Source organism: Musca vetustissima, unplaced genomic scaffold (genome assembly GCF_032173495.1).
Source record: "Musca vetustissima isolate MV318-11 ecotype Yass unplaced genomic scaffold, APGP_CSIRO_Mvet_v1 utg18417, whole genome shotgun sequence".
In the NCBI taxonomy this organism is placed as follows: domain Eukaryota; kingdom Metazoa; phylum Arthropoda; class Insecta; order Diptera; family Muscidae; genus Musca; species Musca vetustissima.
Window position 1 is genome coordinate 7,300 of NW_026888331.1, and position 72,089 is coordinate 79,388.

General features: G+C 35.3%; 1 protein-coding gene across 1 annotated transcript; it reads left to right on the forward strand.

The window, feature by feature from the left end:
* Nucleotides 1-24,749: 24,749 nt before the first annotated feature.
* On the forward strand, nucleotides 24,750-58,511 carry LOC133336178 (uncharacterized protein K02A2.6-like; the record flags this gene model as incomplete). The annotated part of the gene is made up of 6 exons (XM_061544469.1): nucleotides 24,750-26,435; nucleotides 44,049-44,316; nucleotides 44,378-44,484; nucleotides 57,576-57,843; nucleotides 57,905-58,057; nucleotides 58,398-58,511. Coding segments are annotated over exons 1-6 (2,596 nt in total), but the record flags the coding sequence as incomplete, so codon positions are not given.
* Nucleotides 58,512-72,089: the final 13,578 nt, after the last annotated feature.

A 72,089-nucleotide genomic window follows, 5' to 3' on the forward strand; every position in this document is an offset into this window, starting at 1 on the left:
GCATAGGTTGTAGAAAGACATGAGTATGTTCCTTCGAGTGAACATTGACATGCAATTTTAAGGGTACATATGCACAGATTTAATGTAACTATCCTAAATAGGATATGAGCAAAATTTGACGTCGCTACATCGTTGCATTCGGGAGATACGGTACCTTATTTCCGAAAAATAAAAGTCCAATATCAACAAAAAAAAAAATGCATTTTTTAAATTTTTGATATGTGTCGTCTATAATCAGCTCATAAAATATGTAATCCAAAAATATACATTTACTTGCCGCGTATTAAATAAAAGCTCTAGAACATTTTGTTGCCTGTGGGCAACAATGGGCCATAAAGGATTAAACAGCAACTTACTCAAATGTTAAATTAAAATCAAGTTGTTAAAAATGTGAGGATATAGCAAATCCGATTACAACATATCACGATTTAGAGTTAAGATATAAAATAGGCATTTACAATTAAAAGACGGTCTACGTCGTCAACATTGGCCAAACTCTTCTCCCATAACTGTCAAAAACTATTTATAAAATATATAGCAAACATATACAAATCTATAACGGCAATCTGAAAACTAATTAACTATTTATTTAAAAATTAAATATACCTATAACTGAGCGAAAACCACTAAATTTCTATGCCAAATCTAACATTTTTCGAGTTATATACTGATTTCAATATATAAATCAAAGGAACAGTTGGGCATGAACATTGTAATTAAGAATCCTTCAAGAAGGGACATATAAGATGATGAAAAAAGTTTGGAGCAATAACAAAACATGATCTTCTATTCAAAAACATTTGTTATGTGCTTGGGCCTGCATTGTGATACCAGTTAATACTTTTTATTGACATAAAATTAGTGGCAAATGTTTTTTACCAACCATATATTGATGCAATATTGATAAGGCAAAACAACGTTTGCCGGGTCAGCTAGTTATACATAAAACAGTACAAGCAATGTTTAGAGTTTTAAAGCGCTTATCGCTATTATGTTAATTTATAAAATATTTTGTAAAATACTAGCTGATACGGCAAACGTCGTTTTGCTTTAGAAAATGTTTTTGTCTAAAAAATATACATTCAATATATATATCAACAATTTGAATGTATATTTTTTAGACAAAAACATTGTCTAAAGCAAAACGACGTTTGCCGGGTCAGCTAGTATTTTATCTTGATCGTTACAACGGAAGTTTAAGTATCGAGTTTTGGTTGAATTTGTAAACTACTGCGCACATATGTTGCATTTGGCACCGTCATTTATTATTGAAAAAAGTAAGCGGTTTTTCTATTTTGTTCCTTATATAAGCGGTGCATTTAACGATCCCATAGAATAATTTATGCGATGAAAATCTAGTATTGTAATAGATGAAATAGGAAGACATAATGTGCAACATAATACGTCGATCGAATAAATTTTAACCTGTTAGTGTAAGTATGCAACACAAAATCACTATTCCAATGTAAACCTCTCAGTGTAATAAGTAGAAATGGTTTATGCACAGATTCAATTTTATTGGAATATACTACATATTGGGGATCCCATTCAGCAGAGCCATATTCTAATATAGGTCGCATAAGAGGTGTAAAAAGTTGTTTTGTAATGTAGGTATCAGAGAATTCTTTAGCCCTATACTTTGTTAAAGTAGATGATCTGGAAAAACACATATGCTTACATTTGTTTAGGTTTTAATCCATACAACGTAATTTGCACCATAAAAAAAAAAAAACAAAACAAAAATGTAATTCATATTTCAGTGCATTTCTAACAAATAATATAATACGTTACACAATAACAATAAAGCGTTTAAGTATTTTTATATGACAAACCCATTATATTTTTGCATAATCCATTATACGTTTTCCATTATACAAATTTGGAAAACGTTGGTTATCTGCGGTGCAAAAATTCCAATATGTTGTTCATTTGTTATGCTGAGTATTCGTTATACCGACCGTTGTCATGTAAGATTCGCATTTAAGCAAATTCTCTTATATATAAGACTTCTACATAACCGTAGCCCGATATTAAGTAAGCTTTTTAAACTCTCCACTAATGTGTAAGTGACAATCATAAGGTTTTAATTTTTTTATTGTTTGTAAAGTAAGTTGTCAAAAACATTTTCAACAATTAATCACGATTTACAAAATTGTCTTTAAATTTAGGGTTTTAATAAAAAATATGTTCATAGTGACGGACGAAAAGGAAACCTAGGCTTAAATCAGTTTTAAACCCGTTCGCTGATTTGATCCAAATAGTTCATGTTTTGTATCCTGTGTTGAAATCTGTTCATAAATCCTAGCTACTCACATGTAGCCTATATTGGAATCTGCTCATTGGTATCTCCATAAAATCGATCCTAGTTGCACAAGATACAAGAGCAACACAATTTCCTTTATTTATTCTTTGGCCGGGGATTTATGTCCACCATTAAAGGGGGGAAATTTAAAGGAAATTCTTCGAAAAAAATAAATTGTAATTTACAATATAATCAACATCAACAGGAACCAAGGGCTACACGTTGGAAACTTTTCAAAATAATTCGTGACCGGGTCTTTCACTTTTCTCCCTAACCTAAAATTGCCAAAAATCCAAGAATATACAAATTCATTAATTACACTGTGCGACACGAAAATTTTTCAGGGGTTCTAATTTATCAATTCTGTTTAGTTGGAGTCCCTGGACCACGAATATACCTTTGGTTTTTCTGGGTCACTTCGAAAATTAGTTTTATAACGGTAAATGTAGAGAAAAACGTGGTTTCACAGTTTTTCACTTTGCAACGCTTATAACTTCTTTTCTTTCTAACGGATTTATATTATTCTTTTTTTCATTCGAATAATAGCATTTTTTCTTTCAAACAAGGTATATACTTGGTAAATCGGTTGAGGATTGGCTGAGTTACAGTGGTTGAAATGTGAAAAAATACGCATAAAATGACAAAATTTATTTTTCTTCGGACTGTACGAAGAAATTATGACATCAAGTCGTATTAGTTTTTTATATTACGGGGAAGACAATTAAATAAGCTTTCGAAAATGAGAAAAATCAAAAAAATCGGTTACAAAATGGACGATTTATACACATTTTTGTATTGATTCTATGCATATTCTCTGAAGGAAATATGGGTCAACATGACAATTTAATTTTTATAACAGCAATGTTGTTTTTGTAAAATTTTAGTTGTTGTAGCTGATGCATGCACCTTGCTCTCCACGATAGAGCTAGAACAATTTTCTTTCAGTAGGTCTGTGAGAAATACTCAAATCCATGTGCATCCTTTGAACCCTTTGTTGGAGAAGTCTTTCTATGTAAGGGTTTCTCGGGAGTTCAATAGTTTGCCACAGGTGCTTAAAAGATTCAGTGTTTCGTTAAAATTTTAGAAAAAAATTACTTTAATATGTAAATTTTCATGTATTTTAATGAATATGTTTTGTTTGTATTATATTTATTGGCCTAAAGGCTTCGTTATATATGTTAAAATTGAAATAAATAAAATTAAATAAAAATATATTACTAGCTAATTTACGTTTGCATTGTACCGGATTTCGTTAACCCAGTGGGTTTAAATTGTCAATTCCATTGTATATATGTCAAATAAATTCTCACGAAGTAGGTTAATCCGGTGAAAAGTTGTAATGTAAATGCCGTTTTATCCTATACTTAGTTTCAAATTGATATCGTTATATATACTGTAAATTTTAAGCCTTTTGAGTAGTTCATGTATTGTTGTTTATGATATGATTAAGTGATATACTGATAATTTTTAGCATTTGGAGTAGTCCATGTAATGAAGTTTTTGGTCCATTGGGCTACGTTCTTTTTTATGAAATAAATTGAATTGATTCGAATTCTATGAAAAACGTCTGACTCTACATCTCAATTATTTCTTTCATATACAAAATACGTAGTTTCAATATAATGTCAATGTCTTCAACAAGTGGAAAACTTAAAATAAATAATCATGAATGGGATGTATCCTCCGAATAATAACAGGTGCGCAGTATTTGATCCAGATCAGTACAAACAGAAAACGCAACGTACGAACAGAAGATCCCGTTTTAGAAAATCAGTGATTTTGTGTCTATCCCAACTAAAATCCCCAAATTACGACGATGTGCAAAGATTTTTAATTGCTTCTGCCGTAGCGATTGCCTCACACGAAGTAAGGCCACTAGCCTCCTAAAATATCTGTCGCGATTACTCTGAGATATCAAAACTTCGCAGCGGATATTTACTGATTAAAGCTAATAACCTCAGAGCTTACGAAAAATTTTTAAAAGCAAAGTATATTGAAGTAGTCCCCGTTATTATGAAATAAGATTAAAATTAAACGAAGGTGCACCAATCGTGAGCCTTGGACGATAATTAGAAGCGACCCGGACAGCCATCTCATTATACCACACACATCAATATCATAATATCTTGACAGATCATCGGCCAGACGAAACGGTTAAAGCTTGAAATTTTGAGTGTGTAGGCGTGAGAATGTACCCAATATGTACCCTTTATATTGGGCGAACGGGAAGAGTTAGAATGGAATTTATAAAGTGGGTCACTGATGGAATGTTAGAAAGATGTACAAAAGGGTTTTTGGAAAATCGACCTATAAATGTACGAAAAGTACTAAACTTTATTAAATTTAATTCTAATTGTATATATATTGAACATTTATAGCCAGAATCTTAAAATTTTATAGGGAAAACAGGTTAGTAAGAGGTGTTGATTTATGGAAATGGTTCATGGTATAATAATAGAAGGTAACAGCAAGTGTTGTTGTACAACAAACGATACAACAACCACATGGAAATTTGTTTTTGTAAGTTATACTAGTGTCAACGCCATTTGACAGAAAAATGTAAACAAACAAATAAAATATATTTTTTTTGAAAATAAAATATTTTCGAATCCTAAAAATAAAATTTGCAAAACATGAATGAAAATCTATCAAATTTATATTTCTATCGCTTCCACATCTTTCCTATAATTGAACTATTGTCACTTATATGTGTAACACATATGAAAGGTAAGGGCATTGCAAGTTATTCAATGAAGAAAGATTTGCTTCCTCAAACTTTCCCAACAGGAAGATTGAGTAAAATGAATACGGGAGTACATTTAATAAAGAACAATTTCGAATTGTATGCGTTCCCAATTTTCCTGTTGGGTGATTTTTAAAAACATAATTTGTCAAATTTATATTGACACTAGTATTACGTTGGAATCAAACCAGCTGGGACTTGCTGTTACCTTTTATAATTGTACCATTGTAAGAAATTCGTAATTATGTGCATAAAAGTACAAAATTGTACTAAATTTGGTACTATTAGCATTTAGTTGAGTGTATAGAGATGGAATTCTGAAAATCGAAATTAGGATTACTATTGGAGCACAGGATTTAGCGTTAAAAAATTTTACTTATGTGTACGTATTTGATATAATTGGAATTTTGATCACTTTTGAATCTGTATAATGGAAATAAGAAAACTATTTCGGAAATTACTGGATATGTGTATGAAGAGTTCTAAATAGTAATATATTTAATATTAGATGTAGCAATAGAGGTGGAATTCGGATTTATAGTACAGAAGTATAGTCCTGAAATATCAAATATCCTGAAATATCAGTACTCTGAAATATAAAATAACAAAACCAGATACTATCAAAATTAAAAAAAACAGCATCCAAAATATCTTCAAGAAGACCTGACCATATTTCAGACATTGATTACATCTCAATATCTAACATATACACATATTTTTTCTTCCTCATCTTATCCAATGATTCTGAATTCTATCATTACGATTCTACAATGGAACATCCTAGGCTTTATTTGCCACAAATTTGCTTTAGAATTGATTGTTACTATGCACGATCGAAGTGTTAATAAGCATTTTCTACACTTAAATGGCTATGTTGTTTACCTCCACAACAAAAACTACAACTATTGCCAATCTGGCATTGCTATTCTTATCAAAAACAATATTAATGTTACCAAGCTTTATAATTCTACTGGCGCTCTCCTATTTCAATCATTAGGGTCGTACCTAAATTCATGCGTATTTGTACGATATTCACCTCAAAAGTTAAATACATGTATTTCAATGAATGTTACCCAAATACGCATTGCGTAAAACAACGTTACCTAAGATCCGACGGGGCGTACAAAAATATTTAACTTCCCCACTTTTGCAAAATGTTGTGTACGGCCATATTACCCAAATACGTCGAATTCATATCTTCAAGCAAATAATACAAACCGCAAAACAAAATTGAAAATTTATTAAATTAATCCACGCATTTTTAGTTTCCATTCGAAATTTCAAATTTACAGAATGTTTTGTTTTTGTTTTCAACGAAAGAAAAAAATTAAAAATACGTTCTGTCAAAGTTGAAATTGTTCAACTTGAAATTTTGTACGTTCGACATATTTCGGTAACATTCATATAAATACATGTGTTCTACTTTTGTGGTGAAAAACGTCGAACGAGGTTAGTCCCAATTTAGATTAGGCGAGTTTACTTGCGGCAAGTCTTTGTAGAAGAGAGGGGCAAGGGGAATATAAATGAAAAAAATTGCTCGTACCGACAATTTTCTGGCAATTCGTTTTGTGTATTTCGTATTTGTTGACATTTTATATATTTTTAAATGTGAAAAAACAACAAATAAAAAAATATTTTGGAAACCGAATTGCCTTGTATAGACGAATGAAGCAAGTTCAAAAGAGAACGATAAAAATTGCCGCAAGTAACCTCGCCTAATATAAATCAGGACTTAGTTGAATTTTAAGTTTGGCTGTAAGTTTAACAGGGTGGCGAATTCAAAAAATATAATGTTGAAAAATGTCAAAAGCGAATTTTGATTTTGTTGTTGTTTGAAAATAGAAAATGTAAATATTTTCGGTTAATTAAGAAAATTTTGTCTTCCATTTTTGCTGTTTTCAATGGATACGCAAGCAAATAAGGTCCATGCGTATTTGGGTAATACGGACGTTCAACAAACCCTATAAAGGTATGTACTGAATTTAGGTACGAGCCTTATCTATTAACGATGGGTTTCCTCTTCATATTATAAATGCTGTTAATCTCATTAATATTCCTAATATTATGATCACACTCTCCTACTCATTGATTTAAACGCCCACACATTGTGGGGCTCGGACACCTCTCGTGGCGGATTTGGGAAGATTTTGTTAATCAAAATGGACTTGTTATCCTTAATACAGGCTAATTGTTAGAACTTTATAATCCTGATTTCACAGAGCAAGAAAACATATATAAAGAAGCATTTATATTAAAAGGGTTTTCAGAATATCGACGAACGAGACGATCCCAATCAGTCGACAAATAAAGCAAACCCAATATGGTTTAATAGTGATTTGGCAAAATGAATTCGTAGCGGGCAACGTGCATGGAAATATTTAAGAGAGTCAGAAACATAGAGAACTGCATTTTTTACAAAATAATATGTGCATTGTGAACCTGTACCCTTTATATTGGGCGAACGGGAAGAGTTAGAATGGAATTTATAAAGTGGGTCACTGATGGAATGTTAGAAAGATGTACAAAAGGGTTTTTGGAAAATCGACCTATAAATGTACGAAAAGTACTAAACTTTATTAAATTTAATTCTAATTGTATATATATTGAACATTTATAGCCAGAATCTTAAAATTTTATAGGGAAAACAGGTTAGTAAGAGGTGTTGATTTATGGAAATGGTTCATGGTATAATAATAGAAGGTAACAGCAAGTGTTGTTGTACAACAAACGATACAACAACCACATGGAAATTTGTTTTTGTAAGTTATACTAGTGTCAACGCCATTTGACAGAAAAATGTAAACAAACAAATAAAATATATTTTTTTTGAAAATAAAATATTTTCGAATCCTAAAAATAAAATTTGCAAAACATGAATGAAAATCTATCAAATTTATATTTCTATCGCTTCCACATCTTTCCTATAATTGAACTATTGCCACTTATATGTGTAACACATATGAAAGGTAAGGGCATTGCAAGTTATTCAATGAAGAAAGATTTGCTTCCTCAAACTTTCCCAACAGGAAGATTGAGTAAAATGAATACGGGAGTACATTTAATAAAGAACAATTTCGAATTGTATGCGTTCCCAATTTTCCTGTTGGGTGATTTTTAAAAACATAATTTGTCAAATTTATATTGACACTAGTATTACGTTGGAATCAAACCAGCTGGGACTTGCTGTTACCTTTTATAATTGTACCATTGTAAGAAATTCGTAATTATGTGCATAAAAGTACAAAATTGTACTAAATTTGGTACTATTAGCATTTAGTTGAGTGTATAGAGATGGAATTCTGAAAATCGAAATTAGGATTACTATTGGAGCACAGGATTTAGCGTTAAAAAATTTTACTTATGTGTACGTATTTGATATAATTGGAATTTTGATCACTTTTGAATCTGTATAATGGAAATAAGAAAACTATTTCGGAAATTACTGGATATGTGTATGAAGAGTTCTAAATAGTAATATATTTAATATTAGATGTAGCAATAGAGGTGGAATTCGGATTTATAGTACAGAAGTATAGTCCTGAAATATCAAATATCCTGAAATATCAGTACTCTGAAATATAAAATAACAAAACCAGATACTATCAAAATTAAAAAAAACAGCATCCAAAATATCTTCAAGAAGACCTGACCATATTTCAGACATTGATTACATCTCAATATCTAACATATACACATATTTTTTCTTCCTCATCTTATCCAATGATTCTGAATTCTATCATTACGATTCTACAATGGAACATCCTAGGCTTTATTTGCCACAAATTTGCTTTAGAATTGATTGTTACTATGCACGATCGAAGTGTTAATAAGCATTTTCTACACTTAAATGGCTATGTTGTTTACCTCCACAACAAAAACTACAACTATTGCCAATCTGGCATTGCTATTCTTATCAAAAACAATATTAATGTTACCAAGCTTTATAATTCTACTGGCGCTCTCCTATTTCAATCATTAGGGTCGTACCTAAATTCATGCGTATTTGTACGATATTCACCTCAAAAGTTAAATACATGTATTTCAATGAATGTTACCCAAATACGCATTGCGTAAAACAACGTTACCTAAGATCCGACGGGGCGTACAAAAATATTTAACTTCCCCACTTTTGCAAAATGTTGTGTACGGCCATATTACCCAAATACGTCGAATTCATATCTTCAAGCAAATAATACAAACCGCAAAACAAAATTGAAAATTTATTAAATTAATCCACGCATTTTTAGTTTCCATTCGAAATTTCAAATTTACAGAATGTTTTGTTTTTGTTTTCAACGAAAGAAAAAAATTAAAAATACGTTCTGTCAAAGTTGAAATTGTTCAACTTGAAATTTTGTACGTTCGACATATTTCGGTAACATTCATATAAATACATGTGTTCTACTTTTGTGGTGAAAAACGTCGAACGAGGTTAGTCCCAATTTAGATTAGGCGAGTTTACTTGCGGCAAGTCTTTGTAGAAGAGAGGGGCAAGGGGAATATAAATGAAAAAAATTGCTCGTACCGACAATTTTCTGGCAATTCGTTTTGTGTATTTCGTATTTGTTGACATTTTATATATTTTTAAATGTGAAAAAACAACAAATAAAAAAATATTTTGGAAACCGAATTGCCTTGTATAGACGAATGAAGCAAGTTCAAAAGAGAACGATAAAAATTGCCGCAAGTAACCTCGCCTAATATAAATCAGGACTTAGTTGAATTTTAAGTTTGGCTGTAAGTTTAACAGGGTGGCGAATTCAAAAAATATAATGTTGAAAAATGTCAAAAGCGAATTTTGATTTTGTTGTTGTTTGAAAATAGAAAATGTAAATATTTTCGGTTAATTAAGAAAATTTTGTCTTCCATTTTTGCTGTTTTCAATGGATACGCAAGCAAATAAGGTCCATGCGTATTTGGGTAATACGGACGTTCAACAAACCCTATAAAGGTATGTACTGAATTTAGGTACGAGCCTTATCTATGAACGATGGGTTTCCTCTTCATATTATAAATGCTGTTAATCTCATTAATATTCCTAATATTATGATCACACTCTCCTACTCATTGATTTAAACGCCCACACATTGTGGGGCTCGGACACCTCTCGTGGCGGATTTGGGAAGATTTTGTTAATCAAAATGGACTTGTTATCCTTAATACAGGCTAATTGTTAGAACTTTATAATCCTGATTTCACAGAGCAAGAAAACATATATAAAGAAGCATTTATATTAAAAGGGTTTTCAGAATATCGACGAACGAGACGATCCCAATCAGTCGACAAATAAAGCAAACCCAATATGGTTTAATAGTGATTTGGCAAAATGAATTCGTAGCGGGCAACGTGCATGGAAATATTTAAGAGAGTCAGAAACATAGAGAACTGCATTTTTTACAAAATAATATGTGCATTGTGAAGGCAAACTGGCCAAAAGACTGATGGGGAATCAATTTTTATGGGTCGATTATGGAAGGAACCAAACTCCAGTTGCGAGTTCAACTGGCAACCCAATTGAAATAAAACTTAACATTATGAATATCAACTTTTCTCAGTCGATAATACTGTTTTGACATTTCTACAACTAGAAAATTGTAAACTAACAAAAAAATTAATAAAATATTTCAGAAAAACTAATTATATGTGATGATAAAGCTCAGTGGAACTATTTTTTGATGATGAAAATTATGTTCAAGGTGTGTCATTTATTAGAATGCATTTAAGAGATAATTCTGTGAGTAGATGCTGACGTTTAGAGAAATGTTCGATCAACTGCTCATATTAGCTTGAAGGCGTATTTTCGACTACCAAAAGATGCCGTTGTGTACATAGATGAAGCCTTAAACCCTGATTTCCGAAAAGCCCGGCGGTCAACAGCAATTCCTCCTCTCTTAAAAATGTGTGCAGCTCTGATATTTTTTGTGGAGGGAGGTTTTCAAAAGTTCCATAGTTCAACCTTGGCATGGCACAACCGACAATGTCGGTGGTTTTCGCCGAAGTTATCCGGCTAATAATATTTGAAAACTAAGTTCCAGGGTGTTGTCGGATGTATTGATGATACACACGTACATATCATGGACCCAAAAGAAGATGTTCGCCACTTTCTGGCATTCATTTGGAATGCGTGTTGGTGGGCCATTGCAGTTAAGGTCTTCCACACATCATCGATAGTGGCTTTGGTTTGACCAAAAGTCCGCTCGCTGCGTGCTACATTTGGGTGAGCTTCCATCCGGGCAATAAGGACTTCGAATTGTTCTTTTGTAGTAATATTAACCATTATTGATGTCCGCCATCTATGGATCAAAGCTTCATCTTAAGCTTTTGATCGTGTGGTATACACAAACATACTAAAATAACTTCATAATTTGCGAGTACAATCCCAATTCATATCATTATTAAAATCATTTCCGTCTGCCGCCGAAAGCATTGTCGTTATATCCGAGGGCCTAGAAAACGCTTTTGATCGTGTGGAAAACATACTTCATAATTGGCGAGTTCAATCCCAATTCATTATATATCTTTGAAATACATAATCTATTGCTCAGTGTTCACCCCTCTTAGTAGTTCTTTAACTTTTTGAAAAAAATATTAGAACGTCAATGAGGACGTGACTTTGTGGGAGTATTTGCCGACAATATATTCGCTGTTTCTTCTGGAGACCAACAGCAAGTGGAATCTCACTTAAACAAAATTAACCAAGCAGTGCAGGATTGGGCAAAATATGTTGGACCTGTTATCCCCGCTAATAAAATATAAATAAAATAGTTATTCTCCATATATGTCGTAAAATACGTTGTCAGTACTCTTCCATTTCTTTTGGTGGTAATGAAATAAACGTCGATAACCACATAATAATTTTGGGTCTAATTTTTACAAAAACATTATTATGAAATGATCACGTAAAACATGTAGAAATAAGACTTGGTAGTAGGGGAGACTGGGGCACCTTCGGCAATCGCGTTTTCGATATGAAACTCTCACCGTACATCACTAGTTTCGATACATAGGTATCGAATATCAAAGTAAATAAATGTCGCAAAGTTTGCAATTTCTAGATAATAAGCTTATTTAGATACATGGGTTTTTGTATTTTTATAGATGTTTTTGTAATATTTCAATTCCATTTGGTAAGTATTTCGTGTATAAAACTTTTCAAATTTTTAAGACAATATTATAAAAAGTAGTTAACAACGATGTGTATTATTATAGAAATATTTAAAAATATAAAGTATTTACAAGACTGATAGAAAAAATAGAATATATAGCCCTAAAATTCAAATATTGTGTGGCGTATTAAAACCAAATAGAGCCTTTAGATGATCTGAATTTCAACCATACTGATAGCGATGATAATTACCAGGCTATGACTATGGTGCCGAATGTGCCCCATCAAATGCCGAAGCTACCCCGGGTTGGGGCACATTCGGCGAATTTGACATTTTTTACAAAACTGTAAAATTTGTTAACTAATACTAATTTTTTATATCTTTTTGGTACTAGTTTTTATAATTAAGTGTCAGAGGACAATAATCAGCCAAAAAGTTGTTATATTTGTTGAATATGTACTGAGATATATAGCTCTGAACAAAAAGTGCCGAATTTGCCCCAGTCTTCCCTATTAATAACCAACTTCGTCTAATCTGGGTCCCACATTGACACGGCCCTCGACATTTGCAAGTCCTTGGTGTGTGGTACAGTATCGCATTGCGTAACAATTTATGGATTTACTTCCAACGCTAACATCTCTAAATTGAACGTAGCACTTAACAAATGGTTTAGAACAGGAACAGGCCTTCTCCATTCTACACTTCTGGAAGCCTTATATGTGGAGGGTAAATATCACGATTTCCGAAGACTCCTGGATAAATTCTCGTTTAGCCTTGGCAGTAAAGCTACACCATACAATTTGGGTACACGTAAATGCAAATAATAGGCAAAATTTGTCCTCTATCGACCACATCTTAGGTTTATTCCACACTTTCGGGATACCCCTTCCATCCAAACCAACTCAAAACCCACAGATCGGCAACATCGTTTCAATCGATACCACCTTGTCCCTCTATAAACAAAATTTTACCAGCAAAATTTGCTACAAAACACTCCACTTGAAAAAGTGTATGCTTTTCATTCATTATTATTGTTCACAGATGGCTTAGCGTTTATAAATCTAAACAGCGCTTTAAAGGTATCGCAAACTGGCAATCATCCGAAACCTTTCTTCAATTAGTGAACGCAAACAATTTAAATCTTAGTAGAATAGATTGCATTTTCCTAGCTCGGCTTCGTGTTGGAACATGCTGTTGTCATTATTATGAACATTCTGCGCCTGCACAATGCTCTGACGAGTATTTATTCATTTTACATGTATTGGTGGAATATAGGGTTTCAGCATTAGACCTAAGTATGGATAAAATTCTGGATTGTTCCACAAAAGATTTTTTGTCTACAATTTGGTCTACGCTTCGCGCTTATAATATCCCTGATATTTAAGCTCAGAATCCACTAATTTTCTATATATGTATATTTTTTACTTTCACGCGCATGGTCTTAGTCTCCCGAAATGAAAAAAAGTCAAATTTTGGTTTCCTTAAATATGAGATGAGTAGATGATTTAAAAAATTTATTACTTTTATATAGAACATCTTATATGCACTTTAAAATTATTATATGTTTAATAGAAAATATATGGAAAGGCATTATGCATTTTTTGCATATTAAAACAATAATCTTTATTTTAAATCAATTCTTCTACTTTTAGATTTTTAGTTATATGATTAGTATTTACTTCATTTATTCATAGACATTTGTTATTAAGATTTGTAACAATATATATCGCATCAAGTGGATAAGATTGTCTGGCATCTTTCGCTTTCCACATAGTGATCCACACATCCACTTTCAGATATTTTCAAAAAACTGTATGATTTCTTTAAAATCTTAACATTAAAGTTTTATAATTCTTGATAATGTTTTAACTAATTTTTTTTTTATTTTCTAGAAATCTGTTCGTTATATTTACAACTAGTTCGTCCTAACATGGTATAAATAATGTAATTCTATAAAATATTCGGAGTTCGAACTTATTACATTTGAACTGAAACTTCTACTTCTTAGAAAAAAAAAATCCAAAATAAATCTTGTAATTTTCCCAAATTTCTTCCATTATGAATGTAATCATTTGAAAGATTTATTTGCTTCTCGAAATATTCTACATAAAGTAGCAAACTTTTTTGAATTTTCTAAAGAATGAGCAAATTTCCAAGAATAAGGAATGTATAGCGCAGAAATAAATTTTGATTTAAAAATGGTCTGCACTCCATTGTAATTGCCTGACATGTTAGACGCGCCTTCATACCCTTGAACTCTCTAAAATGTTGGATACAAATTCAAACTGATTACTGTGTTTATTATGACGGTCAAAAATTATTTTCCTGTTAATCCTTCTAATTCTACGTAGCAAAGGAAACATTCTTTGTCTTTTTTAGATACATTGTCAAAAATCTAATACATATATATTTTCATCCGCTAAAACCGAAAAGAATACAGCACTTTTCACTTCTTCAACAATGGACTTCTGGATGTATTCTCCAATTAACTCGTTATGTATTCTGGGACTCAGGTATGTTGCATTTTTGGGTGTACTCAACTAACATTTTCTATGTTTACGTCTAACGACAGGAGGCTTTACTTTCCCTCAAGGCGATGTCTTCCCTTTCACACAATAAAATTGTTTCAATGTATACGTTTATTATTTAAATATATCTGAAGCTTTTTTGTCCCTAACATTTTTTATAAGTTTTAAAACATCTGTCATTCTCGACATAAAGTCCTGAGTCCTGAGACAGAAGTAATTTTGGGACGTGTTGGTTACCCTTTCCGCAGCCTCCTTTGTTTGACAAAAAGATGCCGACGTTACAAAAAGCTCCTATTGCTAAATCTGAATATGCGATACAAGAAACCCGGGGGCGGGCCGGGCATAATTAACATTTTACAAAAAGCTCCTTTTGCTAAATCTGAATATGCGATACAAGAAACCCGGGGGCCGGGCCGGGCATAATTGCCCCTACGGTCCACCCACCCCCTGCGTGCGTCCCTGGAGTGGACTAATGGACCAAATCTTCTGACTTGACCGTCGTAAAGATAATAGGCCTGATATTGGATTCCATTAGTCTGATATTGGATTTATAAATATTGAAAATGATGACGCTTTGTGGGAGTGGTACCTGAAGGATCGCAGATTTAAACGTTTTTTTAAAGATATTAAGATTATATCCTACCCTGACCATATATCATTCTAAATTGACATGAATCAAAATCGGTAAATCCGTTCTTGAGTTACAATCGGTGTAACTAACGACTTTCCTTTTATAAATATACAGTAGCGTGCAAAACCGATCACATGTTTTGCAGTTTTGACAATTGAGCTCTGTAACAATATTTAAAGTCAATCTAAATAAATGAAATTATATGGCATATATTTTATTTAATTCATTGTAATAATATGCAATTTGAAATCAACTTAAAATAAAAACATATTCAGGATTATTCATTATAAACGTATGAGAAACTTCATTTGCTACGTTTTGCACGTTTCGTATATATTTGTTGTTTCTTAAATTCTTAGTATTTTGCCCATACCCCTTTATTTTTTATGACGCCATTCATACGTTTGGGCAGGCTTCCCACTAAATTTTGGATAACATTTTCAGGAATTTATCCCCATTCGAATTGTACGCGCCGCCAGAGTTTACCCATGTTCTCAGCAGCTTTCTTGTTTTTTTCAAGCCTTTTTTTTAAATCGAGCACAAATTCTCAATTAGATTGTGATCGGGTGATTGTGCGGAAACTCCATAAGCTCAAATGTGTTTCGGGTCCCCATCCTGTTGGAAAATTACTTGCTCCTCCGTGTATGGACTGGATTGTACAAGTCTTCATTATCCCACTTTTTTTTAAAAATTGGTCTAATATGATGCTACGTAAAACAGCCCCTCACCATCAAACTACCTACACCATATGTCACAGTTTGTTTCACGTGATGCCTTTGGATGGTTTCTTTGGGTCGAAGCCAGTAGTAACTTATTCCGTCTGATTGATTGATTGAAATCGGTTTATCTGTTTATGCTCAACACTCCAATTCGCACGTTTCTTGCAAAATGCTAAACGAGCTTTAACATCTTTAGCTGACAAAACCGGTTTGTTCTTTACTGCTGATCGCAATCTAAATCTATGCAACACTCTATGGGAGGTCGACCTCCAACATTTGGCGTTCGCATAATAGTTTTTCTTTTCTGGACTTTAACTACAGTACTTTAAACAATATTAAATTTTTCGGCTATTTCTCTGGTGGAATGCCCTTTTCCCGTAATACCACGATACTGTTTTCTAGTTCTGCACTAAGTTTTTTCAACACCTTTTTACAACTAATAGTAAAGTGAAATACCAGACTAATAAATCGGTTTTGCATGCTACAGTAAATATATAAAAGTCGCCGAGTGACAAAACCTTTATTTATGCGCAGGTAAATTAACAAAATTACAAGTATATATTTACAAGACTTAGTATATTTTATTTACTTAGTATTTATTTTTTAGTTTTATACAAGAGTTTTTGCAAACAAATATTGGGATATTGTTTTATTTTAGTCGAATTTGACCGAAAAATTGACATAGAGTAGAATTGGGTTAATTGAAAATCCAAAAATACAGTGAATTAGTTTCAATTATCCGAGTTTTTCACTTAACCGAAGTTTTTTAATTGTATAATGAATAAGTGGTCCACACCATTGTCGGTGTCAATTTTTTTATATAATTAGAATCTAAACTAATTCAAGAAAATCTCAAGAACTCTTGATGATATAGCCGATATATTGTGTCAGCATCAAATGACGGCAAGAGTGATTCTCAAATTTAAACACATTTTTCTCGAAGCAGTGTTTTACGGATGGCGGGAACGATAACTCAAAAACTAATAACCCAATCGATTCCAAATTTTGCGACCTTTCTCTGTGAGTGTATAGCTATCGTATGAAGGATAAAGCCAATCGGTGAAGATCTTCCTTATTTTTTAAATTGGTTTGTGTTCAAAAACCTGCGATTTTCCAAAAATATTTTTTCAAAGGTCTGCCATTTTGCTAATTTTGGAGCGAAGTCAATAATCCTAGTTCAACGAGAGCCAGACATGTAATCTTTCTAAAACCGTTGGAATTTTCCGATTCCGATGTTCCGTGAGGAGTTGCCATGTTCCCTTAAGCGATCTGATATTCAAATATTAATTTATTTAAAAATATCTTTACATTATTAAAGATGTGGTAAATCTTTTTTCCATCCATATATATCAATATGTATTTTTCTGTATATGAACTGTATAACTTTAAAATAAATTTAAAAATGCTTTGAAGTTTGTTACTTAGAATTCATAACTTATATTAAGATATACACTGTATAGCTTTAAGATACGTTTTATAATGCGAAGTACACTTTTGCAGTTTTGGCATGTTGCGATATTTATTGGCCAGATGGCTTTTTCATCGCAATGAATAAATAAAATAAAATAAATAAAACGTACAATAATTAATATTTATATATTATTTTTTATACTTTATTTATATTGCAATGTGGTGGTACAAAATGAAAAATAAAGAATATATTATTACTACTACTAATGAGTTGACTCATATGCTCATCACGATGTGTGATGAGCATATGAGTCGGTCAGATTGGTCACATTTTGTGGTCAGATTGTACACTAATTCGTTTACGATATGTTTGTTTTTTATAATCGTTTCAGACGTTTTGCATACAAATGGAAGTCGGGGAGAAAAGTTCACAATACAAGAAAAATACTATAATATTGAGGCCTATAGAGTGAACATAACCACGAAGTATTATAAAACTGAAATTGCTCTTTTCGAATGGGAAGACTTGGAATATATACCTAAAAATATAGAAGGATGTATTATATATTTTGATGCAGAAAGTGTAAGTAATATATTAAGTTATGCATAGACTTTCGAACGGTTTAAAAAAGAAATCCCCTTAAAACCCCGTCACATCTTTTATATATTGCGTTATCATGTAACATGTACAGCTTTTTAAGCTTGGCTACAATATTTCTTTCAAGTATACTTAAATAAATTATCGACTTACCACATCAACACAGAAACACAGTTTATTTGTGTTCTATTCACGAAACAGTGGAATGTTTTACATCATAAAAATAGAAGTAAAAAATCAAATTCAAAAATGTTGGTTATACTTTATTAGGAATTTTGCACTCAACAAAACAACCTAAATTTAACTCTTCAATTTCTAAGAAAAAATAATAATAAAGAATACTGTTAAGTCCGCACTATACTGATTTGGGTGTTGATAGGCACAGTGCAGTGAGAGGCTCTCCTAATATACCCACTACACAATAGTACTCAGGAGCTGTAAGTAAAAGATATTTATTTATTGGTAAACGATATTACCTGTATATGTACGTTATCTTACAGTTGGTAACAACGAAAAGTAATGCAAGTAATAATACTGTTTTTCTTTGACACAAAGATGGCGCAAAGGCAAAATGTGAACAATTGTGCGTTGTAATCTGTCTCCAAGAATACAAGAATGTAATAAAGAGGAGTAGACAAGTTACGGCCTTTTAAATCAAAGGTTAAGGTTAAATTGCAATTGTTGCTTAAACATTTGTCTCCACCCTTAAAACATCCATATGTTTTAACAAATATAAATTATTAATAAAGAGGATTTCATCCTGTGGAATCCTCGACAAGGCGTCTGGGACGACATGTTCCTTACCTTTTCGGCGGCTAATCGAAAAATATAAGGCTGCAGTTTGAAGACTGGCTGACGCATGAGCCAAACCAAACTCGATTGGTCTGTAACCACTTCAAACTCTTGAAGTTTCAGGTAGCACCAGAACTTCTTTGTAGCTTCTATAGCCGAAAAAATATAAGGCTGCAGCTTGAAGACTGGCTGACGCATGAGCCAAACCAAACTCGATTGGTCTGTAACCACTTCAAACTCTTGAAGTTTCAGGTAGCACCAGAACTTCTTTGTAGCTTCTATAGCCGCGAGACATTAGCGCTCGGTAACGCTATAGTTACGCTGGGCGGAATTGAGCTTCTTACACATAAGAGCTATAGGACGCTCATTTCCTTCGTCGTCATGTTATATTGGGACAACTCCTATTCCGTAGCCACTCGTGTCGCAGTGCAGGTGCTTGCTTGTATTTCTAAAAGTAACACATACATCAATCCATCCTAAAACATTTTGCCGGTTGCCATAAGCTGTCTTCACAAATGACTTGCACTCTATAAAACTGTTTGTTGTTGTTGTAGCAACTGTCTACATGTTTGTTTTATTTCAATTATTCTGGTTCTGACTCCTCTGTTTCCAGGTTCAGGAAGGTTGCAATCTGTAACGGCTGCGTTCAAAGAGATTTCGGAGACAGATGAGTGGGTTTAGTCCAAGTCCACATGCAGGGCATGTGTTTGGTACCGCGCTGTCAATTCGGACCCAGTACGAATTGAGGCGGCTGCACCATCCTGATCTTAGTTGGGCTAAAACCACTCTCGTTTGTCTAGGCAGTTGTCGCTCTTCTGCTGCTATAGGTGGTGGGTGGACTCCTAGTACTGCATTCACATGGTATTGGTCCATTGCCTATGTCACTGCTTCCGTGTGAATGCTGGTTATTCCGCTCGATAAGCCTCTTGATATAGGGGTTCCCTTTTGTACCGTTGGACCTCTCTCTAGATCATGTAGGTCTCTCCTTATGTGCCAGGGTGGGGGAATTCTATCCATAAGATTATGGCATGGATGATTCCTGCAATAACACCCAAGCAGGTACTGCATCGACAACATCCTGTTGTGACGATGTACGGGTAAGACCATTGTCTCCTCATGTAAATGGTCCACTGGCGTCATAAGGAGGCACCTTGTCGCAGTTCTCAGGTTTTGAATGTTCTTCCACTGCGTATCGCCGCATAGCTTATCACCGAACGACATATTGCTTTGTAGGAGATCAACAAGGTCTCTTTATCAGCACCCCAAGAGCTGTCGGCAAGCGACTTGAGGACCTTGTTCCTGCTTCTCAATTCATCGCAAATAGCGGTGGCTTGCGCGGACAACTTAAATAAGCTATCGAACGTTACACCCACAATTTTGGGGTAGTTTGTGGTGGGAATTATTGCACCATCAAGACTTCTTGTTTCTGAATTTCACATATGACTGGCGACCACACGTGTAATTGATTGTCCAACGTTTGAAACTAGGCCGGAGGTTGGTCTTCTCTATGTCCTCGAACAGCTTGGCGTAATTCATAGTATCGAAGGCTTTCGATAAGTGAAGAGCCACCAAGACTGTCCTGTCGCACGGCCTGTTCTGGTTAAGTCCTCTGCCCCACCTTGGGGAACTCCCTGTTTCACTCTACGGGGTTTAGACTTCTTGTTTCTGAATTCCACATATGACTGGCGACCACACATGTAATTGATTGTGGATTTATGGCGTGTAATGCTGAAGTTGTGCTGTGCATCCTCCGGAATCCATGATGATGTTGACTTGAAACCTACTTCTCATCAGAGCACTATAGGTAATATGCCCTGTTTTTGAGGCAAAAATTAATAACAGCGGTGTTAAACGATTTTTTTTTTGACTTTTTAAATGATTTATATGTACAAGAAAGAGAAAACGCAGATTTCCACAGTAGAAACCGGATATAACGAATAACGTTTATAAACAATTACACATATAACGAACAAAGCTAGTTCTTTCTCAGATATTCTCATTACTTTTCATAAACACAACAAACGATTGAAAACAATTGAAGTAATGATTTAAAACAAATTCGACACCGCGATTAGATTTGTAAAGGAATAATTATTACAATGTTGTATGTTTTTCCGGATTCCCTAATAACAATTATTTCAGTACCCATTTATACTCTTTAAAGTTATTAATATGTAAAAGTGAGATAAAACCATGCTTACTACAAGCGAACACGATTATAGTGAACACTGGATATACTGAACAATTTTTTTCGTATGTCACTTTTTCATTTTTAATCAAAGATTATGAGATTTGTTCTCATAATCTTTCCTTTGACAACCTATTTGCGGTTTACGATTCACGTTATTTATTTTGTAATCAAAATTCGTGTGTATTCATTTTTTTTCGCGGAAAAGTTATATATTCCTATGTCATTCGGTCCATCTTGACAAAAGCATGCAAAATAACCTAATTTCCTATTTTAATTTGACGTCTTTTTAGTCCATATTGTTGTTATTGGTAATTTTACTTGCGGGGACGTTGTGAGCAACAATGTTTCCTTGCTTTTGTTTTTTTCATCAAACCAAATATTGAAAATATTATTGTTTTTATTCTGAAGTTACCAACATAGTCACCTTTTATTATAGTCACCTATGTAAATTTTGAATCTCTACACAAACGTATTATCAAATATTATATATTAAATAAACAGCACACACCACCGCCAATACTCTCCCTGTTTACTTTTTATGTTTATGCTTTGTATCTAACGTTTTAAAATACGCCTTGATTTAAAAAAAATATTTCTTTAATTTTATTTTCAAATTGTAGAGTTTGGTCACGATTTCAACCGCTTTTAAGACACATTTACGCAAAAAAATTTACAGAATCATACATTTTGACATGTTTTCTTTTTAATGCCATCAAAAAAGATATTATTTTCCAAAATTGAAAAAATTACTTTTTGCCTAAAAAACTGTCCAAATTACCTAAGTGCAGAGGGAGGAGTAGTGACTCAAGCGTCTTTGCTACTGGAGACAAAGGGAAATCGGCCTATACGATTCACCTCTGCTATCATCCTTGCCTGGCTTCAGTAGCGGGACCACCCTATTTTCCAGGCTTCAGGAACAATGTGGGTGGCTAACGACAGGTTGAGAACAGCCGTTAAGTACTTCACTCCAGGTTCATCCAGTTGCTTCAGCATTACCATTGAGATTCCATCCGGGCCCAACGCTTTGATTTCGCGTTTCGAATGACATCTGCAAAATCATCCTTCGAAAATTGTGCTGGTACCTCCTCGGCTCGGAGGGCTCTAATACAACGAAGCACACTCCTTTTCGCCATGTCACTCTCGGGGTGCTCTATAAACTGCCGGTTAAAAAACTAGCGCACCTCTTGGGATCAGTCTAGCCACTTTTACCGCTTGTGCTCGCATGCCTATCTGTTGACTTCAAGGGTGATGAAAAACTAGGGATCTTACGCGGATATTGTCCGCGGAGTGATAGCACGTATGTTTCTTATTTGCTGTGCATTTACACACTCATTAATTAATACAAAAAAAGATCCTTAAGAACTAAGTATTACAATATTACTTAACCTATCTTAGACTAATGTGTAAAAGAGAGAGAGAGAGAGAGAGTGCATCTGCCATAACACATGGAGTGGACACACACAATTACTTATCTCACATGTGGCGAGCACGCTACACATGCTTATCAGTCTGTAGTAAAGATTACTCCCCGTAATCTCACCCAAACATACCACATGTGGCAATAAAAAACTCCTATATTTTCTAGTGTACAAACATTCAACCAAAATAATCTCTTATCTCAAGTGGACTGTATACGAAAATAGATCCCTGTTTAACTAAATACTCTCTCCTTTACACAAGAGACCCACAGCAAGATATTCACTATCTTTATTATTTAAAAACCATGTTCGCTACGTGAACAGGTGAGTTCTTTCACTCTTCAAGTGTTGTACGACGAAGCTCATCACGCTCATTCGCAAGCACCGTCGCTTCTGCTGGGATGTTTGGTGTCACTTCGGGTATACGACCAGCAGGTATATGGCGGGCGGCTGCAGCAGTGATGATGTCTCGGAATTTCCTCTCAGCTACTCGAGGATCTGAGGAAATGGGCAGCTCTCTGAAGCGGCGATTGGTTAAATCTCTGAAACCTTCCCAATCAACTTTTCCATGGTTCAGGAAAGTTCGGCGTTCAGAGGTTATGAAATCGGGTGGCCTATTTACGGAGACGATGATGGGGAGGTGGTCTGAACCTATGTAAATTTTGAATCGCTACACAAACGTATTATCAAATATTATATATTAAATAAACAGCACACACCACCGCCAATACTCCCCCTGTTTACTTTTTATGTTTATGCTTTGTATCTATCGTTTTAAAATACGCCTTGATTTAAAATTTTTTTTATTTCTTTAATTTTATTATCAAAGTGTAGAGTTTGGTCACGATTTCAACCGCTTTTAAGACACATTTACGCAAAAAAATTTACAGAATTATACATTTTGACATATTTTCTTTTTAATGCCATCAAAAAAGATATTATTTTCCAAAATTGAAAAAAATACTTTTTGCCTAAAAAACTGTCCAAATTACCTACAGTGCAGAGGGAGGAGTAGTGACTCAAGCGTCTTTGCTACTGGAGACAAAGGGAAATCGGCCTATACGATTCACCTCTGATATCATCCTGCCTATTTTCCAGGCTTCAGGAACAATGTGGGTGGCTAACGACTGGTTGAGAACAGCAGTTAAGTACTTCACTCCAGGTTCATCCAGTTGCTTCAGCATTATCATTGAGATTTAGCGTTTCGAATGACATCTGCAAAATCTTCTATTAGGGTAACCCTAGTATTACCACATAAAATGCAACAATCTGGCATCATCATGCATCACTATCATTGTCTCTTCTTTTTTACATATTCATTGAGTCACTGATCAACCGCCAATAAATGCACACCAACGCTCTGCAAATTATCAAACTTTATTGTTCTCAACTTACAAAACACTTCTAAGTTTTTATTTAATAAATGAATTATATTGTTATGTTTAAACATCGTTTATTATTCAATCGACCACCTCCGTAAGAACGTAACAATTTGGCGACGAGGATAGTGAATTGAAAACCACACACAGTAAGAAAACTGTAACAAAAAGGAATTTCAGCGGGCAACAAGGCTGCATATCATCAAGACACCGCCCACAATAAAAGTTGTGGCAGGAAGATTTTCAAGGAAAACATCAAAAAGCACAGGCGCAATTTCATCAGGAACATTCCAACAAGAAATTTTAAGAAATCTTCGGCGATCAGCACAGTTTGCAGTTTCACACACACAAATAACAGTTTGCAGTTTCACACACACCACAGCAACGTTGGGAATTTCATCATCTTTTGCTACATACACACATACGCAGCAACAGCAGCGTCTTAAGAAAATTTGTAACGGCTGAAAACAGACATGTCGGAACAAGCAAATATTGTGAAATTACTTGCTCAACAGCAAGAACAACTAAATATTCTCACACAACTTATCGCTGGACAACAAAAAGGTGTAAACACAGTTTCATCATCAATTCCAGGAGAGTCATCAGTGGCAAAAGCCCACCTCATAGAATCTTTAGCAAATTCCATGACGGATTTTAACTATGAGCCTGACAGTGGTTTATTATTTGAATCGTGGTACAATCGATTCAGACACATCTTTGAAAGAGAAGCAAGTGCACTGGACGATCCAGACAAAGTAGGACTTCTGTGGAGAAAAATGTCCAACCACATTCATGAACGGTTCAAGAATTTTGTTCTACCAAAACAACCCCAAGAACTTTCATTGACAGACACAATCAAACATCTTACAAAGTTGTTTGGACGAACAGAAACACAAGTAAGTCTACGTTATAAGTGTCTTCAAATCACAAAGATGGAAAATGAAGATTTTAAAGAGTACGCTAGTCGCGTCAATCTTCAGTGTGAACTTTTTAAACTGGATAACTTAACCATAGATCAGTTCAAGTGTTTAATTTTCATACTTGGTCTTAAATCATCACAAGACAGTGACATCAGAATCCGTTTATTAAGGCATCTCAATGAAAGTAAGGAAGTAGTCAACCTAGAAAAGCTAGTTGATGAAACACAAAGCATTTTGGATTTGAAAAGTGACACAGCGCTAATTGAGGGAAGCGTAAAACAATGCAACAATATTGGTAAGCCACAACAAAAACAAAAGTTATCAAAAACAGCATGTTGGTACTGTGGAGATATGCACTATGCTAAACATTGGCCCTATTCCAAGCATAAGTGTACCAAATGCGAACAGATTGGTCACAAAGATGGTTTTTGCAAAAACAAGCAGCAACAGAGCAAAACCAATCATGACCAACATTCAAAGAAGAACAATCATCAGAATTTCAACAAGAACAAAGGAAAATTCAATGCCAAAACAATATTGTCAACAAAACAAGTACAATTCAAGGAATTAAGAAAATATGTCACAGTGAGTATTAATTCCAAACAAGTAAAATTACAAGTGGATACAGCCTCGGACATGACCATAATTTCTGAGTCAACTTGGAAACGCATCGGAAGACCTGAAGCAACCCCAACAAAAGACACCGCCAATGTTGCTAATGCTAAACAGATGAAATTTTTGGCCAAATGTTCAATAGAAGTCTCAATAGGAAATAGATCTGAAATAGTGGAATGCTATATTTCAGACGTTGAATCACTAAATGTAATGGGCATAGATTGGATTGAAAAATTTAACCTATGGAACATTCCCATCACAGCATGGTGTCGTCAAATAAATTTCAACGATGAAATATCAAAAATAAAAGCATCATTCAAAGAAGTATTTGACAACAGTTCAATGGGTTTATGTACCAAAACAAAAGTTAACATCAAGGTACTTCCAAATGTAAAAGAAGTTTTTATACCAAAAAGACCAGTTCCATACGCAGCACGCAGTGAAATTGAAACCGAACTGCAACGTCTTGAAAATTTAGGTATAATAACTCCAGTGGACACATCAAAGTGGGCAGCACCTATAGTCGTAAGTAAACGAAATGGAAAAGTAAGAATTTGCGGAGACTATTCAACAGGTTTAAACATTGCCATAGAACCTAATCAATATCCGTTGCCTACGCCAGAAGAGATTTTTGCAGAATGTCACAACTGCACAGTTTTTACCCATTTGGATCTATCGGACGCCTACCTTCAAACAGAAGTAGATGACGACAGTAAGGAGTTGCTGACAGTCAACACCCACAAGGGATTGTTCAAATTCAACAGATTACCCCCAGGAGTGAAATGTGCACCAGGTGCATTTCAACGCATAATGGATCAACTATGCACAGGTATAGATGGCGTTAAGGCATATATCGACGATATTATGATTGCCAGTCCAGACATTGAACAGCATAAGCAAACCTTACAAACATTACTACAGCGTATTCAAGAATTCGGATTTCGTCTAAAATTTGAGAAATGTGCGTTCTTTCAAAGTTCAATCATTTATTTGGGACAAATAATTGACAAAACAGGAATACGTCCAGATCCACAAAAAATCAAAGCAGTTCAACAGCTAAAAACTCCAGAGAATATATCTGAGGTAAGATCTTTATTAGGTTCCATTAATCATTATGGAAAATATGTTCCTAATATGAGAAATCTGAGAAAGCCTCTTGACGACCTTTTAAAGAAGGAAGATCATTTTAAATGGACAACAGAGTGCCAGGCAACACTAGATAAATTCAAAAATATTCTGTCATCAGATCTCTTGCTCACACATTATGATCCAAATTTACCAGTCCATATAGCAGCTGACGCATAAAGTCATGGTCTTGGCGCTGTTATATATCACACATTTCCAAATGGAAGCATGAAAGCAATCCATCATATTTCAAGGTCATTGACGCCTGCAGAAAAAAATTATTGTCAAATAGAGAAGGAAGGTCTCGCGTTAATTTTTGCAGTACAAAAATTTCACCGCATGATACTTGGTCGCAAATTCACACTTCACACAGATCATAAACCATTATTAGCGATATTTGGGTCTAAAAAAGGCATACCTGTTTACACAGCGAATAGACTTCAAAGGTGGGCGCTAATTCTACTTGGTTATGATTTTGATATCAAGTATACAAACACTCAAGACTTCGGACATGCCGATGTTCTCTCAAGACTAATAAAATCTCATGAAAAACCTTCAGACGATTTCATAATAGCGTCAATCAACTTTGAGCGAGACATTCAAAACGATTTAAATGAATCAATGTCAAAAATTCCAGTAACAAACAGCATGATTGTAGATGAAACAAAATCAGATAAAATTCTCCAAAATGTTTTATCATACATGGAAAAAGGATGGCCTGAAAAACAAAATCAAGTGGACCAACAGGTAGCACCTTATTTCAAGCATAAGGATGACTTACAATATGTCGACGGATGTCTGCTTTTAAACTCAAGAATAATCATTCCACAAAAATTTAGAAAGAAAATTCTAAAACAACTTCATCGTGGACATTTTGCTATTGAAAAATGCAAAACCCTTGCAAGAAGTTATGTCTATTGGCCCAACATAGACAAAGATATTGAAGACTACGTCAAAAGATGTCAAAATTGTCAATTAGTAAGTAAAAATCCAGTAAAGACAGATTTATCATCATGGCCATTAACAACAAGACCGCTAGAACGAGTTCGCATCGACTACGCTGGTCCAATTAAAGGATTCTACTACCTCCTAATAGTAGATGCATATTCAAAGTACCCAGTAATTTACCAGACATCGTCAATCACAGCTGCAGTTACAACAAAATTAATGAACGAGTATGTCTCACAATTCGGAAACCCCGAGCAGATCGTGTCAGACAACGGGACTCAGTTCTGTTCCACCAATTTTGAACAATGGTGCAAGGAAAGAGCAATTCAACATACAAGCATAGTTCGTTTTCATCCCAGCTCCAACGGACAAGCCGAAAGGTTTGTTGAGACTTTTAAAAGATCAATCAAAAAAATAGAAGGGGAAGAAACGATACCCGAAATACTTTGCAAGTTCCAAGAAGTATACCGATCAATGCCAAACGTAAATTCACCAAATAATTCATCACCAGCAGAAGCATTTCTAGGACGGAAAATGAGAACAATACTCGACGCTCTTCGGAAGCCTTCAACACCAGCACTGGAAAGAAACGAGAAAATGGAAAATCAGTACAATGCCAAACACGGAACTAAGCCTAAATCGTTCAAACCAGGAGATTTAGTATATGCAAAAGAGTTCCATCACAACAAATCAAATTGGGTTCCTGGAGAGATAATAAATAGAACAGGTACAGTCACTTACGACACAGCAATATGGGTCGGAAGTCGCAAAAAGTTAATCAAGACTCATGCAGATCAACTAAGAACAAGATTAACCGACGATGTTCCTCCATCCTCAGACGATACATTACCTATGGATATATTACTTCAGGATTTCAACGTTCAATTGCCGTCTACAGATTCTACAGCATTACAACAGTCAAGTGAAGATTTCATTACTCCACCAAGTTCACCTGTTGTCAACTATCAGCCAAGAAGAATCAGCCAGAGAAGACAACCAGTTGAAGTCATATCCAGAAGCCCGGCTCAAACTTAAAAGGGGAGATATTAGGGTAACCCTACACTGATAAAAAAAATTGAGTATTCCGTACTTAAATGAAGCCGGAGCGGTGTCAAAAGTACGGTAAGTGCGGTTTTTCTTATACCAAGATGAAAAAACTTGATTTAAGTACGGTTTTTTCTAGTGCGGATTTCATAATTTTAGCACCATTTGTGCCGGATTGTGTTTGCATTAAGCTCAGAAGAGTCTTGATTTAAGAAAACTGGAATTGATTTAAGTTTATTTTAGTTTCGATCTAAGTACGAAATTTACTTGGTAAAAGATCGCTAGGATTGATTTAATGCTTAATAAAACTTGATTCAAGCGCAACGTGGCCTTGATTTGAGCATTCTATAAATCAGAATTATCTCACTATATTCTTGTTTCAAGAATTTTGTTCCTGATTAAAAGATTAAATTGAGAGTACCACAGATTGAAATGATAAAGAAATATATTTCCAAACTTGATTTAATCCAAACTCTCACTTGTTCTAATTCAAAAATAAAATTGATTTAAGAAATGCCAGTGATTGAAATGATCCCAAAGTCATTTAAATTGAGTTTTTCGAGCTGAATTCAAACTATTTTCCATGTTTGATATGAAATAAAGCAATGGTTGATTTACGTAAAATATAGTTTATTTGATTTTTAAGAGAAATTATAAAGTAATACCAAAAATAAATGAAAAATCATTTTTAAATCTATATAATACAAAAAACTCCTCATGTTCACCTAGATGTTGTGTGTCCTTCACTTGGTGACGTTTCTTTCGTGATATGGCAGAATTTTTCCTTTGAAATTTTGCCACTTGGAAAACAACATATGACTCTTGCCTGGATACAAAAGTTCGAAATCAATTTGGATCTGAAAAGATAATACGAAATATAAAATCTATGGTGGTAAATTTATCAAATGAGACTGAAATGAAGACTATGTTAAATAATTGCTATTTTTTTTGCAAATAATTATTTAAGTTAATGCTTACCAAATCAGCAGTTTCCCATGGGACTCTTTTCCTGTCAACCAATTGTCGACTTTGGATTGCACAGAAATTGTTTCGTCATCGATACCAAACTATAAAATAATATTGAAAAATCAATTTAATTCGCCAAATCATATACTCATTAAATTTTATTACCTGCTATTGAAAAGTTTTTCTCGAAATTCTATTCGAAGACCAAGAGGAGGTACTGCTTCTTTTATATCTTCTGTTTGCATGTATTGTAAACTTCTATACCGCACTTGAGCAGCTAAATAAATAAGGATATAAAGTTATTGTTAAACCATAAAGATAATATGGAAATATTGTAATTGAAGAATAATATAAAACACAACTAATGTAAAGCGCAACGACAAATAACGATATCAACAAAATTCTTTAGAACTATCAATGCATTTTGCTACATAACACAAAAATAATGAATACACAAAAAAACTCTACATGACTAACGGTATTTCACAACTCAAAACTGAAAAACATAGTAAGCGACGACCAGGAGTACGAATAAATTCAATGAGAACGGAATAGAGCATAAAATTTGGAATTGCTTCAACACTCTCTCTCCTTCCAAAAAATACACAATGCAACAGACAATAACAGAGACATTTTGGTTTGCTTTCAACTCGCTCTCTCCACTTAGATTAAGTGTGTTGCACTTACGTTAAGAATTTGTAATACTTAAAATATATGCGCGTTAGAAATGCAAGAAGAATATTCTTGATCTAAGAAATTTTGCGCTTATCGTTTTGAAGATCGCGCTTTTGTTGCATGGTAATATGTGTATACCAAGTAGGTGTTTGTGTGTACACATATATATTTTATACAAACAGTTTGCGAAAGCAAACAGGCGTTGTTGAGCTTTATGTACATTTTCATAAGAATTTTTCGGAAATATACCGTTATTAAAATGTGTATGTAGAAATAGTCAATATATTTGGAGTAAAATATTACATATGTATAAAAAACACACGCGCACACTTTTATAAACACTTCAAAATATTCGGAATATATATTTTATTTTTTTCGCCATCTTTGTTATACTCACCTTTCAAATAATCAAAGACTGATTCCAATTGAAACTCCTGGAGTAATTTGCGCATACGGGAGTCGTCGTCCACAGGAGGCGTCTCTTTCACAGTTGAAAAAACACTTTCACTCATTTTTTGGCAGACAGAAAAACAATCAATTCTACCAACCGTCTACTGGCACGCGCAAATCGAACTAATACTGCTTTTCCACAATGTTCTGTATCAAAGCTAGAAATGAACAAACGCAACTAAGAAAAAAATGCAGCCGAGAGAGTTTTTGTATTCCATCATTTTCCTCTCTCAAGGCTTGTTATAAGAATGTTCTTCTTATTTCAAGTTATATTCCGCTTACTTTTCATTAGTATCTGAGAGAGTAAATTTGTTATGTGCTCATTGTTTTTCTCTCAAAGCTTGTTTTAAGAATTTCCTTTTTAATTCAAGTTATATATGACTTACTTCTCATTATTAGAAATTTTTTCTTGAATTAAATACAAATCTTAACTTAATATGAGAATATTTTACGTAAGTCAAGAAATTAATACTTATTCCAATAATTTCCGTACTTGAATTTATAAAACTATCCAAAATTGTACTTATTTTAAGAATAACTAAGTACGAATTTTTCTTAATTGTTTAAGTACGATTTTAGTAAAAACTGAGTGTATTCGGCTTAAATTTGAAATGCAATTTTTCTATCAGTGTAGTATTACCACATAAAATGCAACCATCTGGCATCATCATGCATCACTATCATTGTCTCTTCTTTTTTACATATTCATTGAGTCACTGATCAACCGCCAATAAATGCACACCAACGCTCTGCAGATTATCAAACTTTATTGTTCTCAACTTACAAAACACTTCTAAGTTTTTATTTAATAAATGAATTATATTGTTATGTTTAAACATCGTTTATTATTCAATCGACCACCTCCGTAAGAACGTAACATCTTCCTTCGAAAATTGTGCTGGTACCTCCTCGGCTCGGAGGGCTCTAATAACGGCGGGATGTACACGTTAAGTACTTCTATCTCGGCAGTACCACACTTGACTGCTACCCCCATACACTCATAATCCGACGACGTTGACGACGATAACGTTGGCGACGATGACGTTGTCGACGATGTCGTTAATGACGAAGACGTTGACGGTGAAGATGATGAGGACACGCTGGGAGATACGCTGACGCAGCAAAATAACTTCTGTCACAGTAGTCCTGAAGTCGGCTAAGACATGTACAGCCGCGGAGCACAACGAAAATCTTAGCTTACTAAAAAATCGTAGTGTACCGGTAGGGGTACACTAAAAATCGTAGTGTACCGACTGCGGTACATTAAAAATCGTTGTGTTCCACTGGTCGGAACACTAAAAATGTTAGTGGTACACTGTTCGGAACACTAACAATCGTAGTGTTCCACTGGTCGGAACAATACAAATCGTAGCATTCCACTTACTTGAACTGTACTGGTAGTGTACCATACACGTCTGTTTTGTTCCTTAGCGTACTAAAAAATCGTAGTGTACCGGTAGGGATACACTAAAAATCGTAGTGTACCGACTGCGGTACATTAAAAATCGTTGTGTTCCACTGGTCGGAACACTAAAAATGTTAGTGTTCCACTGTTTGGAACACTAAAAATCGTAGTGTTCCACTGGCCGGAACAATACAAATCGTAGCATTCCACTTACTTGAACTGTACTGGTAGTGTACCATACACGTCTGTTTTGACAAAATTATACAGCTTTGGATAAAATTTTCATTAATTTACACAACGAACACGATTTTTCCCATAATATTAGGAGATATCCTTGTAAAATGTTAGTATGAAAATCCATTTATGATTCATACTTTTAGGAAATTTCAGCAAAAATATTTAAAATTTGGTATGAAAAAATAGTTTTATGATTTTGAGATAAATATTACAAAACCACATATATCCATTATTGGAATATTCTTTTTTTATGATGTTTGTACAGGTCTTATGCAATACATTTTTCCGATCAGCGCAATCGATTATCAACCAAAATGCAATTTCAGTTATGAGTTGGCCGTCACTATACGCCCTTTTTAGTTACAAAATATTTATTATGTTAAACTGTTGATGATAATATAATATTACTAATTTTTAATAAAATATAAACAAATACAAATATTAAAAGATATTATATTTATTAAATCTCTTGATATAAATAAATTTTATTCATACAAAAAATAAAAGATAAATACCTCATTTTGTTTTCCGACAAATTAACACTACGATTTTAAGTGTTCCGCCAAATGAAACTCTACGATTTTAAGTGTTCCGCCAAATGGAACACTACGATTTTTAGTGTTCCGGCAAGTGGAACACTACGATTTTTAGTGTTCCGACCGCGGTACGCTACGATTTTCTAGTGTTTCGACCGCGGTACACTACAATTATAAGTGCTCCGGAACAGTAACAGTACCGGAACACTAACGCTAAATTTTTTTTTAGTGTTTGTGTTCCTGGTACGGCGCCCTACGATAGTTTACCGTTTTTTTGCGAACACTGCCCATGATGAACAAATACGGCACAAATATGTAGTAGTTGAGATGGCAGCTCTTGGTCGAAGTATGGACTTATACTGGTCAACCTATGCTGATAATTTTGTTTCGACTGATATTTTTTCATTGATATTATCCATGTCATTATATATTGGACTTTTCTCGCATACTGCAAAATGTGTCTGATCTCTTCTTCGGAGCCTTTCGAAATCTAAGGTGTCCTTTAAGTGAATTTTAACTTTTCACATTTTATTTCGATTTTTTGTTAATGTTTATAAATATTTGTTGATCACTCGTTATTAAAGCTATTTCTGGCCCATTAGAATCTTTACTTTTTACATAGGCTGACGTCCATGTGGTGAACAGAGTGGCTGTGGATTTGGCGGCGGATATCTTCATATTCCTCAGATGGAAGAACTGTACTAAATCAGCTATGTAGATATTTAACCTTTCACAGATGTCATCGATAATAGGGCCCGACGCACAGTGGGAAAAAATACCGATCTAGCGCGCAGAAAATCAAAAAATGAAGTTGAAGGAAACTTTAAAACATTAATGCAGTTTTAAAGTAGAGTGTTGAGAGTACTTAAGTCCGTATAAAATAATCCGAATTGATAAGCTAGAACGGAATAACGGTACATTTAAAACAGAAAATTTTTCCAATGTTAAAAATGGCATTTTTTTGCTATAAAATTGCGATGGTCGTGTGCATTCTGTGAATATATTATTATAAAATTTTGTCCATTTTTGATATATAGTATTGGTATTTAATTAAATGGTATAGTTATATAACCCATAAGTTATTTTAATTTAGGTGTTTCGGGCTAAATATATGTAAGGTCCGTTTTTTTTAATTCCTTCAATTAAAATAGGGGTTTAGTATGGAGTGCAGTTGAGTTCAGCTTTGATTTTTGTTTTATTTTTCTTGTGTGTCTGTCTAGAACATCATACTAAATTTTTTCCTGCGACTTCCTGCGATTCTCGGATTTATGGCAATTTTTTGAAAAAATGCCAATTTTGTGTAGGAAGCTTTTTTAAGGTTTTGTTCAAATAAAATTAAAAATTTGTGAATTTTTTTGATATAATTCATCAAATATGACTTGGAATAGATCACAGCATAGCAGATAAGAAAAAAAATAAGTTCAAAATGTACATCCTAATGTTCAATAGTAATGGGTGTGAGTATGAAAATGAGGGATTTAAGTAAGCTGCTCCAAACGTTGATTTTAAACTCATGCACTGAATATACATTTATTCCAAATGTCTTTCTAAATGAAAATTAAAATTACAACGAAATCGGTTGTAAGAGTCTTTTAAAATACCGCAGGTAAAGGGTCCACTTTATGAACCATGGAAAAATATCATTGGTGTAACATTCATATATACACTGTTTTACCTACATTTATGGTTTTCGCTATAAGCACATAACAGCAAAAGTAATGAATGATTACAACAAAATTTCGTCATTAACCCCAAACATCAATTTATACGAATACGTTCTGTCTACCTTACATGCAAGGATTCGATTTTTAGAATGTATATTGCACATTTCATACCGACTGGTTTTGAAAAAGTGGAAAATTAATAGCTCCGATCGGCCACTTTTCGAAGAAAGGAAGGCACGTATCATTAATGATTTGAAGGAAGAAATGCACATTATTGTTGACACACCTAAGTCAGTATCCGGAACAACAAACGATGGCAATATTGCTAGGCGTTTTTAGCCAACCTGGCTTGGCATCATCGATAACTGGTGTTGATGAAAAATTAATTAAAAATTTTAGTATCATCCTTTCAACGATGGCCTGTGGATATGCTATTAACGCAGAGTCATTCGAAAAACTTACTGAGGAAACATTTATTTTTTTTTTCGTGGAATTATATCCTTGGTTCTATATGCCTTCAAGCATACACAAAATATTAGTGCATGGAGCTGATATAATTAAATGTGCAGCTTTGCCCATAGGAATGTTGTCTGAAGAAGCCATGGAATCCAGAAATAAGGACTTTCGGAACTACAGGGAACTGTAGACCAGAAAAATTAGTCGTGAGGAAACAATGAGGGATCTTTTCAATAGGTTGCTATTTTCTTCTGATCCAAAAATATCAAGTTTGTCTCGTAGTACATCTCTTAACCATCGATATAGTGAGCCACTATCTGAAGAAGTCCTTAAACTACTGGAGGATCCAATGCTACCAACTAATTCCGATCAAAACTCGGATTCTGAATGTGATTAGTATTTAATAAGTAACGCCTAAATTTTGTAAAATATATATAGTTTAATGTTTTAGATATGTAATATTTACAATAATAAAGATATATATAATAACAATAGTGTTTGGCCTTAACCCACTTTTTACCCTCCAAATGTTTCGGAATTTTTAAAAGAAGCTTCCATTTTAGGAGTACTATTAGTTATAACGAAAAATATTGCTTATTATAAAATATTTCAATTGCTTCAAAATAGTAATTTACACCAAAAAATTTAAGTTTTTTGAAATTGCCAAAAATTGCCAAATTTTTTCATAAAATAATTAAAATTGTCCATCTAAATCTATTCTTATCCAAAATATCGATAAACATACAGTAAAACATCTACTTTGATTTTCTGCGCGCTAGATCTGCATTTTTTCCCACTGTGCGACGCCATGATTGTACAATCATCCGCATACATTACGATATCTATGCCGTCCGGGGGTTGTGGAATTTCAGAAAGGTAGAGGTTTAACAGTTCCGGAGATATGACCCCACCTTGGGGAACTCCCAGTTTCACTCTACGGGGTTTAGACTTCTTGTTTCTGAATTCCACATATGACTGGCGAAAACACATGTAATTCATTATCCAACGTTTGAAACTAGGCCGGAGGTTGGTCTTCTCTATGTCCTCGAACAGCTTGGCGTAATTTCCAGGCTTCAGGAACAATGTGGGTGGCTAACGACAGGTTGAGAACAGCCGTTAAGTACTTCACTCCAGGTTCATCCAGTTGCTTCAGCATTCAGGAAAGTTCGGCGTTCAGAGGTTATGAAATCGGGTGGCCTATTTACGGAGACGATGATGGGGAGGTGGTCTGAACCAAGAGAAATGATGGGTTGCCAGATTACGTCATTTATCAGACCTGGTGCCACAATGGTGATGTCCGGCGAGCTGTGGCAATCTCCTCTAATTCTCGTGGGGGCATCCTCATTCACCGTGCAAAACGCGGAGCTGTCAATTTATTCATGATGGGCATTGAAATCCCCTGGCACCAGACGGTTATTACCCTCCAAAATTAAACTAATGTCTGGTAAATAACGCGGGGTACAGCTATTTAACGGCGGAATGTACACGTTAAGCACTTCTATCTCGGCAGTACCACACTTGACTGCTACCCCCATACGATGTCGTTGATGACGAAGACGTTGACGGCGAAGATGATGAAGATACGCTGACGCAGCAAAATAACTCCTGTCACAGTAGTCCTGAGGTCGGCTAAGACCTGAACAGCCGCGGAAATGCACCCATCCCATACATCTATTTCATCTCACCGACGTTGATCTGTGGTGGAAGCGGTTCCGACAAACGGTACAAAACCAAGGTCCGGTTCCGGTACATAGAACCGGCCGCAGTGGGATTGTTAAAAAACTGTTGATATTGAGTGTGATCCTACATCCTAGTGTGAGCTATGGACTTATACTGGTCAACCTATGCTGATAATTTTGTTTCGACTGATATTTTTTCGGTAAACCGTCTTTTTCTACTCAAACAATTGATTATTATCCATGTCATTATATATTGGACTTTTCTCACATACTGCAAAATGTGCCAGTTTTCTTCTTCGGGGCCTTTCTAAGGTGTCCTTTAAGTTAATTTTTACTTTTCATATTTTATTTCGATTTTTGGTTAATGTTTATAAATATTTGTTGATCCCTCGTTATTAAAGCAATTTCTGGCCCATTAGAATCTTTACTTTTTAAACAAAGGCTGAATTTTGCCAATTTTAGGTTTGCAGCACGAATAGTTATCATTTGAGTAGATTTTGCCGATTTTTTCTTCTGAAAATGACTTAGCATACTTAATTTGCTAACACAAAGTTTTTTGTTGTATATATTTTTAAATATCTACGGCACTTAAATTAACAATTCTAAGGTGTGCTAATTAGGTGTCCCTTTCAAAAGTTGACTTGTTTCCTAAATACCGTTATATTTTACAAATTTCCCATGATTATTTCCTATTTTCACATTTAAACCGTAGAGTGCAATACACATAAGAGTTTTGAATAAAAAAGTTATTAAAATATTCAAAACGGATCGAGGGTTAATTAAAACATGTTTCCCTTCATGAGTGTGCTAATTACGTGACCAAAATTGGAATTAGGACCATAAATGGGACACACAGCGAAATTTCCGTTGGTATTGGATTTTGACTGATTGACATGTTAACTTTTGATATATTCTGAACTTTACGATTTCTGATTGGTGAATTAGGACGTGCATTATCAGTTCTAATATTATTGTTAAGAGCCGGTTGGGGTTCTAAACGTGCTGTTATCCTCGCAGGATTTTGAGGCAAATTAAAGTTTTGCATTCTAGTATGTTTGCCTCGATCATGCGATTAATTTGGCAGTAATCTATAACGGGATTAGCACCGGTTTGATTTACATTATTGTTAAATGAAGATAAAACAAAATTGTCATTTTTTCAATCTGGTAACTCTCGTAGTGAATAGACGTGATTTTCTACTGCTTTCAATCAGTGAAATTATTTATTAAATTTACTACAGTTCTAGTGCTTATTTTAAAAAATATTTTAGTCTGTTGTGAAATTGGTGAAAAAATACAAGTGTGAATTGTGAGCTTTTGAATTACCAAAGCTCTTTGAATTACTAGTTACACGTAGATTATCCCATATAGTTGCCTCTATAGTATCTCCTTATCAACATGGCTTTATAACTGGTAGATCAACATTAACGAATATTTTAGAACTGACAAATTATATTCATAACGGCTATGCAAACAAACTTCAAACTGATGTAATCTATACAGATTTTAGTAAAGCCTTTGACACTGCCGTACACAAACTATTACTGTACAAACTCGATATTATAGGCTTCCTATCCATTATCTTGAAATGGATATCTTCATACTTACAAAACCGCACCCAAAAAGTATCATTTAATGGAAACTTTTCGAAAAGTATTAAAGTTTTCTCTGGTGTACCACAAGGGAATCGTTTAGGACCTTTATTGTTTGTTCTGTATACAACCGACGTTCCATCTGTTATAAGAACATCCAAAGTACTGATGTTTGCTGACGATGTCAAACTTTTTGTAAATCTAAATTCTATAAATCAATGTATATATTTTCAAAACGATCTGTACTCCCTTGCAAATTGGTGTAGCATTAATGGTATAACGCTAAATCTTAAGAAATGCAAAAAATTATAATTTTTCAAAACCAAACATATTCCATGTGATATTCTATAGGAACTTAAAAATTAGTAAAAAAAGTGAGCATTATTTGGGTTTGAAGGTTATGTATCAGTTTGTTGATTACCATCATTCACATAAGAATATTTGACATGTCCTGAAATATGTTGCGACTAGCGTATTATAAGTCCGAGCCATAGTTCTTCCTTTTCCTCTTTTAGCTTGTTTGGAAATAGGGTGCCTCTTTGGAATGATCAAATAAGTTTGTTACTCATTAAGCTGGCAATGATGCTGATAAACAGGACATTGTGACGAAGTCGACAAATGAGTCTCAGTGCACTCTCGATTAAACGATTGTGTACATCTTAATACATAAGTGTTAAGTGAGTGTCTGACAGATCATCGCCTAGACGAAACGGCTGAAGCGAGAAGCTTAAAATTTTGTGAAGGTTTTTGTTAGTGTGTAGGCGTGAGATAAGGCTGGGTTTTTTGGAAATTCGAACAAAAGGATACGAAAAGTTCTAAAATTTACCAAATATGGTACCCTTTGTATTAAGCAAACGGGAAGAACTAGAAATTTGGAAGGTGGGTCACTGATGGAAAGTTAGAAAGGTGTACAAAAGAGTTTTTGGAAATTAGCCTTATAAGTGTACGAAAAGTACTAAACTAGAAGTTAGAATCTTGAAATTTTAAAAGAAATCCAAGAAATTAGAAATTTGTACTAATGTTTATGAAAAGTACTAAATTTGGTACTATTTGCATTTATGGAATCCTGAAAATAGGAATTCGGATTACTATTGTAGTACAGGGTTATGTGTACGAAAAGTACTAAATGGTACTAAATTTCGTTTTGGAAATTCGTACTTCTGGTAGCAAAATTACTAAATGACACTAAATTTAGAACAATTTGAATTCTGGGTGAACAGATAGACCAGAAAACCTGAACTTTGGAATTCGTATTTATGTGTGCGAAAAGTACTAAACGGCACTAGATTTGGTACAATTTGGATTTGGACGTTCGTCCAACAGACAGATCTGGAAACCAACATTTTGGAATAATGGTTGCAGTTTCGAATAACTGAGATATGCAAGTATAATACTTATGTATAATAAATGGTACTATTTTTGACACATCTTGATTATGTGTGATCGGATAGATCTGGAATCCAACATTAAATAGTAAATGGTACCAAATATTTTACAATTTGTTTTTATGTTAGCTGATAGAGCTGGAATCCGAATATTTGGGAGTAAAACTATGGATGTAGTTTAACAATTTTGTAATCATGTGTACTACTACTAAAGTTGGTATGGTACTTTAGATTTGGTTGAACGGATTGAGATGGAATACTTATATTTGGAATTATAATTACTCTTAGCGTATAGGAAAATCGAACTACGAAAAGTACAAAATGATAAAAGTTGGAAAAGAGCCACGAAAAACACACCGACACATTTCACCTATTCGTCGACTATATCCGTTCAAAGTTGTGTAAAGCCATGTCTGCGATTGGCATTCCTGCAAAATTAATAAGGCTATGCAGGATAAGACAAGATCAGCAGTTAAAGTCGGAAAGAACCACTAGGAGCTTTTTAATACCGAACGAGGACGCAGATAATGTGACAGTTGGTCGTGTGGCGTTTTTAACATGCCAATATTTTTTATTATATTTAACATTGGATTTGTAAATATGTTTTATCTTGTTTACGTGAATATTGTAAACTTGTCGGTTCTCAGTCGTATATCTCGACCTTGCAACAGCATAATCTAAAGAGGAGATTGATTTTTTATATTTTTTAAAAAGTTTATTTTTATAATTTTTAATACTTGAAAGCCCAAATAAATAAAGAGGATCACGGATACTGTGCATTTAGTGGCTATCTTCGGGAATACATACAGGAGGCATTTTAAATACTTCAAAATATTGTGTATAATTCACAAATGCTAGATCTAGGATTCAACTATAACAGTTTTATGTACTATTTATTTGATGAAGATTTATGTCACTAAAACGATTTACAATTTCAAAAGTATGTTGGTATACATTTGCATCACCGCCTCAGAATCTGGCAGTGAAAGCCATATTACTGATGGCAGATTAAAATCGCCGAGAACTTATATTCTGTAAGAGTCATTCATTTCGTTAGTGACTGAATTTATTGGTAATATATGCTGATTATAAATATCAAGTTTCGATTTATATACAAAAAGCTTTATTTACAAACAAGTCGTAGTCATTGGTGGTAGCAGTTTTTTTTTTTAGAAATTTGAACTAATTTATGTTGCCATCTCTTGATCCGGTTTCATTAACTGCCAAACAATGTAAGTGCTCAGGAAAATAACTAAACCTAAAACAACATAGTTTTAGTATAGCAATAAATATTTTCAAACCAAAATAAGATATTGTAAATTAAAAAAAAAACATATTTTAAGAATGTTTGCTATTTAATTTTAAATTATATATTTTCAAACAAAAAACCTTTTTCAGAAAAAACCCACACAATTTTGTTTTAACTGCGAAAAAAGGCAAACTTTGTTTATTTTGATTTGATATATTCCATGTGATATTTTTATTCACTCCTTAATATTGTAATTTTGAAATAAATAAAACATTTAATTATACTCCACGACATCACTCTTAACAACATGACTGTGATGAACATTACTATTGTAAATCATTTTTATCATATTACGAAATTTTGAGTTAGATTTTGAAATTTTTACTTGTAGGGAACGGAGTATTTTCAAATTGCAATTTACATGTTTGCTACAAACATATAAAAGTTGTAGCAACAATAATTTCTCCAATCACAGAGAAAATATTTTGTCTCTGTTTGTAGTTTACTTATAGTACATTTACATTGAATAGTCATTTCCATTTCAAATATGTCAAATAAACAGGGTTTAAAATGCAGCATCAAAAATATTAGCATTTAGCTCTAAACTGCTACTGCTAAAAAATATTGACATTATGACTAAATCAGCAAACTGCTATCTGTTTTAGTTCGTAGCATTCGTGCTAAGCACGTTTTTCACATGCGAGCTTTTTTTGTTATGACTAATCGGCAGTACGAATGCATATTCATATTTCGCTGCCGACGAATAATCAGCCGATGGTTGTTTTTATGTTTGTGTGTTGCCAACGCAGAAATTAGAAAAAAGGCAATTCAATTTGTGTGTTGTTATTTAATTTAAACCTGTCAAACCGTAATAAAAAACTGTCAATAATAGTACTAAAAACCAAATTATATATTAAATAGAAACCTTTAGCAAGTATTAATCATTGTCATTGTTCGAAAAAAATTAAATTATCATAATCACGATTTTTAATTATCTCATATAAGTTATAACTTTTCAATGGGCAACACTGAACTCGAAAAATGCTCGGGTTTTGTTGGCTAAAAATCTTGCTAAGCAGCCACAGTCAAGGTGCTTAAGGGCTAAGCAGAATGCTCGCGTCGAGCAATCCGTCGCGTTATATGTTATCGAAAATACAACAATCACAAGGAAACGATATGCGTTTGTGTTATCGTTTCCTTGGGTTTGTTGTATTTTTGATAACATATAACGCGACGAATGGCTCAACGCGAGCATTCTACTTAGCTCTTTCGTCATCATTGTATGCTTTGGTTGTTAGTCGCTTTGACAATTATGTTGTAGTTGTTCATTGCTATTTTGTAGCTGCTGACAAAATCAAGAAGCTTTAGTTTTGCTGGCTAAAATTTGTTGTAATGATTTGTTATTTGTTGCAGTTGTGCTGGGCTGTGCTGCATATTTTGAGTATGAATTTAGCTAGCAAAGCGGCAATTTTCTGTGTTTTTGCTATTTTGGCGTTAGCATTTTCAACCCTGAAAATAAATACTCATAGAGGAGGTAAACCGTGTTTTAGTTCTAATGTAAATGCAGTTTATGCAATGTTCTTACGGGTATACGAACAACGTAGTTCGCTCTCAGAATTACGTACATGAATTAACCCGTTCATACAACACCATTCTTAATTCATGTCATCAGAGTTTTTTATTTCAAACTTTTTTGTTTCTTGTTTTACACCAAAAATGTAACATATTTTAGGGAATTACATATGCATCTAAATAGAAAAAAATAATTCTCTTTCTCCTGACTATAGTATGAACCCATATCTATTTACTTTTCATCCATGTTTTCTGAAAATTTTGTTGTTTTTAATACATTTTTATATTTTCTCAATTCAAATGTCACATAATGTCACATATAAAAATTTGGAGAATTTTTGTTTGAGTTGCCCCCCATTTGTTTCTTGTTTTGTACGCTAATTAGAACCAAGGGAAAAGAAATGCATACTGCATTATGTAGAAAACAAAATTTACATCCTGCTGCATATATAAAAAGTATACAATTTTTCACTTTTCATTCATCATTTTCAATTTTACTGAAAAAGTTTAAAAATTTTATAAATATTTTCATGCTGTCAAAATTAATTTATTTTCGATAAATACTCTTAATTGTTAGGAATGGGACAAATTTCTTGGTTATTCAGAGAGTGATTCGAATTGAACAACGTACAAAAGTCGGTGTCCGCTCAGACAATTTTGTATGGGGAACTAAGTAATTACTTCATAATTAAGGGTCGAACAACGAATGAGAGAGCGAACAACGCTCGTCTGTACATGGCATTAGAGAATAAATCAAGGCAATAGGTAGCCGCATCAGCACAGCTTTAGGTATTATAAAATGTCAAAAATATTGGATTTAGAAAATTTTGTTCTACAATCAATTTATTAATATTTATGAATAAAATTTTGCAAGAATCTTTGTTTTTGTGAAATATTTTTGACAGACCATTGAACTACAAAATTTGTTTGTTGTAATCGATTGCTGACGCGGTAACCTTATAAAATCTATCTTGGAATAAATGTATTAAGCATAAATAATATATATATATTATATATTCCAAATCTATATATCTTTATATGTATCATTCGCATCCAAAATCGATGACTTAGATACATTTGTGAAGAAGAATAACATTGGTTTCTCCTGCCTATTAACTAAAAATTTTTGGTTGTTGGTCGCTTTGACAATTATGTTGTAGTTGTTCATTGCTATTTTGTAGCTGCTGACAAAATCAAGAAGCTTTAGTTTTGCTGGCTAAAATTTTTTGTAATGTCTTGTTATTTGTTGCAGTTGTGCTTGGCTGTGCTGCGTATTTTGAGTATGAATTTAGCTAGCAAAGCGGCAATTTTCTGTGTTTTTGCTATTTTGGCGTTAGCATTTTAAACCCTGAAAATAAATACTCATAAAGGAGGTAAACCGTATTGTAGTTCTAATGTAAATGCAGTTTAGAGAATAAATCAAGGCAATAAGGTAGCCACATCAGCACAGCTGTAGGTATTATAAAATGGCAAAAATATTGGATTTAGAAGATTTTGTTCTACAATCCATTTATTAATATTTCTGAATAAAATTTTGCAAGAATCTTTGTTTTTGTGAGACTTTTTTGACAGGCCATTCAACTACAAAAATTGTTTGTTGTAATCGATTGCTGACGCGGTAACCTTATAAAATCTGTCTTGGAATAAATGTATTAAGCATAAATAATATATATATATATATATATATATATTCCAAATCTATATATCTTTATAGGTGTCATTCGCATCCAAAATCGATGACTTAGATAAATTTGTGAAGAAGAATAACATTGGTTTCTCCTGCCTATTAACTAAAAATTTTTCCCAAACTGGAGCTAACTCGTTGGTGAGAACAAAGTGTGCATTGTCACATTTTGCCATAATCGATTTGTATGATGATGAGAATAGCGGGGACGGCGCATATAATGGCTACAACGAAGTCATTGAGATGTTAAAAAATAATATATGGTCTAATGTTTTGACCCCCAGCAAGGGCTCTCATAGTAAGTTAAAACAAAGTAATCATATTATGTAGTAACAATATATTAACAAAATATTTTATAGATTTAATACCAGATAGTACCAATGATGAATTACAGGAGGATGATAATGATGTCGAAAAGCAATTGAACGAATTTGAAGATCTGCTTAATAGCATACAACAGTTCAAAGTAATTTCGCAAAACCTTAGTCGAGATGAAGTACTAAATAATGCTGAAAGATTAGCTGAACATTTTGCAAGTATATTAGGTGAAGATGAAAAAAAGTAGTAATTGTATTCGCGTAATAAAAGTTAATAAATATATCTGAGTAGCAAATTGTGTTTTCCGTTTGTGTGATTTTAACATTCGCCTTGTTTTTCTATCATATGTAATATTGTCTCACAAGTCATTGGAACAATGAAAAAGATAAATGTTTACTTAACACATATGCCTATTTGAACGGACACTTTTGCACTACATATATTATGTTACCAAGCATTTAATTATACCATCCACCTTTTCAAGACCTCGAAATATTCGATGTCGATTTAGTCATGTTCGTTTATCTGTTGAAGAGAATGAGGTGCTCGGACGAGCAACATCCTGTAGATAGGAGACTAAGAGAGTCGTGGATGGACGAAGTTCTGCTTCGTACCCGTCGGTAGTGTCGATGGAGAATCCTGCCAAAAGCGGTAAAGGTGTGGTGGAAGCCAATCCAGGAAGCCCAGAAACCTGCACCGGCGCCTAGCGACCCTGCTGCTCTACCAGAAGTACCGGAGGATCTGCGAATAGCAATCACGGATCGCCATAAACGGGATTTTCAGTGATGATAAATGGTTGCTGATCGACAGCTATCTGAAAGTTGGCGGTTAACTTAGTGCGGATCCCACCACCTTTTAAGGGACTGGAGAATTCACTGAGGTTGGTGGAAAAACAGATGAGGAAGTGAAAGAAACAGCAGTTCGCCGCCGACTCTGTTGGTGAGCAGTACCTAAGCAGGAACAAGCATGAGCTGTTTAAAGGGATGGGGAAACTGCAGACAGCAACTGCTGAATTGCTCCTCGCTCTCTCTTCCTTAAACACCGACTATTCAAGAGCACGTTTAGGCTACTAAATCCTCTCGATATCAAGTGTCAATTTGTCAGTGGATTATATACATATCTCTACAAAGATAAGGTGACTGGCTTGAGCGACAAAATCTACACGGTTTTGACGGCCTCCGCGGGCTTCTTTCAAATTTCAGCAACAGTGTCAGTCAGACTAGATAGGGTAACTCGAGAATAGCATTGGCGATCTAGTCATTGGATGTGATGCTAATGCCCATCACAGTGAAACCAATCCAAGAGGTGAGTATAATAGATATAATCTTAGGATATGTAATAGGGGCAATACAGATACTTTCGTAAAAAGAGTGAGAGGCGAAGTCATTGACACAACCATCACAAATTCATACCTCTAGCGAAAAGCAGAAACCTTATAGGAACCCTTGGAAGACAAACTGGGATAAATTCAAACATAAAACAGCATTCACAAACCCTGACCGCATAGCCCACGGAACGACTGAGTATGCTGAGAAAGCAGTGAACGATGTCACAGGGACTCTTCTGAGGAGCTATAAGGCTTCCTGCCGTTTGACATACCCTGGGAGAAAATCTCAGCCGGTATGGCTGAGCATCCTTGACAAAGACTGCTAGGAAATCTTATAATAAAGCTCGTAACACGAAACATAGTACACATAGGGAACACTATAAGTTACCCAAATTTGGTATTAACTTGCAATACATAACTTGTTTTAAATAATGTAATAAATACATTAGTTAATAATTAATTATGAATACCACAACTTGTGTTACGTTCGAATACGAAACCGACAGCCTTATGAAAATGTGCCTTAAATTAGGAAATACTCCTGCAGGTGATCTTTCTGATTGTTTAATAAATACTAAGTTAGAAACTATGGAAGGAAGAGTTTTAAACCTACATTTGAATTAGTTCAGCGACTTCCAGGCGTCCGTTTCCCGGAGCCTCAGGGCACATTTAATTTAACCAGAATGTCTAGTGGTTGGAGATGCAGGATTGTATTCAGGGCTGCCTATGGTGTGCTTATTAGCGCTCCAGCAATCGGGATCGAAGCCGATCGTTGTACACTACTTATTTTGGTCAGCAGTGTATACTTATTGACCCCTTGCCACCCTATAATCAGAACATTATCAATTTTGTTTGGGTTGATAATGTTCCTAATTTTGGAGTACCGTAACCTTTCTTTAGAAAGGATTGAAGGCTAATTAGTCTATAGTCTAGGAAGCGTATGACTCGGCTTCCCAGCTTTCGCTATTTATTGTCATACCAAATTTGGGTAACTTATAGGGCTCCCTATTTGTATTATGTTTCGTTTTCAGGTCAAATTGCAATACCTGCAGCAACAACAATAGAAACAGCCCTCAGCCACTTTCTTTCAACTCGATCGCCACAAGTGTGTTTGGCCGTGCACGTAAAACTATTTGGAATATTGGGAGAAGCAGTTTTCGACACCGGTGCCAGATTTAGTGTTGCAAGCCTTTACCTAAAGAATATATTGAAAGGAAGCGGATGCTTCCTTGTATTCGCGTAATAAAAGTTAATAAATATATCTGAGTAGCAAATTGTGTTTTCCGTTTGTGTGATTTTAACATTCGCCTTGTTTTTCTATCATATGTAATATTGTCTCACAAGTCATTGGAACAATGAAAAAGATAAATGTTTACTTAACACATATGCCTATTTGAACGGACACTTTTGCACTACATATATTATGTTACCAAGCATTTAATTATACCATCCACCTTTTCAAGACCTCGAAATATTCGATGTCGATTTAGTCATGTTCGTTTATCTGTTGAAGAGAATGAGGTGCTCGGACGAGCAACATCCTGTAGATAGGAGACTAAGAGAGTCGTGGATGGACGAAGTTCTGCTTCGTACCCGTCGGTAGTGTCGATGGAGAATCCTGCCAAAAGCGGTAAAGGTGTGGTGGAAGCCAATCCAGGAAGCCCAGAAACCTGCACCGGCGCCTAGCGACCCTGCTGCTCTACCAGAAGTACCGGAGGATCTGCGAATAGCAATCACGGATCGCCATAAACGGGATTTTCAGTGATGATAAATGGTTGCTGATCGACAGCTATCTGAAAGTTGGCGGTTAACTTAGTGCGGATCCCACCACCTTTTAAGGGACTGGAGAATTCACTGAGGTTGGTGGAAAAACAGATGAGGAAGTGAAAGAAACAGCAGTTCGCCGCCGACTCTGTTGGTGAGCAGTACCTAAGCAGGAACAAGCATGAGCTGTTTAAAGGGATGGGGAAACTGCAGACAGCAACTGCTGAATTGCTCCTCGCTCTCTCTTCCTTAAACACCGACTATTCAAGAGCACGTTTAGGCTACTAAATCCTCTCGATATCAAGTGTCAATTTGTCAGTGGATTATATACATATCTCTACAAAGATAAGGTGACTGGCTTGAGCGACAAAATCTACACGGTTTTGACGGCCTCCGCGGGCTTCTTTCAAATTTCAGCAACAGTGTCAGTCAGACTAGATAGGGTAACTCGAGAATAGCATTGGCGATCTAGTCATTGGATGTGATGCTAATGCCCATCACAGTGAAACCAATCCAAGAGGTGAGTATAATAGATATAATCTTAGGATATGTAATAGGGGCAATACAGATACTTTCGTAAAAAGAGTGAGAGGCGAAGTCATTGACACAACCATCACAAATTCATACCTCTAGCGAAAAGCAGAAACCTTATAGGAACCCTTGGAAGACAAACTGGGATAAATTCAAACATAAAACAGCATTCACAAACCCTGACCGCATAGCCCACGGAACGACTGAGTATGCTGAGAAAGCAGTGAACGATGTCACAGGGACTCTTCTGAGGAGCTATAAGGCTTCCTGCCGTTTGACATACCCTGGGAGAAAATCTCAGCCGGTATGGCTGAGCATCCTTGACAAAGACTGCTAGGAAATCTTATAATAAAGCTCGTAACACGAAACATAGTACACATAGGGAACACTATAAGTTACCCAAATTTGGTATTAACTTGCAATACATAACTTGTTTTAAATAATGTAATAAATACATTAGTTAATAATTAATTATGAATACCACAACTTGTGTTACGTTCGAATACGAAACCGACAGCCTTATGAAAATGTGCCTTAAATTAGGAAATACTCCTGCAGGTGATCTTTCTGATTGTTTAATAAATACTAAGTTAGAAACTATGGAAGGAAGAGTTTTAAACCTACATTTGAATTAGTTCAGCGACTTCCAGGCGTCCGTTTCCCGGAGCCTCAGGGCACATTTAATTTAACCAGAATGTCTAGTGGTTGGAGATGCAGGATTGTATTCAGGGCTGCCTATGGTGTGCTTATTAGCGCTCCAGCAATCGGGATCGAAGCCGATCGTTGTACACTACTTATTTTGGTCAGCAGTGTATACTTATTGACCCCTTGCCACCCTATAATCAGAACATTATCAATTTTGTTTGGGTTGATAATGTTCCTAATTTTGGAGTACCGTAACCTTTCTTTAGAAAGGATTGAAGGCTAATTAGTCTATAGTCTAGGAAGCGTATGACTCGGCTTCCCAGCTTTCGCTATTTATTGTCATACCAAATTTGGGTAACTTATAGGGCTCCCTATTTGTATTATGTTTCGTTTTCAGGTCAAATTGCAATACCTGCAGCAACAACAATAGAAACAGCCCTCAGCCACTTTCTTTCAACTCGATCGCCACAAGTGTGTTTGGCCGTGCACGTAAAACTATTTGGAATATTGGGAGAAGCAGTTTTCGACACCGGTGCCAGATTTAGTGTTGCAAGCCTTTACCTAAAGAATATATTGAAAGGAAGCGGATGCAATTTACAAAATATTCGAGCAGATGTTTGCTTAGCACCATATGTGAAATTCTCAATTGTGCTGAACTTCGCGACAATAGTAAGTAGTAACTCTAAACTAAATAGACTACTGCTCCCATACAGAAATGCAGTTTATGCAATGTTCTTACGGGCATATGAACAACGTAGTTCGCCCTCAGAATTACGTACATGAATTAACCCGTTCATACAACACTATTCTTAATTCATGTCATCAGAGTTTTTTATTTCAAACTTTTTTGTTTCTTGTTTTACACCAAAAATGTAACATATTGTTACGTTCTTGGATTTTAGTTAATCCCGTGTAGTCGTTGTTTTATTTCCCGATACAATTCGTACCAAATAAAACGCGGGTTCTTTCTGATTACGATTATTACAATGATTTTATTCACACAACTTTACTTTGCACTTTACTTTACTCGACGGTTTCAATTCGCGATCTGATTCACAACTGACTCACTGCCTTTCCATTTCCCCTATTTATATGAGCCTTGCTTGTAGCTACAGAAGTTTCTAGACGATCTGGTAACACCTAGATCACGAACAATCTACCAATGCAACAAACACACATACAAACTTACATTGAGTAAACAATAACAACAACACATACAAACTTACATTGAGTAAACAATAACAACAACACATATACAGGTGAGGGGGTAACAAAGAAAGAGGAATTAAGCGATCATCAATGATGACGTTTAACAAGAATTGTACGTCAACAAAAAAATAGACAATGAAAGAGGAAATGGAAGGATGTAGAAAAATCTATACAGTAGTTGTTGTTGTGAAGTTATTCAAATAAACTGCGTAGTAGAAATTTACGTTACAATTCAAATTCTTAAATTAACGGAATTCATCTAAAGTAACTTAAATCTAAATTTATATTCGTAACATTGCCCCCCGCTTAAGCCTGTTCGTCCCGAATAGGCACAGTTCCCGTTCCGTAGGGGGTCAGCCGCTCCAAATGTACAACTTTCATCTTCGACCTGGGACTGTCGCTCCTCTGGATGCGATAAACGACGTCATTTATTTTCGTGACAATCTTGTAGGGTCCTTCCCAGTGCGTTTGCAATTTGGGACATAGTCCTTTCTTTCGTTGTGGGTTGAACAATAGTACCAGTTGCCCTTCTTGAAACCCATCGGTATTTGCCGCTCGATCGTACCTTGCCTTCATGCGGTTGCTAACCATTTTTATTCGATGTCGGACTGCATCGTGGACTTTACTAAAAGAGTTTTGACTGTCTTCATCTTTGTTCACATCGTCGTTTGGGGTAGCACCGAATATCAAATCGCCAGGTAGCTTTAATTCATTTCCGAACAGAACTTTGGCTGGGGTCCGGGATGTGGAATCATGAATGGCCGATTTATAAGCCTGTAAAAACTTTGGAATATGCTCATCCCAGTCTCGTTGGCCACTGTCCACCACTTTCCGTAGATGTTCTTCCAGGGTGCGATTGAATCTTTCCACCATGCCATCTAATTGTGGATGTAGGGGCGTCGTTCTAGTTTTCTTGATTCCGTAGGAGTCACACATTTCCTTGAAGATCGCTGACTCAAAATTCCTACCTTGATCGGAATGAACCTCAGATGGGACACCATAGCGACAAATCCAATTTTTGCTGAACACATCCACAATTGTCCTGGCTTCTTGATTTGGGATAGCATAAACCTCTGGCCATTTACTGAAGTAATCTATGACCACTAAGACATACCGGTTCCCAGAGTCGCTTGTGGGGAACGGTCCAGCTACATCCATTGCGATTCTTTCAAAAGGGGCTCCTGAATTATACTGCTGCATGTAGCCTCGACTCTTCCGTGTTGGACCTTTAGCTCTTACGCACCTTTCACAATTGGCGATCCAGTCGGCAATGGATTTTTGACAGCCGACCCAGTAGAATCTCTGCTTTACCTTTTCAGCCGTCTTTGCTATGCCAAGATGTCCTCCACTTGGCCCATCGTGAAACTCCGATAAGACATCTCTTATTTTGGAGTCTGGGACGACGATCAAATTCCGGTGAGATTTACCTTCCTCACTTTCCCATTTGCGATATAGGCAACCATCTTTTATAAGCAGACTGTCCCACTGGGCCCAATAGGATTTTAAAAGAGGGCTTTCGGAGGTAATTTCTTTGCGACTAGGTCGCTTGCCCGTTTCTATGGCCGAATGGGATCCCCTCGTTGCCCAGAATGGGATCCCCTCGTTGTTCCGTCGACTAATCTTCACCCGACTCAAACTGCAATAGCCGGACATCAACGATATTCTCCTTACACTCAGCCTTTGAACAATGCCTGCATTCTACCTTGCATGGCCGACGAGACAGGGCATCAGCATTACCGTGTTTTCCGCCTTTTCTGTGCTCGATTTTGAAGTCATAACTCTGGAGCCTCTCGATCCAACGGGCTAGTTGACCTTCCGGATTCTTAAACCGCAGCAACCATTGGAGAGCAGCGTGGTCGGTCCTCAGCAGGAAATGCTGGCCATATAGGTATTTGTGGAAGTGTTTAACGCTCTCAAGGACAGCAAGCAGCTCTCTCCTCGTCACACAGTAATTCCTCTCAGGCTTCGACAATGTCCGGCTGTAGTACCCGATGACTTTTTCCTGTCCGTCGATTTCCTGGGAAAGGACGCCACCGATGCCGCACGCACTTGCGTCTGTGTCCAGAACAAACTTGCCGCCAGGTATAGGGTATGCCAAAATGGGGGCTCTGCATAGCATGTCTTTGAGCTTTCTGAATGCCTCCTCCTGGTCGTTGCCCCACTGAAACCTCTGGCCTTTTTGCGTCAAGCGGTGTAGACAGGCGGCGATGTTGGCAAAATTTTGGACAAATCGACGGTAGTATGTGCAGAGACCCAGAAAGCTTCGCAGCTCATGGATATTTCGGGGCTGCGGCCAATCTCTGACGGCTTGAATTTTCTCCTTATCCGTCGATATGCCCTCCGGCGTCACGTGGTGCCCCAGGAACTTCACTTCTCGTTGGAAGAGACTGCACTTCTTTGGGTTCAGCTTGAGGCCTGAAGACGAAAGCAGCTGTAGAACATCCTTTAAGTTCTTGATGTGTTCGTCGAAGTTGCGTCCCATGACTATGATGTCATCCAGGTATATGAGGCACGACTTCCACTGCAGCCCTTTTAACACACGCTCCATCAGCCTTTCAAATGTAGCCGGGGCGTTGCAGAGTCCGAATGGCATGACATTGAACTGCCAGAGACCCCCATTAACGCCAAACGCTGTTTTCTCTTTATCTTTCTCGGCGATCTCTACTTGCCAGTACCCACTCTGCAGGTCGAGGGTGGAGAACCATGACGTCCCGGCTAATGTGTCCAATGTGTCGTCGATTCTTGGGAGCGGATAGATGTCTTTCTTAGTGACATCATTCAACTTTCGGTAGTCCACACAAAATCGGGTGCTTCCGTCTTTCTTCTTGACCAAGACCACTGGGGAGCACCATGGACTTGACGATGGTTCTATTACACCACTCTTTTCCATTTCACTTATCAGCTTCTGGACCTCGTCTCTTTTCGCCAGGGGAACACTTCTTGGAGGCTGTTTAATGGGTCTCGCGTCTGCTGTATGGATTTCATGCTTCACCACTGATGTTCTTCCCTGGTGCTCTTTTGTCAACGCAAAGGTAGAGGCATATTTCCATAATAGCTGCTTAGCCTTGTTCCTCTCGGAAGGTGATAATTGGTGTGTCCACTCTTTTATGTAGCCGTCGAGGTGCTTCTTCTCCATGGCTGCTGGCTTTTCGGTGCTAGTTTCCAAATTTATTACAGCTTCAGCTGGTGTGCATTGTCCAACATCGGAAAATTGGCAAATTTGCTCTTGCTTGTTTGACAGGTTCAAAACTCTAACAGGAATCAATCCGTCCTTGTTGCTTTTCACCAGGGCATTCGCTATTAGGATGTTACTGTTTATGTTTTCTGCTGGTTCCACCACCCACAACTTCTCGGCTCCACAATCTCCATTCATTGGTACCCATATTATTGCTTCGGCACAGGGCGGTATTATCTCTGGATGGTCCGTAGTCAGACGTCTAATGGGTGTACTTTCATCGTAGCCCACGTTTAACGGAATTTCAACGTTAGACCAGGTCATCACACGCTCTTTCATATCCAGATTGATACCGAAGGTAATCATAAAATCTGCGCCTATTATCACTTCGTCTACGATATCGGCAACTATAAACTCGTAATTCACCGATTTATTGGCAATAGTCAGTCTTAGGGTAATCTTGCCGTGTACTGCCGCGGGCTCCCCCGTTGCTGTGCGCAGTCTGACTCCATTAATTTGCGTTATTTTTCCCTTTACCAGATCTGATCTTATGATGGACTTTGATGCGCCTGTATCTAACGTCAGAACTCGCTTATCACCATTGATGTACCCAGTTGTTGTTAGGTTGTGACTTTTCTGTTGTACTATTGCTATGGAGATTGTGGGGCCATCGTCGATGGAAGCCAGTTCATGCCCCGCTGGACTGGCTCGATTTAGTTTAACGGTGACTCATTGGTGGACTGTTGAGCCATTCTTCTACCATCTTTCGTTGGAGGTGGTGACGATGACCTGGATCGTTTGCGCTTAGATCTGCATTCACGCGCAATATGACCTGCTTTATCGCAGTTGAAGCATCTAATCCTGCGCTTAGTCATCCTTACTGACTTTTTCTTCTATTACCTGCCTCATGGCGTCCTTGATCGAGTTAACGAGAGCTTTGGGTTCGCAACATTCGGTCTCCAGTTGACGAATCTTGTGGGTCTGGGGCTTAACAATTATCCTTGCCGTCTCTTGGGCAAGGGCAAACGACACAGTTTCGGCAAATGACGCTTTTGGTGACGCATATATTGCACACTTAATCTCAGGGTCTCGTATGCCATTCACAAAGGTTTCGATTTTCATACGGTCCACCAATGGGTGATTCTCTCCTGGATACGCCATTAGCACCAAACGTTCCACCTCAGCTGCAAAGTCTTGTAACGTCTCGTTTGCCCTCTGTACTCTTCCCCTTAATTCCATAAGGTATATGTTTTGTTTATGTTCGCCACCGTACTTACGTTCCAGTGCAGCAATAACATCTTCATAGTTATTCCTAGAAGCGACAGGAATACTCTGTATAACATCAGCAGCACTGCCCTTCAATGCCAGAAGTAGTGCAACCGCTTTGTCGCTGTCGTTCCACGAATTTCTAGAAGCCACTGTCTCGAACTGTAACTTGAAAACATTAAATGACGTAGTGCCGTCGAATACAGGAGGTTTGATTTTTAGTGTGTTATCAGGAACTCGCACCGGACCACCTTTAATTTCCAATTCCGACATTTTCTTCTCCAGATTCGTAAACCTGTGGTCGTGGGCCAGAAATTTCTCATCCACAGACAGAATCTTCTCGTCAACCGACTGCACTTTCTTATCCAACTCTTTAATTTGGACCTCCACGGTTTCCACTCTCCTTCCAATAACTTCTGTAATGTTCTCGAGTTTCTCGTTCATTCTACAATTCTCTGCCTTGAGTTCATCTAACTTTCTGGAATTCTCTTCGAACATTCGTCTCGAGTTTTCTTCTGACTTTCTGGAATTCTCTTCGAACATTCGTCTCGTGTTTCTGGAATTCTCTTCGAACATTTTAGCCAGCATTTCTCTGAAATCGTCACCCCTGACAGCTACTGACGAGACTTCCCCACCGTTGGATTCGCCCATTTCCGATAAATCCACTTCATCCTTACTGTCAAACTCATATGTATCGATGTTCATACCCCGGCGCTCGAACTCATCCAACAGACGTTTTTGTAGTTCAGCCTTGTTGCCAGTAGAGGACAATTCCAATTTATTCAGCTCCTTCTTCAAGTCTTCCACTCGTAGATCCTTAAACTTCATCGTAGTATTATCGTAATCCCACTTCTGACACCAATTGTTACGTTCTTGGATTTTAGTTAATCCCGTGTAGTCGTTGTTTTATTTCCCGATACAATTCGTACCAAATAAAACGCGGGTTCTTTCTGATTACGATTATTACAATGATTTTATTCACACAACTTTACTTTGCGCTTTACTTTACTCGACGGTTTCAATTCGCGATCTGATTCACAACTGACTCACTGCCTTTCCATTTCCCCTATTTATATGAGCCTTGCTTGTAGCTACAGAAGTTTCTAGACGATCTGGTAACACCTAGATCACGAACAATCTACCAATGCAACAAACACACATACAAACTTACATTGAGTAAACAATAACAACAACACATACAAACTTACATTGAGTAAACAATAACAACAACACATATACAGGTGAGGGGGTAACAAAGAAAGAGGAATTAAGCGATCATCAATGATGACGTTTAACAAGAATTGTACGTCAACAAAAAAATAGACAATGAAAGAGGAAATGGAAGGATGTAGAAAAATCTATACAGTAGTTGTTGTTGTGAAGTTATTCAAATAAACTGCGTAGTAGAAATTTACGTTACAATTCAAATTCTTAAATTAACGGAATTCATCTAAAGTAACTTAAATCTAAATTTATATTCGTAACAATATTTTAGGGAATTGCATATGGATCTAAATAGAAAAAAATAATTCTCTTTCTCCTGACTATAGTATGAACCCATATCTATTTACTTTTCATCCATGTTTTCTGAAAATTTTGTTGTTTTTAATACATTTTTATATTTTCTCAATTCAAATGTCACATAATGTCACATATAAAAATTTGGAGAATTTTTGTTTGTGTTGCCCCCATTTGTTTCTTGTTTTGTACGCTAATTAGAACCAAGGGAAAAGAAATGCAAATTGCATTATGTAGAAAACAAAATTTACATCCTGCTGCATATATAAAAAGTATACAATTTTTCACTTTTCATTCATCATTTTCAATTTTACTGAAATAGTTTAAAAAATTTATAAATATTGTTTGTTGTTTTTGTTAACCTGTGATGTATTATTTTTCTTGTTTGGATTTAGTTCGGCTCAAGGTTAAATAAAATGCTGTATTATGATTTCTGATTTTTTATTTTTATTTTAAACTAGCATAGACGGTGTAACAAACCTGTAGCTTCTCTCAAAACTATTTCCCTGAAGATGACTGTCGAAGACAGTCGAAATATTGGAAAATAAAAATAAAAAATCAGAAATCATAATACAACATTTTATTTAACCTTGAGCCGAACTAAATCCAAACAAGAGAAATTTTATAAATATTTACATGCTGTCAAAATTAATTTATTTTCGATAAATACTCTTAATTGTTAGGGATGGGACAAATTTCTTGGTTATTCAGAGAGTGATTCGAATTGAACAACGTACAAAAGTCGGTGTCCGCTCAGACAATTTTGTATGGGGAACTAAGTAATTACTTCATAATTAAGGGTCGAACAACGAATGAGAGAGCGAACAACGCTCGTCTGTACATGGCATTAGAGAATAAATCAAGGCAATAAGGTAGCCGCATCAGCACAGCTGTACGTATTATAAAATGTCAAAAATACTGGATTTAGAAGATTTTGTTCTACAATCCATTTATTAATATTTATGAATAAAATTTTGCAAGAATCTTTGTTTTTGTGAAATATTTTTGACAGACCATTGAACTACAAAATTTGTTTGTTGTAATCGATTGCTGACGCGGTAACCTTATAAAATCTATCTTGGAATAAATGTATTAAGCATAAATAATATATATATATATATATATTATATATTCCAAATCTATATATCTTTATATGTATCATTCGCATCCAAAATCGATGACTTAGATACATTTGTGAAGAAGAATAACATTGGTTTCTCCTGCCTATTAACTAAAAATTTTTGGTTGTTGGTCGCTTTGACAATTATGTTGTAGTTGTTCATTGCTATTTTGTAGCTGCTGACAAAATCAAGAAGCTTTAGTTTTGCTGGCTAAAATTTTTTGTAATGTCTTGTTATTTGTTGCAGTTGTGCTTGGCTGTGCTGCGTATTTTGAGTATGAATTTAGCTAGCAAAGCGGCAATTTTCTGTGTTTTTGCTATTTTGGCGTTAGCATTTTAAACCCTGAAAATAGATACTCATAGAGGAGGTAAACCGTGTTGTAGTTCTAATGTAAATGCAGTTTAGAGAATAAATCAAGGCAAAAAGGTAGCCACATCAGCACAGCTGTAGGTATTATAAAATGTCAAAAATATTTGATTTAGAAGATTTTGTTCTACAATCCATTTAATAATATTTCTGAATAAAATTTTGCAAGAATCTTTGTTTTTGTGAGACATTTTTGACAGGCCATTCAACTACAAAATTTGTTTGTTGTAATCGATTGCTGACGCGGTAACCTTATAAAATCTGTCTTGGAATAAATGTATTAAGCATAAATAATATATATATATATATCTTTATAGGTGTCATTCGCATCCAAAATCGATGACTTAGATATATTTGTGAAGAAGAATAACATTGGTTTCTCCTACCTATTAACTAAAAATTTTTCCCAAACTGGAGCTAACTCGCTGGTGAGAACAAAGTGTGCATTGTCACATTTTGCCATAATCGATTTGTATGATGATGAGAATAGCGGGGACGGCGCATATAATGGCTACAACGAAGTCATTGAGATGTTAAAAAATAATATATGGTCTAATGTTTTGACCCCCAGCAAGGGCTCTCATAGTAAGTTAAAACAAAGTGATCATATTATGTAGTAACAATATATTAACAAAATATTTTATAGATTTAATACCAGATATTACCAATGATGATTTACAGGAGGATTATAATGATGTCGAAAATCAATTGAACGAATTTGAAGATCTGCTTAATAGCATACAACAGTTCAAAGTAACAGATGAGGAAGTGAAAGAAACAGCGGTTCGCCGCCGACTCTGTTGGTGAGCAGTACCTAAGCAGGAACAAGCATGAGCTGTTTAACGAGATGGGGAAACTGCAGACAGCAACTGCTGAATTGCTCCTCGCTCTCTCCTCCTTAAACACCGACTATTCAAGAGCACGTTTAGGCTACTAAATCCACTCGATATCAAGTGTCAATTTGTCAGTGGATTATATACATATCTCTACAAAGATAAGGTGACTGGCTTGAGCGACAAAATCTACACGGTTTTGACGGCCTCCGCGGGCTTCTTTCAAATTTCAGCAACAGTGTCAGTCAGACTAGATAGGGTAACTCGAGACCCCTAATAGTCTATGCCGTCTATCTCCCATAGGAGGCCCTGACCCACCTGAACCGGATGTACAAAACCTTCTGGAGGCTACGAATAGCATTGGCGACCTAGTCATTGGATGTGATGCTAATGCCCATCACAGTGAAACCAATCCAAGAGGTGAGTATAATAGATATAATCTTAGGATATGTAATAGGGACAATACAGATACTTTCGTAAAAAGAGTGAGAGGCGAAGTCATTCACACAACCATCACAAATTCATACCTCTAGAGAAAAGCAGAAACCTTATAGGAACCCTTGGAAAACAAACTGGGATAAATTCAAAGATAAAACAGCATTCACAAACCCTGACCGCATAGCCCACGGAACGACTGAGTATGCTGAGAAAGCAGTGAACGATGTCACAGGGACTCTTCTGAGGAGCTATAAGGCTTCTTCCCCTTTGACATACCCTGGGAGAAAATCTCAGCCGGTATGGCTGAGCATCCTTGACAAAGACTGCTAGGAAATCTTATAATAAAGCTCGTAACACGAAACATAGTACACATAGGGAACACTATAAGTTACCAAATTTGGTATTAACTTGCAATACATAACTTGTTTTAAATAATGTAATAAATACATTAGTTAATAATTAATTATGAATACCACAACTTGTGTTACGTTCGAATACGAAACCGACAGCCTTATGAAAATGTGCCTTAAATTAGGAAATACTCCTACAGGTGATCTTTCTGATTGTTTAATAAATACTAAGTTAGAAACTATGGAAGGAAGAGTTTTAAACATACATTTGAATTAGTTCAGCGACTTCCAGGCATCCGTTTCCCGGAGCCTCAGGGCACATTTAATTTAACCAGAATGTCAAGTGGTTGGAGATGCAGGATTGTATTCAGGGTTGCCTATGGTGTGCTTATTAGCGCTCCAGCAATCGGGATCGAAGCCGATCGTTGTACACTACTTATTTTGGTCAGCAGTGTATACTTATTGACCCGTTGCCACCCTATAATCAGAACATTATCAATTTTGTTTGGGTTGATAATGTTCCTAATTTTGGAGTACCAATCCAGGAAGCCCAGAAACCTGCACCGGCGCCTAGCGACCCTGCTGCTCTACCAGAAGTACCGGAGGATCTGCGAATAGCAATCACGGATCGCCATAAACGGGATTTTCAGTGATGATAAATGGTTGCTGATCGACAGCTATCTGAAAGTTGGCGGTTAACTTAGTGCGGATCCCACCACCTTTTAAGGGACTGGAGAATTCACTGAGGTTGGTGGAAAAACAGATGAGGAAGTGAAAGAAACAGCAGTTCGCCGCCGACTCTGTTGGTGAGCAGTACCTAAGCAGGAACAAGCATGAGCTGTTTAAAGGGATGGGGAAACTGCAGACAGCAACTGCTGAATTGCTCCTCGCTCTCTCCTCCTTAAACACCGACTATTCAAGAGCACGTTTAGGCTACTAAATCCACTCGATATCAAGTGTCAATTTGTCAGTGGATTATATACATATCTCTACAAAGATAAGGTGACTGGCTTGAGCGACAAAATCTACACGGTTTTGACGGCCTCCGCGGGCTTCTTTCAAATTTCAGCAACAGTGTCAGTCAGACTAGATAGGGTAACTCGAGAATAGCATTGGCGATCTAGTCATTGGATGTGATGCTAATGCCCATCACAGTGAAACCAATCCAAGAGGTGAGTATAATAGATATAATCTTAGGATATGTAATAGGGGCAATACAGATACTTTCGTAAAAAGAGTGAGAGGCGAAGTCATTGACACAACCATCACAAATTCATACCTCTAGGAAAAGCAGAAACCTTATAGGAACCCTTGGAAGACAAACTGGGATAAATTCAAAGATAAAACAGCATTCACAAACCCTGACCGCATAGCCCACGGAACGACTGAGTATGCTGAGAAAGCAGTGAACGATGTCACAGGGACTCTTCTGAGGAGCTATAAGGCTTCCTGCCGTTTGACATACCCTGGGAGAAAATCTCAGCCGGTATGGCTGAGCATCCTTGACAAAGACTGCTAGGAAATCTTATAATAAAGCTCGTAACACGAAACATAGTACACATAGGGAACACTATAAGTTACCCAAATTTGGTATTAACTTGCAATACATAACTTGTTTTAAATAATGTAATAAATACATTAGTTAATAATTAATTATGAATAGCACAACTTGTGTTACGTTCGAATACGAAACCGACAGCCTTGTGAAAATTTGCCTTAAATTAGGAAATACTCCTGCAGGTGATCTTTCTGATTGTTTAATAAATACTAAGTTAGAAACTATGGAAGGAAGAGTTTTAAACCTACATTTGAATTAGTTCAGCGACTTCCAGGCGTCCGTTTCCCGGAGCCTCAGGGCACATTTAATTTAACCAGAATGTCTAGTGGTTGGAGATGCAGGATTGTATTCAGGGCTGCCTATGGTGTGCTTATTAGCGCTCCAGCAATCGGGATCGAAGCCGATCGTTGTACACTACTTATTTTGGTCAGCAGTGTATACTTATTGACCCCTTGCCACCCTATAATCAGAACATTATCAATTTTGTTTGGGTTGATAATGTTCCTAATTTTGGAGTACCGTAACCTTTCTTTAGAAAGGATTGAAGGCTAATTAGTCTATAGTTCTTTGGAAGCGTATGACTCGGCTTCCCAGCTTTCGCTATTTATTGTCATACCAAATTTGGGTAACTTATAGGGCTCCCTATTTGTATTATGTTTCGTTTTCAGGTCAAATTGCACTACCTGCAGCAACAACAATAGAAACAGCCCTCAGCCACTTTCTTTCAACTCGATCGCCACAAGTGTGTTTGGCCGTGGCCGTGCACGTAAAACTATTTGGAATATTGGGAGAAGCAGTTTTCGACACCGGTGCCAGTGTTGCAAGCCGTTACCTAAAGAATATATTGAAAGGAAGCGGATGCAATTTACAAAATATTCGAGTAGATGTTTGCTTAGCACCATATGTGATATTCTCAATTGTGCTGAACTTCGCGACAATAGTAAGTAGTAACTCTAAACTAAATAGACTACTGCTCCCATACAGAAATAATTTTAATGTGGCACATCTAAATTGGAGAAGCATTAAAACCACTGTTAAGATTGATGAATTAAGGTATATCTTGGGGGAAAATACATTTGATTTGTTGGCTTTTTCGGAGACATGGCTTTCAAGTGATCTACTGGATTCTGCGGTATCTTTCCCAGGCTATAACCTTTGCCGATGTGATCGTCAAATTTCAGGTAGAGGTGGTGGAGTTGCATTTAAGCGTTTTCAATATAAATGTATTTTAAAAACTTCTGTTCCTGACTGTGAGACTTTGTTTATAGAATTATAACTCTACGGAACAAAACTTATTCTTGGTGTTGTATATCTACCTTCGGGAAAGATCGATCTTATTGAAAATCTTCACTACGAGTTTTTTGCACAATATAATGCTAATGCTAAAAATTGATGGAGAATATGTTTGTTCCTTATAACATCCTTCTAAAATGACATATTGTGGGAAAAATGGGTAAAAACTAGTAATAAGTACGATTTTTTGTTGAAGCCTTGCTTAAAGTAAAATCTAAGTCTATTGGTGTTGATGGAATATCAATAAAATTTCCAAAAATAGTTTTCCTCTATATATCTGATGTGATCATTGATCTAGTAAACTGCATTTTAGCAACATCGGAATTTCCAGATGGTTGGAAGACGGCTCGTGTGGTTCCCATTCCGAAATGTCGTTCTGTTTGTGATTCCGAAGATCTCTGTCCGATTTCTATTTTACCAGCTCTTTCTAAGATAGTGGAGTACATTACATCGTTTTCTGCTATCTTACGTCCACTGGGAACCGAGGGCATGTTTTTCAACCCCACTCGGCAAGACCGTGACTACTACGCGGCTATTTCCACCGGTAACCCAAGGCACGTTTTTCAACCCCACTCGATCAGACAGTGACTACTACGCGGCTATTGCCACTGGTAACCGAGGGCACGTTTTTCAACCCCACTCGATCAGACAGTGACTACTACTCGGCGATTGTCACCGGTAACCGAGGGCACGTTTTTCAACCCCACTCGATCAGACAGTGACTACTACGCGGCTATTGCCACTGGTAACCGAGGCCACGTTTTTAAACCCCACTCGACTAGACAGTAAACTACTCTTACTACTTCCACAGCCAAGGGCTCGTTTTTCAACCCCACTTGACTCAGCAATCTTCAACAGACGACTGCCCCGATTATCACCAACGCTTCTCCTTTTATACTTGTTAGTGGCGGGCTGAACACTACCATGCCGTCGTATTTACTTTTCATCGCAGTAATCATTTTTAGTGTGGCCCGTTGCCGCCAGGGGTTCCAATTACTGACCGTTAAAATTAAATTAATTAATACACGTTTACATTATATTGAACTTAAATTACATTCTTTTTTAATTTAACTTAAATAATTTCATTTTATTCATACATTTTAAATAAAATAATAATACAACAAAATTTCATTTTCGTGATAGGAAATTAAATGTTGATGTGACCAAAAACAAGTATTAACGACTTTTGGTCGTTACAGCACTACCATAATTGCGGCCTCTGGAGCGACCAGAAAATTAGACAAAAATAGAATTTTTGGCCCATTTTATCCCCTAAATATTAACCAATCTTTACCAAAAACAATTTCGTGAAGATTGGTCCATAACTGTATCGTGTTTACAAATTATAATGGACAGACGGGCACACATGTCTAGATCGACTCAGCTAGTCGAGATATGACGATCGGTAAACTTAAATGTGGATCTAGGACCAATATTTCGCAGCGTTACAAACTTTTGGGCTGCACAAAGCTATAATACCCTGACAACATAATTGTGTAGGGTAAAAAATGTGTGATATATTTTGATAAATATGAATGGGTGATATTAATATTTATCAAAATATATACATTATAATTCATGCTTTTTTTCTTGTAAAATTTTAAGGAAACACTGAAACGAGGCCCAAGGTTTGAGTATTCCTCACAGACCTACTGAATGAAAATAATTCCAAACCTTATAGAAAAAAATCATACATCAGTTTTTAAGGAAATCATCAAACGAAGTACCACGATAAACATAAGGAGAAAAATGATCGCGCAACTTATGTACAAAAACACGAGAGTTGTGTCGTGCCTGAACGAACTAGTTCAAAGGAACTATTCCGATCCAGGAACGATCGGAACTAGGTCTTTAGTTCAACTAGTTCCTTATGCTCCAGTCGTTCCTTCTTGCTCTCGTTCACTTAGTTCATTTCGCTCGCTCGTTCCTCTTTGCTCTCGTTCCTTTTGCTCCTTCGTTCTTGTTTGCTCGCATTGTTAATTTCGTTCCACCAACTTATAAATGCCAATATTTTTGCTCCCGTTGTTAATTTCGGTCCACTATATCATATATGTGAATCAGTTAATGTAACATTAGCTGTCTCTTTCTTTATTGAAGAATGAAATATGTCGTGTAATAATTAAACATCATTTCAAAAAGACAGTTAAAAGAAGAATTCTTAAAAAGGCAGCACAACAGACAAAGGTATTTGTCAAAAATGTAAAGCAATACTAACCTCAGGATCCATAGGAAATCTCAATCGACATAAGAAAAGGAAGCATCCCTTTACACCAATTACATTAGAAAGACAGCCTCTATCTGAAATTGTGAATGTGGATACTACTGAAACTAACTCATTGCAATTATTCACCATTGCACCGGCCAGTACAAGTAATGCTGCAGCAACAACCATTGTAGCGCATCCAAGTATTTATCAACCAAACATAGCTCAGTTCTTCCATAGACCTCCACCAATCCCCAAAACGGAAAACATTGACCAGCAAGTAATAAAAATTATAGTAAAAGGACATCATGCTTTCAGGATAGTAGATGAACCTGAGTTTACGAAACTCCGGGCTTTGGTATCTCAATGTCCAAATTACTGCAAAAATAAATATTTCTTATATTTTCTTGTTCCTGTTTGTTTACCTTTTTCCACGCAAAAATCCCTAAGTATATAGTTTTCGATGGCATACTATCTACTATCAGTAGTTCGTGAACGACCTAGTTCAATTGAACGAGTCAGTCCACTGAACGAGTGAACGACATAGTTCAATGTTGATTATTGTCGTTCACTGAACGATTCTGTTTACCAAACGCCGTCACTGAACGACGTTGATTACGGAACGACTTTCCTCAATGAACGTCGTCGGTCACTGAGCGACGTTGCTCACTGAAGGGCTTTGCTCAATAAACGTCGTCGGTCACTGAACAACATTGAATTTTACTCTACACCTTCTGTTTCGTTCACAGGTGCACCGACTTTGACCAACTGAAAGGCTTTAATTAAGAACAATTTCATAGAAAATCTTTTAAAAAATGAGCACTCAGCAAATAAGTCCATTGAGGTCTTATTTTATGAAATGCGGAGCTCAAAAAGCCAAATGCAAATAGTCAGTATAAAAATTAATGCAACATTTAAATGCAAAGCAATGCGCTGCCTTACCAATTGAACTGAGTGATCATTTGAACGATATAAGATAACTGAACGAGGTGAACGACCTAGTTCACTTTCAAAAAATTACCTAGTTCGTTCGATCACTGAACTGAACGAGATTGCCCAAGACTAACTACCAGGTAGCCTCTGCTGTGTGCCTTACCACAGATGGGTGGACATCAAGAGCCGAAAATATTTCATGTGCAATAATCACTGTAGCTGATAAGCTACGCCAAACAATTTCTGCTAAAGTCACTGGCAATGCTGCTAATATTAGCTGTGTCTTTTTACTCGATATTTGGTAACAATTACCAAATATTACTAAATGTTGTCTGTTTACCCAAAAAGTCAGTAAAAGAGAGTCAAGTGTGAGTCAAGTTTGCTGAAAGAATTTTATGCAGTAAGATTTTGCAAACTCTGACATTTTTGGATCAGCTGTTTTATGACCAAACACAAAAATGTTTCAAATTTGATAAAGAAGAAAATGGAATAAAATGCATAAGTAATTCAAAGTTTAATTAAATTAAAAACTAATTCTTTATATTTTTAGGCAAGTTCATAAAAAATAACAATATATTGATGCAGGAAGCTTAAATGTTCCCTGGGAATATACCAAATCAATTTTTCTTTTATTGTTCATTTTATTTTTAATATTAAATGCAATCCAAATAATTGTGTTCGTCCTTTGTTTTTTGTTTATTTTGGCGCAAATAAAAATGTTTTATTGGAAATGCTGTTTATTTGCTGAATCTTACTAAATGTTGTCTGTTTACTTTTCTCAGTATTATCGCAAAAGATAGTAAAAACAGCTTTCTCTCTGAACTAGAACTTACGGAGTAAATCTTACAGGAAAAGTGTGTCTGGACACACCTATTGTCGCAGCTGTTAGACATGCATGGATTCGTTGTTTTGTACATACTTTGAATTTAATCGTTAAAAATGCCCTAACAAATGTAAATGATATATTGGCCAAAGTGCACACTATTGTTACCTTTTTCCACAAAAGCCCAAATGCTTGGAAAAATCTGATCGATACGCTAAAACAAATGGGTATGACCATTTTGAAGTCGAAACAAGATGTTGACATTCGTTGGAATTCAACGTACGACATGTTTCAGAGAAAGCATGAAAAAAAACTGCCGTCATTACAACACTATCCAAGACACGGCCGGAATTGATTCTTAATTACCAGAGTGGGATACAATCGAATATTTTTTTTGAAATGACGGTAGAATTTTCTGCGGAGAATTGTGTTACACTCTCAAAGGTACTTGTCCTTCCAAATGTATTGCAAAAGTCTATTGATGATATGTCAACCGCAAATAACAAACTATTAGCAATGCTGCTTTTATTAATGGACATGTTTTATCTCGGTTTGGGGAGTATGAAAATAATTATTTATATTCTGAGAGTGCTATCCTTGTCCCACATTTTAAGCGAAAAGCATTTTAAAACAATGTTAATTATGAAAATGCAATAAAACATTAAAGAGATAGGATATGTAGCATTACACTTTCAAATAAGGATGAAAACACCCCCTTATCCGAAATAGCAAAACTGCGAGATATATCTGAACCGGATTTTTGGAAATTATTTGACGACTTCAGCAAGACAACAATACTGGAAAAAAAAACCGCCGCGACTATAAGAGAATTGGAAAATACCTGAACGAAGAGACTAGACTAAGAAAAATGGATCTCTTGGAATGGTGGAAACATAGAAAAAATTTGTATCCTAGGGGATACACTCATATGCAACGACGTTTATTCATAACTGCAACATCTGTTCCATGTGAACGATTTTTTCTGCCACTGGACAGATAATTGCAGATAGACGGACGCTTTTAAAACCCACTAAAGTCAAGAATATAGTTTTCCTACACAACAATAGGTAAGAGTTTCTGAATTATGTGCTTTTTATACCTTTTACCACACTGTGGTAAAGGGTATTATGTGTGCATATGTTTGTAACAGGCAAAAGGAATCGAGATAGACCCATGGTTCCTTTTGAGAATATGCATGGAATTCCTTTCGCATTTGTGATCCGATTTGGATGAAATTTGGCACATTTCACTTATTTGGCCCAAAGACGAATCAGAAACTGAGGAAAATCGGTGCAGTTTTAGATATAACTCCCATATATAGTTTCGTCCGATTTTGTGTAAATGATGCACCAAAATCCCAATATCTGTCCGATTGGGACACAATTTTGCACAGCGCACAGAATCAGGTCCATACTTATGTATTTTTGGAATCCGTTCAGAGCTCCCATATATAGTTTCGCCCGATTTTATGTAAATAGAGCACCATAGTGCCAATATTATTCCGATTGAGACAAAATTTTGCACAGAATACTGAATTAGATCTAGAGTGATATATGCCAAGCATTGTTAAAATCGGTTCAGATTTAGATATAGCTCCCATAAATAGTTTCGTCCAATTTTTTTTGTTAATGATACAGCAAAATGATGTGTGATAAGGTGTGTTGAAATCGGTGCAGATTTTGTAAATGCTGCACCGAATGGCCGATGTTTGTTCGATTTACACGAAATTTGGCAGAGGCTATTAAATTGAATTTAGAGTGATAACAAAAAACATATGTTGTATGCAACGGTTGCTCAATTAGGTCCACGTGTTTATATATAGCTCCCATACATAATTTTACTTGATTTCATAAAAATGGTACACCAAAGAATCCAAGTCTGCCAGATTGACATGCATTTTTTCATTGATTTCAGAATGGTATGTGTATGGATTTTTTTAAATTGGTTCAAATATCTATCTAGATAGCACATTTAATTTCACCTGATTCTATCTCAATAGTCCTCCAAAGATTCTAAGTCTGTTCTATCTACAGGATATCTATTGATATTAACATCTCTTGTATGTACCCAAAGTGGTGAAGGGTAGGGGAGAGGGGGGCACCTTTGAACAGCGCTCTTAAAACACGTAAACACATTTTTGTATGGCAATCTTGTTCTCTATCTTTTTAAATCACTTTGGCTATCTTTTTGAGTTGTCAACAAAATGTGCATGGGTGACCATGTTTTCGTAGTGCCATTGTAAACTTTTAATTTGTTGGGTGTAAGGTCGCAGAGAGAATTCGGTGATCGTTTTCTTTCGTTAAACAATTTTTTTTGCATTGCAACAATCATTTCAAACATAATTAATGTATTTTCTTTCATATATATTTCCTACAAAAAAATTATTATAAATTTCCGTAAAATTCCACAGTTTATTGGGCATGTTCAAAGGTGCCCCTTTGAACATGCCCAAAAACTCCAGTAAAAAACGAAGTTTTTAACTTTTGGCTTCGATTTCTCAAAATTTCAAATGGGCTAATATGATTACGAAATTAACTGTATTTTTCACCATATTAATTTTTGTTTTTAAGTCATTTTATGTTTTAATAAATTTTGATTTGAAATTTTTAATTTTCGAAACCTTTTTTGTATATACTTTTAATAAATAAATGTATTTCTGATATATATGAATAAAATACATACATATTTGAACATAATCACCGTAAAGAACCATGTCGTTCAAAAATCTCAAACCTTGTTCTAATCTGCCCCCTGGGAGGCGGTTTTGAACACTTTGACTTCGTCCATTAAAACAGAAATAAAATATATTTAACAAGCTTAAAGTTTATCATATGTATATTCATTTTAAAGGTTACATATGTACCTATTAGTTAAAATTTATAAGAAACCAAAAATTATAAAATAAAAAATTTTATGAAGTCTGAAAGAAAAAAGTGTTCAAAGGTGCCCCCTCTCTCCTATCATATAATCGGCCCGTCCGACTTTTGAACTTTCATTACTGGTTTTAATTTACATTAGTGCTTCTCACTTTAATGAGAGAGTTCCAAATTTATCTTTGAAATACATATTTTATTTATCCAATCTTGTAAATACTATTAAAATTAGACCTCTTGAAATAAAATGAATGAATATTTTTGTATTTTTCACTAAGCCAAATTCCTATCAATAGCACCTGCAACCATCTAATTATTGGAACACTGAAAAACCACAAAAACCAAATCTTGAAACTGAATTTAAATTTGAATCGTTTCTCTAAATTGAGAAGAGCAAAAATTTTAAATTTTTATTTATTATCATAATATCAAAACACTTATTGCACTTAACAGGGACATGGATTGGTACACCACTGTCAAGCAACAAAGACACTCCTTGGAGCTTACAACATCTATATGCGAACTATAGATGGAAATATTTATTGATTTCGCTCTCATGTTGTCAAAATACAAAACTTTGGTTTTTTCTGTATTCATTGAGAGCCTATTGGTAGACAACCACGTAACTAATACTTTAACAGTGAAATCAATCAAAGATTGCAGCACATCCATGAACACATATTCTCTTTCAATAATATTTGTATATCATATGCAAACGCAAATGACTACTATTGAGACAACTGAACATACATTACAAACAACGGAGGGGCAACAAACGGATCACTGAGGCACTCCACTACTTACTGGAATTAATTGAATTTATGTATAATTCTCATTAATTGAATTCATTAATATTCATATTCCAATATTTCGGTTGACATGGTCAACCATATTCAGGGATAAACTATAAGAAACTACATTTTAACGTTTTAAAAGAAATAAACAATTACTGACAAAGTGCCCGCTACTTCGTATGCGGAAAGGGTATACAAAAAAAAATAATAGTTCATATGGAAGTCGTGAATACTGTATAATTTGTTGTACTATAGTTCTTTTCCTAAATTTAATATCATGTTTATTACCATTTAGTACTCTTCATACACATAAGCACTATTTTCCAAAATATCTTCCTTATTTCCATTACACAGATTTAGAATAGATCAGAATTCCAATTATATGTTTACGTACAGGTTCCACATTTAGTTCCATTTAGTACTTTTCGAACATATAAGTACATATTTTCAAGACTACCTCCGTACCACCACCACTAAATTTTGTACCAAAAACCCTTTAGAACTTCCTTCTAACTTTCCGTTAGTGACTCACATTCCAAATATTAGGTTTCCAGCTCTCTCCGTTACCCAAATCCAAATTTACTGCATTTTCTATTTCATTTACTATTCGTAAACATAAATCCGAATTTCCAAAGTTGTCTCTATAGCTGAATACTACACTTCAATAGTCATCTAAATTTCAAATCTCAGGATTCAACCAAATCCAAATTTTTCCAAATTTAGCACCATTTAGTAATTTTTATACTTATATATAAGAATTTCTTAAACTACATCAACCCTACACTCTAACAATAATCTTAATTCCACAAAAGTTCAAATTGTACCAAATTTAGTACTATTTGTACTCATAAGTATAAATTTCCAAAGTACCTCAATCCTGATTTTAAATAGTAATCGTAAATCCAAATTTAAAAATTCCAACTCTGTATATTCATTAAAAACCAAATTGTACCAGATTTGTTACCATTCTGTAGTTTTCGTACCCATATTCCAAAACTGCTTTTAAATAGTAATTGTAAGTCCAAATTTAAAAATTTCTGATCTGTCTGCTTACCTAAAGCCAAATTGTACCAGATTTGGTACCATTCTGTACATTTCGTATTTATATTCCAAACCTATATCAATCTAATCATACGTACGAATTTCCAAAACTAACTCAGTCTAGCTCTATCCGTTCACCAACTTTTCGTAGACGTATGTACGAGTTTCTAAAACTTCCTGAATTCAACATATTTGGTACCATTTAGTACTTTTCGTACTTATGAGTTCGAATTTCCAATACTGTCTCAATTCTGTACTTTAACAGTAATTTTATTTTCAAATATACTGTTACGAATATAACTTTAGATTTAAGTTAATTTAGATGAATTCCGTTAATTTAAGAATTTGAATTGTAACGTAAATTTCTACTACGCAGTTTATTTGAATAACTTCACAACAACAACCACTGTATAGATTTTTCTACATCCTTCCATTTCCTCTTTCATTTTCTATTTTGTTATTGTCGTACAATTCTTGTTAAACGTTATTCCTCTTTCTTTGTTATTCCCTCGCCTGTATATGTGTTGTTGTTATTCCTCTTTCTTTGTTATTCCCTCGCCTGTATATGTGTTGTTGTTATTGTAAGTTTGTTTACTCAAGTTTGTTGTTGTTATTGTTCACTCAGTAAGTTTGTTGTTGTTATTGTTACTCAATGTGTTTGTTGCATTGGTAGATTGTTCGTGATCTAGGTGTTACCAGATCGTCTAGAAACTTCTGTAGCGACAGGCAGGGCTCATATAAATAGAGGGAATGGAAAGGCAGTGAGTCAGTTGTGAATCAGATCGCGAATTGAAACCGTCGAGTAAAGTAAAGTGCAAAGTAAAGTTGTGTGAATAAAATCATTGTAATAATCGTAATCCGAAAGAACCCGCGTTTTATTTGGTACGAATTGTATCGGGAAATAAAACAACGTCTACACGGGATTAAGCAAAATCCAAGAACGTAACAATTGGTGTCGGAAGTGAGATTACGATAATACTACGATGAAGTTTAAGGATCTACGAGTGGAAGACTTAAAGAAGGAGCTCAATAAATTGGAATTGTCCTCTACTGGCAACAAGGCTGAACTACAAAAACGTCTGTTGGATGAGTTCGAGCGCCGTGGTATGAACATCGATACATATGAGTTTGACAGTAAGGATGAAGTGGATTTATCGGAAATGGGCGAATCCAACGGTGGGGAAGTCTCGTCAGTAGCTGCCAGGGCACAGTGGGCGAAAAGACTCATCTAGCGGAGTTTAATTAATAGCGCTTAGGGATTTTGTTTTTTTATTTTTTGTAATATTTTTTTTTAGTTGAAAATAGATTAAGCTACAGATTTAAACCAAAAAAAATTAAAATTTAATTTATATATATATATATATATATTTTTTTTAAGTTGCAATTTTTTAATTTTTTAGACATTGTTTATTTCATTCAGGAAAACATGATTAAGTTGGAATATTTAATGTTTCTCATTCTTTGGGGCAAAAAATATATTAAACTTTATTAATAAAAACATTTTTTAAACATTTATTTATTAATTTTTTTAACAATATTTTTGGCCTTATTCAGACTTCATACATTTCAATGGTTTTCATAACAAACATTTAATTATAAATACAAAAAAAGGAAAAAATACAAATCGAAATATGAAACTATTATTACTATTGTAATAATAGTTTCTTATTCCGATTTGGATACACATTTTTT